Source organism: Notechis scutatus, chromosome 8 (assembly GCF_049901735.1).
Source record: "Notechis scutatus isolate UNSWTSFEM ecotype Mainland chromosome 8, rNotScu1.2, whole genome shotgun sequence".
Taxonomy (NCBI): domain Eukaryota; kingdom Metazoa; phylum Chordata; class Lepidosauria; order Squamata; family Elapidae; genus Notechis; species Notechis scutatus.
This window is the reverse complement of record NC_142016.1, coordinates 1,607,521-1,662,247: the sequence shown is the minus strand read 5'-3', so window position 1 is coordinate 1,662,247 and position 54,727 is coordinate 1,607,521. Positions and strand designations below refer to the sequence as shown.

Genomic DNA, 54,727 nt, shown 5'->3' with positions numbered 1-54,727 from the left:
TTATTTTCAATAGGGAGCCAGAAGAGCCGTCTTACTTTCACAGAGGCTTAAGACCGCCGCCTTACTGAGACAATTGCCAAGTTTTGGAGGACTTGATTATGTTAACGGAGGTTTGCAAAGGGCTCTTCTGCCCCGAACCTCAGCCTGATCTGGGGGCTCCAAGCAAGCCCCAACTGATGGGGGTGTTTTTTGAGAAGGGCAACACTTATTCGAAAAGAATTGTGGGAAGCAGGATCAGGGGATAATCAGGCTGTTTCCACAGATTGGCTGCAAAACCTCTAATGGTCCATTAGGTCAACTTTTGGGTAGATAGAAACGTGGCTCAAAATGCCCGATCTGTGCCAAGCGCGGGTCAGAGACTAAAGCATTTCCAGCCCTGAATAAACACCCCCAGGGTGGGCTTGCTTAATTTAATGGTTGCCATCAGCAGAGTTTAGGCCCTGAAAACCCAAGAGAGCCGGAGTTCCAGCCCTGCCTGGGGGACCTTCAGCCGGTCCTTCCCTCCCTCCGGGCCCTGCAGATAAAAGGCAGCTGCTAGGAGCTGCTGCTCACTTGGAAGGAAAAGGAAACAGCCCCAGGGCAGCCAGTCCTCAACTTACAAAGAGTTCATTTAGTGACTGTTCAAAGCTACAATGGCATTGAAAAAAAGGATGTTTTTTTTCACACAGCTTGCAGCATGTCATCAAAGTTCAGATGCTTGGCAACTGACTTGTATTTATGATGGTTGTCCTGGGATCTCTGCAAGGTCAGCGGGGAAGCCAGATCCACTAACTTAACTGCAGTGATCAACTTAACAGCTATGGCGAGAAAGGTCATAAAAGGAGGCAAAAGTGTCTTGCTTAGCAACAGAAATTTTGAGCGCAGCTGTGATCATATGTTGAGAACTACCAGTACAAAAAGAGCCATGTGTCCTGGCTCCGATACTTAGGGAGCGCGGCCACTCTGGAGTTACTCACAGCACAAATACAATTCACCCTAAAATACTAAACACTCAAAAGATTTATGCCTACTTGAGATGAACAAGCAAGCTCTGCATTTCCTCCAAACTGGAAAGGATTATTTATGTGCCATTGGCTCAAGTCTCAGCTCCTGGCGTCTCTTTGGGTAAATGCCCAGCCGAGGAAGAGTCCGACGGGAGCGCTCCGGATTTCCCGATATCCTCCTCCCCGTCCATCCACCTTAGCCACGGTCTTCTCCTTCGACAGAGCACCCCACCCCACCCCACAGAAGACACCTCCAGCTTCAACTTGCCTAGCCTCCCCTCGCAGGACCCGGCAGCCTAGGTTACTCTAGGATGCGCCGGTTGGGGGATGCTGGGGGTTGAAGCCCACCCAGATTGAAGCTGAGAAATGCTGCTCTTAAGAGTAACCGCAGCAGAGCAGTCCGGTCCTAATGACGATTTTCAAATCATGGTTCAAAAGCTTTTGAGCATTTCTTTTAATAAGCAGCTTCCACACCTCTATCCCACTAGACCAGAGGTCCCAAAACTCGGCCACTTTAAGACTTGAGGACTTCAACTCCCAGTTTGCTGGCTGGAGAATTCTGGGACTTGAAGTCCACAAGTCTTAAAGTGGCCGAGTTTGGGGACCTCTGGTCTAGAAGCAACAAAATCGTGTTGTGTCTTTTGCCCAGAAACTGGATCAAGTTTTTATAGCTGGACCACCACTCATCATTTACAGCTGGGGGTGCCCAAGTCTGGCAACCTGGTTTACAGAACAAGCCAAGGCACGACCAGTTCACCTGGAAAGGGAGCGCTGTATTTCGAGACACACAGGACAACGATGCACGACAGGCCCAACTGCTCTGCTCCTCTGGCCAAGCTCTTCTTCCCTAGCCCGGAAGCGGCAGCAGCAGCAGGGGAGCAACAGCAAGGCCTCTCCCATCAGCCGCATGGAATGGAATGGAAGGCTGTGCCGGCCGTTTGGGGGAGGCAACTCCCTGCAGAGGGAAGATCAGCTGGGGGTGGGGGGTGGGTGGGGAATCTCGTTCTGCTGGATTGGACAAGCAGCAGCTTTTTGTCACCGTCACCAGTCAATGCAAGGAAGCGACCGCAACACAGACAGGCCTTGGCCGGGCTGGGAGAGGAGGCATCCCAGGGCCCGTCATTGCTGGGAGCGGGAGTCCTTCCCCACCAGGCAGAAGTCCGGAGTCCCAGCCGGTTCATGATTCCTCGGGTCAAGGGCAGCTGCGTGAAGAAGATCACTGATGGGAGGAGCAGAGGCGGGCAGGAGGGGGGCGGGGGGGGGCTCTAGCGGATGCTGCCCCCTTTCAGGGATTTGCACGTCAGGTTCCCCAGGGCAGTCATGAGGTTCTTCCCCTTCCACTGGGCCACAAAGTCCTCAGAAATCTGGAGGTCAGCCTGGGGGGAGAAAAGAGAAGACTTGCTCAAGAGTTCCTGTGCTGCCGGGGTTCTTCTCCCTGCGTCTTTCACCAAGTCCGTGGGCTCCGGAATAAACAAAGCCAACCCAACATCAAAGGTCCCCAGGCAACACACACACACACACACATAACCACCCACAGGCTACTCCTCCTCTACTCCACTCTTTCCCATTGCTACTACACCTCCTGCTGCTGGGTCCTTCTGCCTTCTATCTTCTCTGGGCTGCTTATTTTCAGAGGAAACCCCCCCCACACACACACCTGGCTGCCTCTGCTCAGTTCTGGTAGCCACCGGCTGCTGTGCTGGGGAGGCCGAGGCCTGAAGAGGGCTGGGCAACTGCAGCACAGGGACCGGACATTGTGTAGGCAGCCTGTCCTTGCAAAAGCACCAGGTTGCACCAGGTTGCAACATTTGGTTGGGATGGGAGGATTAAGCTCTAGGTGCCCCTCGGCCCTTGGCAACCTACTGAGTGATGGGGTGAGTCAGCCTGTTTTAGCCCAATTTGGGGGGGAAATCAATTGCAGGAATGTGCCGAAGAATCCTGGGCGATCTTGGGGGAGGCAAGAAATGGCCACTTAAAAGAGGGGCCTGGAGAAGCGACTGCAGTCCAGAGATTTAAGCAACTGTGAGAAAGAAACTCCAAATAACCCTGTTTAGTGTCTGTCTGACCTTCTTCCAAACATTCATCTGCTGCGTGCTGAGACTGTTTTGCCCTTGTTGCTGTTGGCCGTGGAGGTGGCCTAACTCCCTCAAGGTCATCTTCCTTCTCTCATACAATTACATTAAAGCTGCACATTGATGGCAGCTGCTGGAAGGACACCAGAGGCCACAGTAAGTCAGAGAGGCCTCCTACGTTGCTGGGATATATGCAGCTATTCTGACTCGCCACAAATAGATTCCCTTTTATAAACTTCCCTAAGTAAAGAATCAGCAAAGCACATTAGGACTAGCAGAGTGTGAATATATATATATAGAGAGAGAGAATCACAGAATCCTGGGACCTTGGAGGTCTTCCAGTCGAGACCCCTGCCCAAGGCAGGACACCTTATTCTACCCCAGGCAAACAGAGTTCAGTCTTTTCTTGAAGACCTCCAGCGACGGAGCACCCACGACCGCAGGAGGCAAAAGCTGTTCCACTGATTAATGGTTCTCAGGTCAGGCACTTTCTCCCGAGTTCCAGGTTGGATTTCCCCCTGACCGGCTTCTGCCCAGTGCCTTCAGACGCCTTAGAGAACAAGTTGACCCCCCTCTTCTCTGTGACTGTCCTCAAGGACTGGAAGACAGTTGTCACGTCACCCTTGGTCCTTCTCTTTGTTGGGCTAGACAGTTCCCTTAACTGTTTATTGTACAGTTTAGCCTCCAGCCACTAATCATTCTTCTTCGCACTCTTTTTTCCAGGGTCTCAACATCTTTTTTTACATTGTGACGACCAAAACTGGATGCAATATTCCAACAGTGGTCTTACAAGTGCAGTATAAAGCGGCACTAACACTTTGCCCGATCTTGATCCTATCCCTCTATTGATGTCTCCTAGAACTGTGTTGGCTTTTTTGGCAGCTGCAGAACTGCTAGCTTATTATACATAAGGGATTGTCCACTCTCAGTTATCTCCAATATTTAACCTAATTATTTGTTCCATCTGCTATTGAGCATCCATCAAGAATGGATCAAGGATCCAACCTCACTGTCCCTTTCTCCAGTACTAGAAATGATGTCATTAATGATGTCAGCGTGTCCCATCTCTTACACTTCCCTTTTCCTCTGAAGAGAGCAAAGAATGAATGGGCCACATAAAATGCTGAGATCCTTCAAAGGTGGCGTTTGACATCACTTGAAAGCAGGCACCGGCAGGCTGCTCTTCCAATAGGCAGCCTCCTACAGAAGCCTGAGCTCTTCCGAATGCTCTCGAGCCCTTCTGCAAAAGGTGCGCAGCACACCTGGGCAAGGGGGATTGTTCGGGTTGCTAATCCTGCTTAGGACTCTGTGCAAACCTGCACCAAACCTGCTTCTCCACTTACCTGCAACTTCTCAAATACTTTCTTCTTGGGCTTCAGCTCATCATCCGGCTGACCATTCTCAAAGCCTTCCACAAACACTCGTTCTCCAGGACAGGAGCCTGCTGGGGGGTCCAAGGGTTCTGCTTGGCAGGGATCTCCAGAACTGAGGCAACAGAGAAAGGAGGCATCCATGGGAGAACAGGAGCGCCGCCACCTGCCAGGGGCTTCTGGGAAGAGGCGCCACCTAAGCCCCAGCTCTTCCACCCTGCCCCACTTCCTCTGCCAACCTGAAAGCACAGAGCAGCATGGCCTGGGACTCCACTCCCCGCATCTTCTGGGGCCTCATATTGCACACCAGCACCACCAGCCTGTCCTGCAGCTCTTCCTTGGGCACAAAGGCCACCAGGCCACTGACCACCGTACGAGGTTCAGCCTCCCCCAGGTCAATCTTCTCCACATACAGAGCATCAGCATCGGGATGCTGTAGGCATCAAATGGGAACATCAGGGGGCTAGCCGAGAGGCTTTAAGGGTGGGCCTCCAGTGGGACAGACGTAACTGTAGCAGCACCCACCCAAAGCACCTCACCTTTTCCACACTGAGCACTTTGCCAACCCGGAGATCCACTCGAGACGGGACCACTTCCTCAGCGTCGGAGTTCTTTGTGGAGCCTTTCATGGCAGATTCTGCAAGTAGATAGCAGAGAAAAGAAAGGTTTCCATCAGAGAGCTGGGTTGCAGGTGTGGCCTTACTGAAGTTTTATACAGCGCTACTACTACTTCATGTGATTTTGATTCTATGCCTCTTCTTTACACAACCAAGGATTGTATTAGTTTTGGTTGCTGCCGCACATATATTCTGCTCATATTCAACTGATCATCCACTAGAACTCCAAGGTCTCTGTTCGGTATTACTGTTTTTGAGCCAGGTTTCACCTAATCTATACTTGTACCTTTGGTTTTTCCTATCTAGGTGTAAAACCTCGCTTTTCTCCACATTAAATTAGATTTTGTTGGATAGGGCTCATTGTTCAAGTCTGTCAAGATCTTTTTGGATCCTGAGCTTGTCTTCTGGGGTGTTGGCTATTCATCTGCAAATTTGATGAGTTCCCCTTCTATTCCCTCATCTAAGTCATTTATGAAGCTACTGAGGAGTCCTGGGTCTGAGATGGAACCTTGTGATTCCCTACTGCTGACTTCTCTCCATGTAGATCCCAAAGGTATTTTTTCAACAGGCAACTGGACTTTGTTTTGCTTTTAAGACGTTTCGCTTCTCATCTAAGAAGTTTCTTTAACTCTGACTAGATGGTGGGAAAGGAAGGATCTATACTCCTTACAGGCAGTTGGTCATTTGCATTCTTTTAGTAAGTTGTTTTTAAAATATATTTTTATTATATACATATAGTTATATCGAACACAGTGTGGCTATCCTGGCATTTCCTCCGCCATGCACACCAAAGCGAAAGACAAATAACATATACACTACTTATACATTGCTAGTCTTGTACAATTATTTTTGACCAACCTAGTCATTCTAATACATATATAATCTCTCATTCTGGGTCTACTTAGCCCAGTTATTTTGTGTTCCGACTACCTTAGAAAGTTGTTGAGGCCCCTTGGAGGTCTATCTGTGTCTTCAGGGTAACCTGCATAGCACAAATGGGTGTGGGGCTTTCTTGGAACTGCCGAAAGGACTCTGTTGTAGCCTGGAGACAGAGGGTGTTGTATCCCTCCCCCACTGTTGAGACACAATTTTTACATAGATGGCCTCTTTGACCTCCCCCTTTCGAACCAGTAGTCCTCTCTGTGTCCAAAATGTGGACAACCATGACCTGGATGACTGAGAATTTCCATAAACACTCCATGTAGATGTGGTACCATGAAGGATGACTTGAGTACGGTTTGTCAGCCAGTTACAAATCTACCTGGTGGTGATGCACATGGTTCTAGTTTACCAAACAGTAGGTTGTCTAATTCTAGTTGATTCAAGAATTTAAAGATTTGGTACAAATTAACGATTGAAATGAATCAGCTTTTTTTTTTAAAAAAAATAATTTAATTGATTTTACAATTAAAACAAACCAACAACACATACATAAATGAAAGAGAGAAAAAGAAGAAAGGGAGAAGAAAATAAAAAGAAAAAAATAGAAAACAATTAAAAACATTCTCATCTTCAACAGTTTGTAAAACCTCTTTTTTATCCTTATTTTATGCCATATACACACACCTAATCCTTACATATATCTGTCTATCACTACTATGGATTTATCCTATCCTCTTTTGCCTTTTAGTGTGAAGTCTATCTTTGGTCTATCCATTTGTACCAGCAGTTCCAGCTGTTGTAGTATATTGAAGTGTCTTTATTTTTTAATGCCAAAGTTAATTTGTCCATTTCTGCACAACTTGAAATTTTTTGAATGATCATCTCCTCTGATGGAACATGAGGTTGTTTCCAACATTGTGCAAAAGCCAATCTGGCCGCTGTCAAAATGTGTATTATTATATATTTCACTTTTTTTCATATTTGTTTATCAAAGATCCCTAACAGAAAGGACTCTGGTTTGAATTCGATCTGTTCTCTTGTCATTTCTTCCAGCCAATTTCTAATTTTCTGCCAATATTTTTGAGCTACTGTACAGGACCACCACATATGGAAAAAAGTTCCCTCTTTTTTTTTTTTTTGCATTTCCAGCAATTCGGACGCATATTGGGGTGCATCTTCGCTAATCTCGAAGGAGGAAGGTGCCATCTATAAAACATTTTATAGGTGTTTTCTTTGTATGCTACCGATTTTGTAATTTTATTATTTCTACCCCAGACCTTTTCCCATTCTGTTATGGTGATGCTACGTCCTATATTCCTACTCCCGGCTATCATGTTCCCTTTTACAATTTCTTCTTCTAATTCTACTTCTAATAAATAATTATAAAATTTTGTTATTTTTTTTTTGCCTGATCCTAATAAAATTTTATCTAATTGCTGGAGTTTATTGTTAATTCCAAATTCTTTCTTGTCCTGTTTATATCTACTTTGAATTTGAAGATATGCCCACTGATCAATTTTTAGTCCCCACTCTTGAAGTTCTTGCCGCAATTTCAAATTTCCTTGTGTATCCAATAGATCCTTATATTTAATCATTTTAGAGATATCCAGATTATTTGGGTGAATCATCGCCTCTATTGTTGAAATCCAAATTGGCATTTTTAAATTGTGTTTTTTTCCGTATTTTCTTCCAATTAGTTAATAATGAGTCTCTGATTAGGTGTCTGTGAAAATATTTCTGGCTAGTTTTCCCTACATCCCATAAAAAGCATGCCACCCCCTCTGCAAGTCATGGCCTTCTAAGAATAAAATTCTCTTATTGGTTAAATTCACCCATTCCTTCAACCATACTAAAGAGGCTGCACTATAATACAACTCCCAATTTGGAAGTGCCAGCCCTCCCCTGCTCTTCATATCCTGCATTGCCTTTACATTTATTCTAGGTTTTTTCCCTTGCCAGATAAATTTTACAGTTATTTTATTAAGTTCTTCAAAAAAAAAATTGTGTACTTTAATTGGGATCGTCTGAAATATATATAGGAATTTTGGAAGAATATTCATTTTAATAGCAACAATCCTGCCTAATAATGAAAGTTGCAGCTTGCTCCATGTTTCTAAATCCTTCTTTACCTGTTGCATCAATTTATCATAATTATTTTCCTTAAGTGTCTTACAATGTGCTGTCAACCATATTCCTAAGTATTTAACTTTCTTTATCACTTGTATTCCCATAACTTCTTCTAGTTCTATTTTCTGTTTTTCTGTTAAATTTTTAGTCATTAATTTTGTTTTCTTCCTATTAAGTCCTGCTACTGCTCCAAATTGTTCTAATTCATTCATCAATTTATGTCCTCTTTCTATTGGTTCCTCAATGAAAAATATATCATCCACAAACGCTTGCAACTTATATTCTTCTTTCTTAACCTTTAATCCTTTTATATCTGGGTTCTGTCTAATTCGCATTAGTAATGCTTCTAATGATAATATGAAGAGCAGAGGTGAGAGTGGGCAGCCCTGTCTGACTCCTTTTTCTATTTTTATTGGGCGGGTATATTCCCCGTTTATTATAATATTAGCCTGTTGTGTATCATAAATGGTTGTTATAATATTTTCAAATTTGGTGCCTACATTCATATTATAATGTTTTTGGGTTAAAAATTGCCAATTTAAATTATCGAAGGCCTTCTCTGCATCTAAAAACATAAGTGCAATTTGTTTTTCAGGGTGGGCTTCGTAAAATTCTGAGATATCTAGTACTATTCTTAAGTTGTTCCTAATTTGTCTGGTCGGGAGAAATCCATTTTGATCTTCATATATATGCTCATTTAACATTCTTTTTAGTCTACTTGCTATAATAGAAGTGAATATTTTGTAATCAGTATTTAACAGTGAAATTGGCCTATAATTTTGTATATATCGGGGATCCGAATCCTCCTTTGGGATCAGCGAAATCAATGCCCCCCTCCATGAGTCCGGCATCCTGGCTGCCAATAAGACGTCATTAAAAACTTCCACCATAAGAGGTTCTATTTGTTCTGTTATTGCCTTGTACAGCTCCCCTGGAATCCCATCTGGTTCCGGGGATTTATTGTTTTTCTGGTTCTCTATTGCTGATTTCAATTCAAACCAAGTAGTCTTTGTTTAATAATTCTTCCATTTCTTCCCCAATTGCTTTATCCTTCACTTCATCTAAATAGTTTCTTATTCTATCTTCATTAACTTCTTCCTTTTTATATAACTCTTCAAAATACTTATGGGCAATTTCTTTTTTCTGTTCTATCTCTTGTTGTATATCTCCCTTTCCAGCTGGTAAATCAATCTTTTTTCTTTCTTTTTTTTTTAAAGTCTGTATGATAGCCATCTCCCTGGCTTATTAGCATGCTCAAAATAAGTTTGTCTAGTTGTATTCAAATTTATAATCATTCTCTCTTGTTCAATTCAATTCAATTTATGTTTAGTTATTATTATCTGATTTTGCAATTTTGACTCCTTTGGGGTACTCTGTAATTGAGTTTCTAATTCCTTAATTTTTTGTTGTAATTTGTTTTGCTGGGCGTATTTTTCCTTATTCCTCTTGGCGTTATAAGAGATTGTTATACCTCTTATTACTGCCTTCATTGTATCCCAAATGTTTTGTTTTGTAGTTGCTCCATTATCATTTTCCTTTAAGAAATAATTTAATTCCTCCTTGAGTTTGTTGGTGTATTCTTTTTCTCTTATTAACTGAGTATTTAACGTCCATCTTTTCTTGGGTTTTTCCCTACCCTTCCATATTATCTGAATTGGATTGTGATCTGCCCATTCATTAGGTAAAATTTCAATCCCTTTTATCTCATTTGCTATTTCCACATTCATCCATGCCATATCAATTCGTGTCCATATTTGATGAGGATTTGAATAGAATGTAAATTGTTTTTTCTTGGGATGTAATCTTCTCCATATATCAATCAAATTTAACTCCTTCATCATTTCCATACATATCTTGGGAAGCTCTCTTTTCCCCCCTTTGTTCTTCCCCCCCGTTACTGTGGTCTTTTTGATAATCAGCAATAGAATTAAAGTCTCCTATGATACAAATATTTCTTTTTTCCAATCCTACTATTTTTCCATAAAGATGCTTAAAAAACTCTTTTTGATCTCCGTTCGGGGCGTAGATTACCACGAAGAGAATTGGGATGGCATTAATCCAGATCTGCAAAACCAGAGTTCTTCCCTCATAATCCGACCATATTAAATCTGCTTTCAAATCCTCTTTAACATATACTGCAATCCCTTTCTTTTTCCCATGTCTGCTGGTGCGGTAAATAGCTTCCCTAATTTCGGACATTCTAGGTATTTTTCATCTGTTTTCTTTATATGAGTTTCTTGTAGGCATATTATATCAGCATTTTGTTTGATTAGTTTAGCTATTATCCTTTTCCTTTTTATCGAGTTTAAACCATTTATATTAATTGATAGTAGTTTCTTTTCTTCTTCCATTTAATTAATTCTTCTTCCATTTAATTAGTTTCGCTCTTTGTCTTGTAATGGCTCCGGTCGCTCCTTGTGCCTGAAGATGTGTCCTACTTTCTTCTCTCTCCTGATGTAGATGAGTATTTCCTTGATTTCCTAAAGTTCCATCTCTGTTCTTATGATAGCCTTGATCTTCCTGGGAGTTTGTTTCCAGTTCCTCCTTACTGCTCTGGTCTTCCAGACCTACCAATCGCTCATAAAATTCCTGGGCCTTTTCCATGGAGTCTATTTTAATTTTCCTTTCGTTCCAAAAAACTAACATCCCCTCTGGGATTAGCCATTTAAATACGATTCTTTTCTGATTTAGGTAAGCTGCTAAGAACTTGTAGTCTCGTCTTTGTTCTCTTACTCTTCTTGGTATTTGTTTGAGAATCAAGACTTCTTTACCTTTATACGTGATTGTTTCATCTCTTGACATCCTATATATGATATCCCGGACACTCCTTCTCGCAAATCGTATATGGACTTCTCTTGGGCATTTATGGCGTCTCGCATAATTAGTGCTAATCCTGTAAACTTCATCAAACTCCCTTAAGATGTCATCTTTATCCTTTTCCAATAGTCCAGCCAGTATTCCCGCCATTAGTTGTTCCAGGTCTTCTTCTTTGGATTCCACTACATTTTGGAATCTCAAGTATGTAGCAGCCTTGTCCATCTCTAGGTAGACCAGTGAGTCCTCCATTTCTTTACTCACATTCTTTAATTCTTCATCTACCCTTTCTAATTTCCTTTCGGTTCGTTCAGTCCTTTTCTCTACCTCTTTTATTGTTGCTTCATTTTTCTCCAAGGCCTGCTGTAATAATCCAACTTTGTCCTCTACTTTGGAGATATCCACTTTCATTTCTGCTTTTAATTTCCCCACCTCCTCTTTTAGTTCATTGATATCTGCTCTCGTCTCGTTATGGCTTTTCATCATTGTTTCTTTCAGCTTCGTCATCGATTCCTGTAAAGTCAGCAAAATTGATTGGATGTTGGCATTCGAGATGTTAGCTTCTTTCTCCACTGGTAATGTTTCTTCTATGGTTTTTTGTGCCATGGGCGAAGCTGTTGCCGACGTAGTTGTTAACGTCAGGGTGACCTTTCTTCCAGTTTTCAGAGCTGTAGTAGTTGTGGAAATCATTTCTTTTAAGATTTGTTTCTGTTGTACTATATTAATTATATTATCCCAAATTAACATTCAGTGATAGAATCTCTGTATTAGGATTGACCGGTATCTAATTACTTAATCTATCTATCTGCTAGATAGCTGTGCTCTTAACTGGTTACTGGAGTATAAGTACTTATATATAAAAATATTATCACTGTATTATTTTAAATCCAAATTCTAAATCACATATATAATTTTGTAAGGTCTATGCTCAGCCTCTATACATAACTTCATGCATGAAGTTATGTATAGAGGCTGAGCATAGACCTTACAAAATTATATATGTGATTTAGAATTTGGATTTAAAATAATACAGTGATAATATTTTTAACTATATTTAAATATTATAAATAAATATGTGTATTTATCTAACCTTATTTTAAATATTCTTAAACACAAACAGTATTACATTCGTCCCCAAGTGGATTAATTGTGATCACACAATAAATTATAATATTAATACATAAAATCCTATACTTAATAAAATAATACTTAATGTTCTTACTATTTTCCCTATATATCTAATCAAAGTATTCTAATCACTATTATTAATAAATCAATTAATTCAATTATTTAACAATCAGTTACAACAATCAATTTTCCTTTCCCCAGTATGCATATTTATAATCATAAAGAGAGAATAAAGAAGGAGAGATAGTTCATCATAGCGCCAGATGGTGAGGGAAAAAGAAGAAAAAAAATTTGAGCAAATGTATACAGAAAAAAGGGAGTAAAAAAAGGGGGAAAAGGAATTTTGAAGTAAGTTTTTAGCTTTCCGTCTCTAAGTTTGAGAGCTTTCACTCCAAACGCACCGGAAGTGGGGAGGTAAAAAATGCTGAGTAGTGACTGCAATTACACGGTATCTCCACACATTCGGAAGCTTCCACTTTTACTTTTTGTCTTAGCGTTCCTAAGTTCAATTTTCCTGATTTTCTTCAGATGGAACCACCTCAATTAGATCAGTATGCTCCCTAAAGGGCTGTTAAGTGGTTTATATCAGTTATATTGTTACGATAGGGTTTCTCAGTATCGCCTGTGGCGTCACACTGTCTCTGTTCCATCAGCTCTGATCTTCTTCCCGTCTCCGCTTTAATAAAGTCTTTCAGAATAAAAATCAAATGAGATAGTCCAAATCCTCCACAACTTCCAGGCACCTTCCAGCCGCTAGTCTCCCAACCTCGTAAACTTCCCTTTTTACTCGTTATTGTCCTCTCTCTCTCTTCTGTCTGCCAAGCCCTTTCACTTTTACTTGCCTCACATCCGCTTTTTGGCCACTTTTTTTTTAGGGCTCCGGACAGACACTTGTAACAGCCTTATAAACGTCTATGGCATTCCAATCCTTCTCTCCACCGCTAATTTTCTTTGCCACACTCTTCCCCAATGATCTCACAAACTGTCACTCGCTTCTTTACATCGGTGGCAGTCCGGACTTCGGAGCCGCCATTTATAGGGGGCTGTTTCTTGCTCGTTGGGCTCTGGAGGGCTCCTCTTCGCTGCAGGGGGGTTGCCTTCCCCACACTGCTACCCGAGTCTCCCCCACGCCGGCACGAATCTCTCCGGGACTCGTGCACCCTCAAAGGATCGCGCCAACCGCAAAGAGAGATTAACTGAAACCACAGACGGGCTTCTGCACCTCTGTTCGTCCTTGCCTTGCCACCCGAAATGAATCAGCTTCTAAATGACAACTTTTCACAGTCCTAGCAAACTTCTTAATCTCTCCTACAAAGCTTGGGTTAATAGAATGCCTAAAGATTAAAGCCAGGTTTAAAAATATATATTTTTTTGCTCTCTTACAGCATGCTACTTTAATCTGTCACCCTGCTGGCTTGAGCTGGAAGGCTTACAAGAAAATTGACACACCTTACAATCTTTGGTAGAAACATTCTTTTGATCCAAAGCTTTGGGGAAAAGGGGGAAACCCACTGAATAATATTCTACAACAAATCCTGCTGTTGGTACATTGTACAATATTCCCAACACCTGTACCTATACACTAATACAATATATAAATGGATTCAATTCCTGTTGCCACTAGGTTATTACAAAACCGTAAGCATCTCTTTCTTTCGATCAGTGGAAGATACCTTTGTCTGATATATGAACACAATAAAGAACTTTAAAAGATTAAGGATAAACACAAATAATTTTTATTCTCAGTTGCTTTTCCTTGGTATGGTTGGTATGCTTTCTTGCTTGCTTTTGATTTTCTGACTTCAAATGAATGAAGCTATGGAATACATCTTATTATCGCTCACAGGCCGATTCCTGAGTGCTGCGCCCAACGAGCCTCATCCCACATGTTGTATACAATCCCAGCCAGGAAAGGCCAGAGATGCAAGAGATGCAAGCTTGGGGTGAAAGCCTCAATACAGCCAGCCAGGCCCTTCTCCTCCCCAGTGCCACTGGCCTGGTTGTCCAGTCCATCCACAATAAATGGCTCATTTAAAAAACTGCTCAGGGGGCTGCTGGGAGCTTGCCAGAGAAGCCCCTGTATGGCTCCAACCAGCCACCTTTTCTCGCGGAGGGCTCTGCACTGCAGATGAGCTGTTCTGTGCAGGCCGTGGGGGGAATGGGGCAAAGCAGAAATGGAGAATGCGAAGAAAAACAGAGAAAATGTGGGAGATCTGGGAGGTGGTTCTAAGCCCCAACCTCAGCTTGCATCTCACCCACTAGGCACGTGGCAGGCCAGCCCAGATGGAGCGCCCCTCACCCCCCGCATTCCCGTGGCCCTTACTTGTTTTGGAGGGATCAGGATATGCACAGCTGGCAAGTTTCTTCATTTGTGAGCTGTTGAACTTTTCTCTGATAGGATCCAGGAGCTTATTCAAGGCCACCTCTATGGAACTCTTCAAGTCTCCCGGATGGATAACCTAATCACAAGATCAAAGCAGCAGAACACACTAGGCATGTAGATAGAACAACAGTAAAATAGCATTATAAAAATAAACAATGACAAAGGAACACAATGAGGATACACCAACCCAAAAGATGGATGGGTGGAGAGCAGAGAGCAAGGGGGGGGGAAGGCGGACCCTGCCGTCCACCCAGCAGCCTCCTCCAGCGTGGGACTCCCCCGTTGGGTGCCCAGACCAATCGGCAGAGCCAGGTCTTCAGGCTCCTCTGGAAGGTCTTGCCTTAGAGGGCAGGGTGGTCCACAGAGAGGCGCTGCGGCAGAGAAGGCTCTGCCTCTGGATCCTGCTAGTCAGACTTCTTTGACTGACGGGATCCAGAGTCGGCACTCTCTGCCAGCACAAGTAGGGAGGGCTTGTCCTAGGGGGCCGAGGCAGCTCCTCAGCATGCCTGAGTCCATCATGCCTTTAGGGGCTCTAAAGTAAAGCACCGCACATTTTCTTCCTGGATGCAGGGGAGGAGACCAGGGTTTGCAAAGCTAAAGCAAGCAGCCGCAGCCCTTCTGGCCCGGGAGCCTTTCCGCTAATTACCTGCTCAGCAAAGTCCTTCTCGAGATCCCCATAGCTTGTGTAGGTTTTATTTCCTCCCCACTTCTCATCTCTAAGGATCACAAACTCTACAAAAAAGAGAAGGTGTCTGTTAAACAAGAGCTCAGACACACCCGTAAGCCCACATTTAGCACTCACAATCCTCAAATATTCTTTTGGGTAGGATGATGCTGGGCATCACAATGACCTACAAAGACCTCACTTGATGCCCACTTGACTCCGTACTTCACCTGACTCCAGGCCAAACAGGTTCTTCACCCACCAGGCCCAAAGGATGCAAAGTTCATTTCAGAGCCCTGGGAGCTAGGCCAAACCTCACAGGCTGCTCACTTGAGGAAGATGGTCGATAAATCAGAAAAGAAACCAAGACAGGCAGCGGAATGGAAAATAATTTCAGTGAGGGAGGAGGGAAGAACCTGTGCGGCCTGGACAGAGGAGCTACAATTAGCAGGTAACAGCACTTCCTGAAGCACTGAAGAGCAAGAAGACTCACCTTTCCATGGGGTCCTTGGTGCTCTCCGAGTTTGTTTTCTTGCAGACGTTTCATTAACCAAACTAGGCAACGTCATCAGCACCATCGGTTACCTAGTTTGGTCATGAATTCTGCAAGGAAACAACCAAGCTCAGGGAGCACCAAGGACCCCACAGGTCAGCCCTGAACAACAAACGTTCTCTCCTATTGGCACTTCATTGCTGTCAGTCTCACAACAAGAACTATACTAAAAGCCAAAATTACAAGGAGGTAGATTTTGACTGAATGAGCAACATGGCAGATGGACTCTCCCACAGAAACCCCTTGCTTGGCCACCACTCACTTCTTTTGCCACTGTAAAGAAACTCTCCCCCCGCTTCAGGATCCCGGAATACATCCTTCCGTTTTGCTGCTGCTTAGGATTCCTATTTCAGCTGGTAAAAAGGCATGAATTGGGTAGGAGGAAAAGAGTCTCTGGGCTTCTCCCTTTGCTTCTCTTGCCTACCAAGGCCAGTGCTGCCCTCTGGCCTTTGGCCACTTGGGACCCTCACCTGATCTGAGGGGGAAGAGCACATGCTTGATGAAGGACAAGACCCCGTTGTTCTCCACGTTCCCTGGCTCGCAAAAAGCCTTCTTGAGCTTCTTTTTTACATCCTCTTTTCGATCCAAGAGATCGATCTTAGATTCCTAAAAAAGGGAGAAAAAGAGATGCATGCTGGCTGGGGAATTCTGGGAATTGGCCCACCCATTTAAAAATTCCCAAGGATCAGAAACCCTGGATTAGAGTTAATACCACGCGTATAGTATCGACCCCTTGATATTCATTGAATCATTTAATACCACTCCCCAACCTTTTCTTTTGGTTATAGTTTCACTAAGCGTGTGAACAATCGGGTAGAATCCCAAGCACCCACCTGCCAGGTTGTGCTGCAGGTCTATTCCTGCCACTGACCATGGCAGTTTTTGGGCCACATTTTGGGCACCATCAGATACAATGGATTTAAAAAGCAGCCACTGAACCAGGTGGATACCACTGCTATGTAAGAATCCATCCAATGTATTCAGACAAACTTTTCTAGAAAATCGAGGCTGTTCATTTGAGGTTAGCAAAATCATCCCACTGTTTTGTTGAAACAGGGTTTTGGACGCTGGTTTCTTCTTCATTTTTTCAAGTGTTCTATTTCCTTCCTCATTTTCTTTCTTCAATATACTTATCTAATTTTACCTGATTTATGAATCCCCTTCCTGTACACCAGAGGTCTCCAAACTTGGCAACTTCAACTCAGTCCACAAGTCTTAAAGTTGCCAAGCTTGGGGACCCCTGCTTGATTATAGACCCAGCTGGATTCATTGCCTGCTCTATGAGCACAGCTGCACGTCCCTGAAAGGGCTGCCCCAGGAGAGACACCCCCCCCCCCCCGCAGGCAGGCAGGGGTGTTGGAGACCCACCTCTTCCGAAGAGCTCATTTTGCTGCCTGTCAATCCAGGCACCATGGGGTTCATCAGATGGATGCGCTTCGTGTAGCCCAGGGACGGGAGGTACTACACCAGGGAGAAAAAAACACACACACACACGTGTCACACACAGACAATTCAGGTGTCACGGTTCCGAGCTCCGAGCTAGGGAAGGAGGAGCCATTGCATCTCCGGCGTTTCCGCAGCGTTTGCTGCTCCTCCTTCATTCTGCACAGATCTCTGCTTCCGCTGCTCTGCCACACGCCCTCTCCCCGGGTCCTACCATCATTCCCTTCATGACAGGCGACCTGGTTTAACCCCCTCCCAGGGCTTAAACACCCTTCTCACCGGGGCTCCCCTCCCCCCCGGTGTGTGGCAACCCCAAAATGGCACGCAGGAACCCTCAGCCAGCTCAGTTTTGGAAGTTGACATCAGGAGGCTGAGAGGAAGAGATGCGGCCTTGCGGGTGAAGAGACACAAGCAACTCCTCAAAGAAGGGGGCTGAAGGGGCGTCACAGGCCAAGCAGTCAGAGCCGCCTGTGGATCGGCCATTGAAGCGGCTATTTTATTGCTGATCACCTATCTTAGAAGATTGCCTGCCTTCCCTTGAGAAATGGCCGGCGGGAGACCTAAAGGTCTGGCCTCAAAGGTTCCTTCCCCTAAGCTGGGTTGCTTCTTTCCTCTCCCTAGAGGGACTCCCTCCCCTTCGGCCAGCGGTTCCACCACACCTGGAGAGGAATTGCCAAAAAGATTCCCCTTCCTGACGGAAGCCTGAGCCTGGTGGGCCATGTTCAAGTCCCTCAGTGGGCAGGGACAGCACCCCAGGAGGTTGTGCTCCACCCTTGTGGGCAGGCAAGAGCTCCTGGAGAATACCTTGGTCCAGCCACGGGACACCAGGTTACAACCAAAGGCAACAGGACTGAGAAGGGGCACGCCTCTACTCCCACCTTTTCTGCAAAAGTGAAAATTTTTCTCTGATCCACTCCTCCAAACTGTGCGTCAACTTTCAGGTACTCTTCATCCAATGCCTGCAGCAAGAGCAAGAAAAAAGGACACTCCTTAGGGACGTACTGACTTTAACGGAGCGCTCCCCATTTTTCCTTCAGGAGATACGTGCAAGGGCCATAACTGAGAGGCAACGAGCTCCAGAAGCTAACCGGGAAGAAACGAGTGTCTTTGTTCAACCACAATTAATGTCCTACTTTTAGGCAGCCTGCTGGTTTTTAGTCTGTGGAAAATTTGCAAATGAAACTCAGCTTGGAAATTAATTCATGTATACCTCAAAAGGGTATGTTGCTCCTCAAATACTGAGATTATGAAAGTCCAAGGCTGAATCACTTCTAATAGACTTAAACCCAGAGTGTTTCCGCTCCTCTTTTGCTCCATACGTGCCGAGCCCTGTACACCCACTATACATCCAGACTGTGCTTTTAAAAAGATAAACAGTTGGCTAAACACATGGATGTCTCTTTCTATCTTCCAGGAACTGCAGTGGGTCCTTGAATGTTACTCTACCTGCAGCCCAGGGTAGAGAAGACCACTGAGGAGGGGATGCTCCACTTGTTTCACTACTTCTGCGCCAGCTTTCTTGGCATCATGCTGGGTGACCACAGAGGACAGTCGATAGACATCCAGGGTGTATTCCCTGGGCAGAGAGAAGGCAAGTGGTCAGTGTGATAAAATGTTCTTCCTTTGCCAAAGATGCAAATGGTCTCTGTGTGGCTCTGCTCTTGAAGACTATTCAGAAGTCTCAATGGGTCCAATATTAATAAATTAATTTTATATAGCTGCCATCTCATACTTTTGACTTTGGGCAGCACACACAATTAAAAGAACAAGAAAAAAACAATCTAATAATTAAAAAAATCAAAGTATAATTCAAACAGAACTGTAGTAACAAAAACAGGAGAATATAGTAACAAGAACAAAAAACCAATGGGATACCATAAACAGTATTGGGCAAGCCTTGGTGTGCCCAAGTAACCCCTCTGCTTCACCAACTGCATAGGCTACCAGTTTGCTTCTGGGTGTGGTCCAGTCGTCCCCCTAAGCAGTGGCAGAGGGTCTTCTGCCCTGAGGGATCCCATCTGTATCCCACTGTATCAGCCCAGCCAGGCAGCCCAACAGGGTTGCCACATCTGGATTCCATCAATTGAACAATAGCCTCTGTTTGGAACCTGAAATGCACCTTCCCTGTAGCAGCACCTGCCCTCTGGAATGAGCTTCCCCTCCTCTGGAGGGCCCCACCTTTCACCCAGGCCCTTGGTGAGGGAGATCGAGACTCCTACCCAATCCATGCCACCTCTTGGTCATGCTTGGCATCTTTCATCCACCTTTTAGGTTTCGTTGATTTTTGTTATAAACAGCCCAGAGTCATTGGGAGCCATATATGCAAGTATATTGAACAGTAGTAATTTTTTTAAAAATCTGTCTTTGGCATCAGAGTCTATTTTTTCCCAGGACTTCTCCTGGCAGAAAGAGGGTGACTTCGGCCCGCCCAACTTACTTGCTGAGCTGGAAGTCGGTCCCTCGGACGAACCGGAGCTTTTCCAGGGGAACACCGATGCTCTCCAGCATTGCCTTAATGACCGCCTCGTAATACTGAGTACGCAATTCCAGAAGTTCCCACGGAGCCTTCATGTTGTCTAGGTAGGCATGGAGATCAGCGAACAGGATAGTCACCTGAGAGACAGAGGGAGGTGGGGGGGGGCATATGGGCTTCCGTCTTTGTGGTTGGGCAAGGGGAGGGGATGTCTCTTCCCTTGCCCCCCCCGGGGGGGGAGGTGAGTCTATGAAGTCAGAAGATCCCCCTACTCTTAAAGCCAAAACCAGAAGGACAAGGCGACCACTCTTCTTAATCCACCCGAAAGTAGGCAAAAATTACAAGGTTAGACCCCACCCCACCCCACTCTGGGCAGTTCTGGGGCCAGAAATGGGTTTTCCTCTGATTCCCACTGGTTGCCTTGTACCGAAAAATTGAGGGAAGGCTAGCCTTGTTCTCTCCTCCAAATCCTCAGAGAGAAAACGGAGGGGATTCAGAGTCAAGGACTGTTCACCTTGAAAGCTCTACAGTCTACCAATCTCACACTGCACTCCCACCACCATCTACTGGACTGAGAATCCTTAAAGGCTTCACCCTTCCTGAAACCTAAAGAAAAATCACAATCCCATCTATTCTATATAGCCGCCCAATGATCACGGTCATTACCAACTGCAGAAATTCTACCTGATGGATAAAAACCCTGAGAACAGAAGGTGATTTGGAAATTAGTTCCCAAGAATTTAGGATTCCCTTGTAGTTGTAAGTTTCGGGTCACAGGTTAAATAGTTTGGCCGAAGGAAATAAGATGACCGTGCCCGCTAAGTCAACAAGAATCCGTATCAAGGTACAGAGCATTCTTCCGCCTCTTCTTCCCTTCCCACCCTAGAGAAACAGCTTGGTGTGATGTGTCTAGTGACCCAGAGTCATACATGGGGAGAGGTCCAAGGAGACACATTAGGACAGCGTTTCTCGACCTTGGCAGCTTCAATTCCCAGAATTCCCCAGCCAGCTTTGTGTATGTCTCCCTCTCCAGGGGTCTCCAATATCCCAGGGGGCCTCCAGACGGCTACGGTGGCAACAGCCACATGACTCTCCCGACAACCCAAAGCAAAGGCAGAGTTGGCTCAACCTCACAGCCAGCCTTGAGGAAGTCTGCGATCTTGGACATGGGCACGAAGTAGGCAATGTGAGGCTTGCCCGTTGTGGCTGTCCCCCAGTAAATCTTCAGCTCCCGCTCTTTCAGGATGGCTTTCAATTTATCCTCTCCAAGAACCTCCTGCAAACAAATAGGACTGTTTAGAAGGTCTGCTGGGAGGAGAGATTTTACCGAAAGTCAAGATTAAATGCCTTGAAGCAGCAGATCTCTTCTCAAGGCCAGCAGCATCCACAAAAAACCAAGACCTGCAGCACAGGAAGTAACCAAAGCTGCCCGGAAGCCCAAAGGACCCCATCGTGGCTCTTCCCTGCCAGGCTCCAGAATGACACCTTGTGCTGAGCAGAGAACTTGCTGCCAGCCTTGCCAGACTAAATGCGCTCTCTTGAGATAAGGGATTTAGGAAGGAGGCCAGGTCTCCGTTGTTTCCTCCCCTCCAGGGACTCCAAGCTAGCCATTCCTACCTCCCCCTCCCCACTTCAGCCACAGATTCCACCACATTCCCTGGTCCCTGCAGAGAGCAAGAAGTGAGGCAGCCATTATCTTGATCAGCCCTTCAGCAGACAAGCAGCAAAATCAGGGAAGGCTGCTCATGGCATTTCTGCGTTCTGTCCTCCTCTAAAATGAGGACCCAGATTGTTGGGGGCCATATGCTGACTCCGTAAACCACTTAGAGAGGGCTGTAGAGCAGTGTGAAGTGGCATATAAGTCTAAGTGCCATGGCTATAAAAGAAGCTAACAATATGGCTAATCCTCTGAGGCCACAGCAGTCCCGTTCATTCTCTCCCACAAATCACTTCACATTTTATTCCCCTGGAAATTCAAAATTCCAGCTGAAAGACTCGGCCCAAGCAGCCTATTATCATATTATTATACCTTCAGAAGCCTAAGAAAAAACATTATTAAAAGTACTTGATGTATTTGAAGTATTTCCAAACGAAATCACTACCGAAGAATCCTGGTAAGAGTTCCTGTTAAGCAGCCAAGCACTTTGGCTGCTGAGCGTATTTATTTTGGCCATTTTTATTCTTTTTTTTTTTTTTAATGCTCCTTATTGCTTTAGTTTTTATACTTTTGAAATCGTAGGCCACCCAGAGTCACGGATCGGAGGGGCGGCTCCAGAAACTGAACGGGGGGGATGAAGAATGAGGCCCGTCATTCTGGCTCAGGGCTGGCAGCCCCCCAGGAATTAAGGGCGGATTCCTTCCCGCCCCGCCAGGTACCTGCAAGTTCCGGGTGACGAGGTGAAGCTTCTCCCGGGCTGTCAGTTCACCGTCCCCCATGGTGACTCCCCGCCAGCTGCTGCCTGACTCTCTCGGCGGCCTCCCGAGCCTGGAACCCAACGAAACGGCCCTGAGTGCCGGGGAGGGACGCGCGGGGAGACGGGCGCCCGTCCGCAGCCCCAGCCAGCCCGGGCCCTTCCTCACGCGGGGGCAGAAGGGGAAGCGGGCGAGGCCAGGGGATTCCGGGCCCACCCAGGGCCGGGGACGCGCCCAGAACCCAGGCCGCCCTCCCTCCCTCCCTCCCGGCCTCCCACTCTCGCCGCCGCAGTCCCCGGGCGCCTCCGGGAAGGCCGAGCGGGAGGCGGGATGCCCGGCCGGCGGGGCCGAAGGCGAGGCAGCGCACCTGGCGCAGGCCGGTCTGCCAGCTGCGTCCCGCCGGGCGGCTCTCCACGCGTCACGCGGGCTGCCGCTCGGCGCTCCTCGCCTCGGCCTGGCGCCTCTTCCGCACGAGCACCGAGAGGCCGATCGGCGCCGCAGGGACGGGAGGGGGCGTGGCCAGAGGGCGTGGCCAGCGCCTCTCCGGCGAAGATGGCGGCGGGTGAGTTGCCCGGGGCGGCTGCTGGGGGCGGGAGGGGCGCGCCTGGGCCTCTCGCGAAGAGCAGCCGGGCGGTGGGCGACGCGGCTCTCGGCCCGGGGATGCCTTCGTGGTGGCTCGCTGAGGGGCTTGAGCTCGGTGGGGGCAGCTCTCCTGCCGCTCCTCTTGCAGGAGGGGGAAGGCCCTGCCGGGGGGACGGACTTCCGGGAGTATTCTGGGATGGGCGGAGAGGGGCGTGGCGAAAGGCGAGCGGGGGAGGTGTAACCATAGTAACACGGGAGGCCGAAAGAGAAAGCGAAAGGAAGCGGGCGGGGCGGGGAGGGCTGCGGCGGAAGGAGGGAGGCTGGAGAAGAAACGGGCTGGAATGAGGCGGCTTCTCGGTGGCCTTTAAATCGGTTCCGTAAAGATGGGACTGGGGGTCACCACCTGTGGGTTAAGAAGTACTTAAATCAGAGGTCTCCAAACTTGGCCCCTTTAAGACTTGTGGACTTCAACTCCTAGAATTCCTCAGCCAGCTATCCTCAGCCAATCAGCTATGGTGGCTGGAGAATTCTGGGAGTTGAAGTCCACAAGCCTTAAAGTGATGTCTACTTTTAAAAGTCTATGCCTAGCATTTGTTCTGCCATGATTACATTTCCCTAATCAAATAATAGAAAGGAAAGTCATAAACCTACTAACTTTAAAAAAATTAGTAAAATTTAAAATAGCCCACTGATAAGTGGACAGAAAGCCCAGAAACACACACAATGATAGCTTCCAAATATTAAACAGGAATTCATTCAGCGACATTTGAATTTTTAGCATCATCACAAATGTCTCTGGCATATCCCCTGGGCCTTCCTAGAAAGATGGTAGCAGTATTTTTGACAGTATACCAGAAGCAAATGACTGTGGTGTAGAGACAGCATCCCCGGAAGCTTTGATGCTGGTCAGGGTCAACTGCGTTTTGCCATTCAGAGGGGTTAACTGCATCCACTGTGGCTGCCATTTTATTATTAGTGAACCACCCAATGACAATTCACAATATCCAAGTAGACCCTGAAAGTGTATTGTTTTGTTAGAAGCATAATTTAATTGCCATAAACAGTTTATTTTATTGAATGTTGGTTTTGAAATTTTTTGGTGTAAACAAGACACAGTTCAATAGAAATACTGTATCTTCCTTGTAGAGTGGTTATGACTCCCATAAAATTAGGGCTTTGATGCTGAGAATACTTTTCCTATTATATGGATTGCATTACGAGTAGTCCTTGACTTAACAACAGTTCATTTAGTGACCATTTGGAGCACTGAAAAAAGAGACTTTTTTAGGGGACTGTAGGCTAAAACATATAAAGAAGGATCGCTGGAATTGGGTGTATCTGGTTTAATGGAAAAAAAAAAAGGGTGACATGATAGCAATGTTCCGATATCTCAGGGGTTGCCACAAAGAAGAGAGTCAAGCTATTCTGCAAAGCACCTGATGGCAGGACAAGAAGCAACGGGTGGAAATTCAGCCAGGAGAGAAGCAACCTAGAGTTAAAGAGAAATTTCCTGACAGAACAATAAACCAGTGGAACAACTTGTCTCCAGGAGTTGTGGGTGCTCCAGCACTGGAACTTTTCAAAAAGAGATTGGACAGGCATTTGTCTTAAATGGTATAGGGCAGGGGTGCCAAACTCACAGCCCGTGGGCCAGATGCATCATGCACTGGCCACGCCCATCCCCGGTTTAGCGAAGGCGGGGAAAGTCATGGTACATCATGTGACAACAACGTGAAGCTACAAGTTTGACACCCCAGGTATAGTGTTTCCTGCCTAAGCCAGGGGGTTGAACTAGAAGACCCCAAGGTCCCTTCCAACTCTGTCATTCTGTTCTGTTAACTCATGACTGTTTTTCACACAGCTGTTGCAGCATCCCTGTGGTCACCTGATCAAAATTTAGCCACTTGGCAACTGACTCACACTTATGACAGTTGCAGTGTCTTGGGGTCATGTGATCACCTTTTGCAACCTTCTGGGGAAGACAGATTCATTGAACAACTGTGTTACTACAACAACAGTCTTTATTATAGGTCATGGACCAGTACCACAAACAAAAGCATTAAAAATAATACTAAAAACAAAAATAATGTGGTGGATTATCAACGGGCAGTTAAAGTTTGCCTAATTTTACATATAACAGCAAAATTTGGTCACATTCAAAGAAACTACTTTGTACTTTGTACAGATACAATATACAATAGCAGATGCAGTAGCAGTAGTTGCACATAAAAAGGCCGATATTTTCTGGATATTTTATTAGATGAGGTCTTCTAAATTGAATATGTGAGTCCTTATTAGAAGATGCAGTATTGCAGCTATAGTTTCAATGGCCCCTTGTCCACAGGGACACAGTCTTGGCTCATAGGGTATTTTTTTGTATTGGCCCTCCAAAACTGCTGTGGAAAGTGCGTTGCTAAGGTTTGTGCCCTTTGGGCTTTGGGGATGGTTATTTGATATAAATACCTTGTTGCTTTAAAGCAGTGGTTCCCAACCTTTTTTTCGCCCCGCACCCCTAAAGAAATTTCACTCGAACCTCGCACCCCCTGAAATTTAGACTTTAGGAACTACTGAACGCATTAAATATATGGTAGGATTGAATCTTTTCAGCTATGTATGTTACGGCCACTAAATAACGATACTTAACTCTAAAATGAAAACAAAGTTAATCCATTGCATAATAAATAAAAATGCCAACATATAGCCAATATCCTATTATTTACCTGGACTTTTCTTGCACCCCCTGGAATATCGTCTCGCACCCCCAGGTTGGGAACCCCTGCTTTAAAGGGAGGAGTCTGATTGCTCAAGCATTCTTGGGAAGACCAGCTGAATCTTGTTCAATTTCCAGATCTTTAATATATTATCTAAGTGCACTAAGTGCACACTCATACCCCATTATTAAAAGAACTTCCCTGGATAGAACTGTGTTACTAAACAATTGAAGAGATTCACTTAACTCTGGCAAGAAAGGTTGTAAAATGGGGCAAAATTCACTTAGCAATGCTTACAACAGAAATATTGGGCTCAATTATGGTCATAAGTTGAGGACTACCTGCAATTGAATATCATATGACAAATAATATAGAGTGTCAAGTCACATAGATCTTTATTGGGACGCTGTCATTCCCGTGGGGAGGGGTTAATTCTAACTTTCTAACCATTTATAATAGCTATATTTGCGTCAACATTGGTTACTTTAATCCTGGATTCACACAGTGCACTAAGCCATAACATAACCACAATATCTGGGTTCGTGTAACTTAGTTATTTGCAAAACTAAGATTAAACATGGTTAGCATACTTGTACCAATACATCCTTTAAAATATCCATATGGTATTGTTGCTTATATCAGTAAGTCATATAAAAATATTTCTTCTTTCAAAATGTCTTTTAAAAAATGCAATTTTATTTTTTAAAACCATTTATACCTTTGAATTGGTATTGACTCCTAGCGACTGCCTGAACATGACTATGCAGTTTTCTTAACCAGGTTTTTCAGAAGGGGTTCCCCACGGCCTCCTTCCTAGGACCATGAGGAATGGCTTGCCCAAAGTCTCCCAGCTGGCTTTGTGGCTAAAGCAGGACTAGGACTCATTCTCCAGTTGCTAACCTGATCCCTTAACCACGACCCCAAACTGGCTCTCCTTTAAATACAGCAAAGTGTTGCACTTCTTTTAAAAAATACAGAAAGTCCTGATATACTAAGGCAGGGGTGTCCAACCTTGGCAACTTTAAGACTTGTGGACTTCAACTCCCAGAATTCTCAGCCAGCAGAGCTGGCTGAGGAATTCTGGGAGTTGAAGTCCACAAGTCTTAAAGTTGCTAAGGTTGGACACCCCTGTACTAAGGGGTTAAAGTAGCAGTTTTCTTACCCTTACGTCTTGATCTTTTTGTCACTGGGCTGCTTTTTTCTTCTTCTGTTTTCTTCATATTGTTTTACTTCCTCTTGTATATAGACTTTCATCAATCATCAGAATCTGACCTACAGGTGAAGCCTAAGGAAATCACCTCCACTCCCTTTAGGGCTACCTGTTCAGGCTACCTATTGAAACGGTAAAGGAAGTCTATAGGAAGTCTGCAGCTCGGTGAGGTTAACTTATTAGTCTAGTGCAGGGGTGTCAAACTCATGTCGTCATGTGACGTATCGTGACTTTTTTCCCCCTTCGGTAAATTGGGGATGGCGTGGCCAGTGCATTACACATCCGGCCCACTGGCTGCAAGTTTGACAGCCCTTTTCTAGTGCAAGAATTATAAGCAGTAAGCAAGTGGCTTGCCTTTTAATTTGCACGATGAAGCCTCCTTCCAAGTACGTGGAATCTCAGGGGAAGAGGAGAAAAGCCGTGCTTGCACTTCCTCAGAACCAAGAATCCGGGCAGTTGGAGACCACTTTGATTGAAACAGGGCTTTGGTTGTAAGATTATCCTTCCTTAGCCTTTAACCTGGAGAGCGGAAAGTGGGATCCTTCAAATATAGTGGGCAGAAAAAGAGCATTGGGTCAAGTCGCAGTCTCTGCTTCTGTAGCAGTTTCTTAAAGTTGCTTTCTCCAATGTTTTAGGTTCCAGGAGCAAGAGGCATTTAGAAGAGGCGTGTGAAGAAGGCGGCTCAGCAGACGCGAAAAGACGATGCTCTGTGACCTGCAGGTGCTCCTCCTCTCAGGCACATTCTCTCAGCAGTGGAAGAGCAGCTTCTCCAGGCACTTTCCTGAGCAGCAGTGAATGCCTGGATAATGACTTGGATGATGCCATCCTGGCTCGTTCTGATGAGGAAAAGCCAGATTCTCCCACCGGACTCTCTCGTGAAGCTGAGGATGAGCTCATAGCAGAGGATCTGGAAACCTCCCCATGTTTTGTAGCAGTGGAAGTAACTAGATATGAGGATGTGAAGAGTGGTAGCCTTTTAGCTTGTCCTGAATCTGCACAGCCTCTGAGGGCTCTGGATGAGGTTGAAAGCACAAAACCTCTTCCTCAGGCCAGTTCTTCAGCCAGCTCAAGTGAGGGGGCTGTTTTCACGAATGATTTGGAGAAGTCCTTGAATAAGAGCTCTCAAAATCAAGTAGAGTTTGGTGCAAATTACAATAGTCTTAGGATTCCAGAAGCTGGTTCAGACGTAACAGCTTCTTTGAATCTGGAGAGAGGTCTGTCTGGAAAAATAGATAACGAAGCAATAAAGACGGAGACCAATGATTTGCCAGTAGGAAGCCAACTAGTGGCTGAACAGGAATCATTTGGTGCAGTGGCTGAACAGTCCTCAGGGAGAGAGACTTCCTTAAGTTACAAGCAGCTAAGAGGCACGAATTCAAGCAACCCTCTACCTGACTTGCATGCAGTATTCACTCATGTCAATGGCCAAAGAAAGGATTGTGTGGAAGTTCCTGATGTTAAAAAAACAAATAGGTCAGAATACCTTCCCACTTCCCCTTTTTCCAGTGATATGCTGTTAGGCGGGCTTTCTCAAATCACGTGGAGTTTGGCATGTATCTTGTTTTTCCCTGCTTTCTGCAGGTTATGGATTGAGCTGGTTAATCTTCAGAACGTGGAAATGCGTTTGAGGACCTTGTATGTGTGACATACGCTGGGCTTGTTTTCCATCCCTTTGCTTCCCACTAGATGGTAGTGGGCACCAAACTTTTACTATGGAAGACAGATTCCATGTCCAGGTTGAGTCCCCTCTTTTCCTCTTTGGTTTGGAAGCAGTTAACATGTTTCAGTTTTCTTTTAAATTTTATTTTCCTCTTCCCCCTACTCCCCCAAATCCCAGTTTTTTCCCATTAATATAAGAATGTTTCCTGTTTGAAGTATGACACAATATTTTTCTTTTAACAGTTGAGAGTCTTCATCCTGCAGAGGGCTAAAAGCTTGTACTTCCTCAAAACCAACATCTAAGCTATTCAAGATAACTTGCATATGTCTGATGCTAGGCAGTGGTATCTACTCATAGCCCTGATTGTTATTTTTTTACAAATTGTGGATGGTATGAAAGCATGCCTTGTTGGCCATCTGATGCTGCTTTAGATATCTGTTTAGATCAGAGATGAGGCTGTTCTCTGTCACCAGAAATGGAAGGGAATAGAAGGAGATAGGTCCATCTCTTCTAGCCAGAAAGCAGGGCTTAGAACCTGGGTGTGCAACCTTTTGGCTTGCCTGAGCTCGTTGAGTGAAGAGGAATCCTCTTGGACTGCATATAAAATATATAACATGTATATTAACATAGTTAATGTATATTAACTATGATATTAAAAGTTTACAATCTTGTGGGGGCATATTACTAGCTGTCCAGGACCGCATGCAGGTCAGGGGTTGGACACACCTGGCTTAGAGTTTCTTTGTCAGAGGGGAAGCTGTTCTCTTTAGTCTTACATGTCGTCTTCTGGAGTCTACAAGGCTTCTAGAGTATATGATGCTAATCTCCCCTGCCTGGACCTTGACAAGTTAGGCGACGAGCAGTATCAAGTGGCTAATGTTCAGCAGATTGAAAGAATATTTATGCATGCATAGAGATGTGATGATGATGATGACAGAAAAGAGAGACAAATTGGTTGTGGGACAAATGCTGCCAGAGTGGTACAAAACTAGGAGGAGGTCACTCATCCCAGTGGCTGGTAAGGTAATACACAACACCCAAGTGGCTATTAGCCATCAACGCTCCAGGATAGTAATTTGGAAGACTGACCTGGAAGCACTGACCTCCCCAGGTCTCGGTGGGGACAAGCCCCCCATGTCTGCTTTTGCTTTCAATGGAATAGTGGCAGGAGGGTCTGAGGAAGTTGGGTGTGCAGGGATTTTAATATTTTTGGCACAGCCTCAAGTTATATATAAAGAAGATATGAACTGGCCTAGCGATGCCCAATGGGCGGTTGAGAAACGGGACAGGTTTGGTTGCACTTCATGTACACAGGGTGCAAGCATGCCAGTCCTTTTACTCCTTCTGACGTTATGTTTGTTCCAAAGCAAACCCATAGATGATCAAAGTGATGCAAAAAGACAACCTACTTTGTTTGTAAGGAGTTAGTAAAGTCTTCCAGAAGTCCATCTAACGGATTTTGTTCCTCCCTGTTTCTGCCTATTCACAGGCAGGAAGTGTCTAAAGAAGCAAAGAGGAAGCTACAACCTTCAATTTGTCAACCCCTGAGCAGTACGGAAGACTCCATTTTGTGTGTGGAATCAAGGTACAACCCACAACAGCCATTCTTCTAGAGATTCAGTCCAAGGAGAAGATCAGACTGCGTAACGTTCCCTCCCTCTTAGTGGCTCCCAACCTTCTGGGCACCAGGGACCGGTTTCTTGGAGAGAGATTTCTCTGTGGACCAGAGAGGGCGTGGTTTTACATACTGCCTGCATCCCGTGGATGGGGCTTTGGTTGTTTGGGTAGCCCTGGTGCCAGTCCATGGACTGGGGGTTGGGGATCCCTGCTCTATCTGTACAATACATATCAGAACCTGTTCAATATTGAACTTAAAAAAAAAAGTTGAAAACATGCTAACCTGGGCCATAACAATTCAGTAGAATTGTTTGAAGAATCCCAATGGACAGTAGGGTGTTTTTTTCCCCTGTACATTGCTCACCATGGATGTCACAGCCCAACTGCTAGACTTCCTTATCAATATAACCGGGGTGAGTAATGAAGGTACTTCTAGCTGTCATGTTTCTCCTACCAATGGAGTGGCTAGCTGTGGTAGCAATCCTAACTTTCAGAATCAGTTCTGAATGGAGAAGTGCTCACCAATCCCCATGACCAACGGGGACTCACTGGTGGCATGATGCAGCCCAGGCTTCAGGCATTGGAGATGGATGCCAAGTGAAAGTCGGTCTATTCAGAAAAATCCTTGCCCACAGCTCTGGTTGTTTTGGACTGATACAGAATTGGGCATATGAAGACCAGGAAAAGAGATAAATGATGGATGGTGATGGCAAAGTAAACAGACCAACAGACCAGAAAACTACAGACCAATCATCCTAACATCAATTCCTGGGAAGATACTGGAAAAAATAATCAAAAAACAGATTTGCTAACATCTAGAAACAAAGTTATAACTAAAAGTCAGCACGTTTTTTTTAAAAAACAGATCATGCCAAATCAATCTTATTTCATTCTTTAACAAAGTGACTAAGTTATTAGACTAGTTAAATGCTGTGGATATTATATATTTAGACTTCAGCAAAGCATTTGACAAAGTAGACCATACCTACTTCTTGGTAAGCTACAAAAATTTGGGATAGACACCATCACCACCAGATTGGATTTGTAACTGGCTGACAAACTGTACTCAAAAAGTAGTTTTAATGGTACTACATCTACATGGAAGGATATAAGCAAGCAGTTGGCACCACAAGGTTCCATCTTAAGTCCAGTTCTCTTCAATATCTTCATTAATGACCTAGATGAGGGAATAGAAGAACTCATCAAATTTGCAGGTGACACTAAGGTGGCAGGAATAGCCAACATCCCAGAAGAAAAACTCAGGATCAAAAAAGATCTTGACAGACTTGAGCGATGGGCCCTATCCAACAACATGAAATTTAATGTGGAGAAAAGCAAGGTTTTACACCTGAGCAGGAAAAACAAAGGTACAAGTACAGATCAGGTGAAACCTGGCTCAAAAAGAATAACTCTGAGAGGCACCTGCGAGTCCTAGCAGATGATCACTTAAACATGAGCAGTGTGCAGTAGCAGCCAAAACTTAATACAATCCTTGGTTGTATAAACAGTAGCAGAGAATCAAAATATTAGTAGCCCTTTATAAAGGCCACACCTGGAATACTGCATCCAGTTTTGGTCACCACATTACAAAAAAGATGTTGAGATTTTGGAAAAAGTGCAAGATGATGAAAGGCCTGGAGACAAAAATATATGAAGAACAGTTGCTGGATTTGGCTTTGGCTAGTCTAGAGAAAAGAAGGAGTAGGTAGGACATGATAGCAGTCTAACAGTATTTGAGGGGCTGCCATAAAGAAGAGGGGGGGGGTCAACTTATTTTCCAAAGCACCAGGAGGCAAGACAAGAAGCAATGGATGGAAACTAATCAAGGAGAGAAAGAACCTGGAATTAAAGAGAAACTTCCTAACAGGACAATTAACCAGTGGAACAGAACAGTTGTCTTCAGAAGTTGAGGGCACTCATCACTGGAGATTTTTAAGAAGAGACTGGACAATCACTTGCCTGAAATGGTATAGGATCTCCTGCTCCAACAGGGGTGGGGGGGCTGGACTGGAAAACCTCAGCTCTCTTCTGATTCAGGGAAGGGTGGTTGCTGGGAAAGATGCTGGCAAGTGGGCCTTGCTGTGATACTGGTTGTGACTGGAAGGCAGTAGCGAAGAGACTACTAGGCAAGCTGGTGAGATGTGTGGCATTGGGGGCTGTGGGGTGAAAAGAAGAAGTGGCTTGCCCTGTCTGAACATTGTTTTCTCTGAAATCTAGGACAACCAAAGTGCTCTGAGTCCCATTTCTGATGAATCATGGCTTACGCTCTGGTTCAGCAGAATTTTTGGAACTGAAGTGCTTGGTTCCTATTTCAGAGTAAGGGATTTTTTTCCCATTTATGCACACCCTGGGGAGGATTCTAGGCAGCTTTTGGATAGGAAATGGACAATGTGTCTGCTGTGCTTAGTGCCTGGCAGTCGGTGTCCCCATCCAGCAGAGATTCAGTGTAAAAGTCAACATTCAGTGGCAACCGTGCTCAGTAGGCTCCCCTCATCTACCAGGTAAACATGTAACTGGAGAAATTCTGCCCTGCCTGAAAACACATCCTCCAAAACAGGTGGAGATTAGAAAGAATTCCCAGGGAGAATATGCATCAGAATTTTATTAGAATGAGTTAGAACCTGAAGCAAAATAATAATAATAATAATAATCTATTGTGTCCCGCCTCCAAGAGAATTTAAGGTTGAAGATAAACACTGAAGCATTTACAGTACATGGACAGGATGAAATGTATACCCAGAAAAGATGTGACTTTTTCCTTCTCTCTTTCACTGTGTCAAAGGAAAACCAAGATTAGAGAGCAATCATTAACGTTTTGTGATGGAAACATAAGCATTAGTGGTGGAAGGTAATTCCAGGAAACTCAACCTTCCTATCCCAGTTACTACTCTTCATTGGAGCTTTCTCAAGTTGGCAATTGGTTCAGACGTGGCATCGTTATCCAGATCATCCATTTCAATGTGAAAGCATCTCTTCTCAGTCATTTAACCTAAGGTCCACTTAGACCAGTGGCCCCCAACTTTTTTGAACCAGGGACCGGTTTCACGATTATTTATTCTTCCACGGACCGGTACCTGAGTAACCCGAGACTCCACCGCCATTGGGATGGCTCTTCGTTCGAAGCCGCTGCCCCCCCTTCAACGAAACTAAGGCACGAGCACCCAAACGCCGCTTTCCAACTGAAAACCCGGAAGCACTTTCCAACTGAAAACCCGGAAGCAACCGAAAACCCAGAAGCGCAGTCGAAACAAGATGTCGGCGTCCACGGACCGGTCCGGGGACTGGTGGTTGGGGACCCCTGACTTAGACAATCCACTCAGCAGAAGTTGAGAAAACAAGCTCAGTTTAAGTTTCTGTAGCAGAACGTAGGAATTGCACATAGGAGTTCACTGGCTGTGAAAAGAGATTACAGACCCAAGATGGGAGCTGTTAAGGAGGACATGTTTCAAAAAGATACTGCCTTAAATGGCTTGCTACAAATCTGCTCAGGAGCATTTATAATTTTCACAATTATGTGAATTACCTGACTAGGATTAAAGATGCATTTCTGAAATATGTGTGGTTCTTAATTTCTTGAATTTGTCAGCTGTGTGGACTCAACAATTTCACTCAAGAAACAACTCTGTTAACCTGGCCAGGACTATGTTGGTATATCCAAGTGGACTCTACACCTTTGTTACCATTGGACAGATAATGAATTTTGTTTCCTAAGTGAAGGACTTTGCAACTCTCTCTGGTCATAATGTCACTTTCAGCCCATTTTCCAATCATCAAAATTATTTTAAATTTTATTTCCAGCTTAGTTTTAGTTGTCTTGCCAAATTTTGTCATCTGCAAATTCGATGAAAAATGGGTACGAGAGTTGGAATACTTTGGGCGCTCCAAAAATGAGATTCTTTAGTGCAGTTTTTTGAGCCAGCTATGTATCCAAATAAATGTCATGCATTAGACCAATGTGGCAGGTTATTGATCTATTATTCTTTCCACATGCCAATACAATCTCAAAAATGACCCTTATTCCCCAGAGGCCCTAGGGCAACTACCTATGGCAGTGGGAAGACCTGCCCAAAAGCAGCGAGTGCTAAGAATCACCAGGTTAAATCAGGCTGACTTTGGAGTTTGGACATAGGAACGGTCAATATTCAAACAATGAAAACGGATGCTCGACTAGAAGAACTGCTGATTGAACTCAACAATATGCATTGGGATATCTTTGGATTATGTAAAACACAATGAAATGGTGAAATTTTTGTTGAACTTGATAGAGGACTTGGGCACTTACTATACACTAGAGGTACTGAAGATGGACGATATGGCAGAATTGGTTTTCTCATCAACCAAAAGCTGAAAGACTTGTAGTAAAATTTGGAAGTATATCAGACAGAGTAGCCCAATGCATCATTCAATTGAACAAACAATACAAACTTCAAATCATCCAAACTTGTGCATGAACCATAAGCTATAGTGATGTTGAGGTTGAAGAGTTTAATGATGATGTGGCCTGCCTTCAAGACAAAAATGCCGATACAAAACACTAATGGGTGACTTTAATGGAAGAATAGGAAGAACAATACCTGGAAAAAAGCAACTGGCCCTATGGAAGTAGTGGGTGAGATAATCGAGGTTACAGATGGACAGGAACTTTATATCATGAACACATTTTACAGGAAAAGATCTAGCACAAAATGGATATGGAAGAATCCATCTGGGTACACAAACGAAATTGACTACATTGTGTCGTCATAAAACCATATCATGCAATTGTACTGTTATCAATCATTTTAATGGAAGTGATCATAGAATGGCATGAGCTAAAGTGAAGATAGACTGTAGTAAAGAATGTATGAAAATGATAAAGACATCATGAAAAGCAAAAAGAATGATAAGCTCTTAGAGGAAAACAGCAATTAATCTATCAAATTGCTGTGTTCTATTGCAAGATTTGGAAGATTATGGACCCATTATGGACCAAAATGGACAAATAGTCAAAAACATCCTTGAATCTGCTACATCTATAGCATCGCCGGACAACACTTTGTATAGTCAAAAATATCTGATGGAACTATTAATTTAATGAAAAACTGAGGGACAATGAAGCATACTGGAAGTTTCACTAATAAACTGGAGTACGTTGAACTTTTCAAGACCATAAGAAAACATATCCAAGAAGAAACATGTCAGTTTAACGTGAAACCTGTAAAAAAGGCAATTGAAGAAAACAAAGAGATTAATAGAGCAAAATACAATCTTATAAATACAAGAAATAAGGTTTTTGCATTAAAATATAAAGATGGCTCTGTGTGTAGAACAAGACAAGAATTGTTAAGAAATAATTGGAAAGTTCTATTCAGAGCTATACAAAGATCAAGATCGCTCAAAAGTAACAACACCCACAAAATAGGAAATGCCAGATATCCTGATGGAGGAAGTATCAAAGCATTAAAATTAATTAAAAATGGCAAAGCTTCAGGAAATGACTGTGTTACGGTTGAAATGCTAAAAGCTAGTGGTCATAGTTTACACAAGATACTAGAAAAAGCTGCAAAACTATACTCAAGATGCCTCAGAGAAGAAAAAATACCTGATGCATGGAAAAATACTGAAGTAATTCTTACACACAAGAAAAGGGCCCAAAATGATTTAAAGAACAATTGCCCAAAAAGCCGCCTTTCAGTCATCTACAAGGTTTTCACCAAGATAATAATAATATTGAGAACATTAAATGATGCACAGCCAAAGGAGCAGGCTAGGTCCAGAAGTGACTACAGTACAATAGATCATATCCACGTTCTTCAGCACAAGTGCAACATACTTCTGTGCATAGCTTTCATTGACTGCGAAAAGGCATTTTATTCAGTATTCCAGCAAGCAATAATTAAGGCATTCTGCAACCAAGGCGTTGACATTTTACATAAAGTTACTACAATCAATATATGAAAAAAAACAATGGCAACAATTTGACTTAATGATTTTCAAGTGGAAATCAACATAAAACAAGGTGTACAACAAGGTGATACAATATCACCTATCCTTTTCTCAGCTTGCCTTGAAGAAGCATTTTGCAAACTAGACTGAGTAAAAAATGGAATAAAAATCAATGGCAGATGATCACTTAAAATGTGCAGATGATCATGATCTCGCAAGGCTGAGAAGAGCTGCAAAGACATACAAGAGCTGCACAAAGCTGGAGAGCCATTTGGCTTAAAATAAACCTGAAAAGGAGCCAGGTTATGTTTAATAAATTCACCAAAGAAAGAAATTTCTTTTATACCTGCAGAAGAACTAAATGAAGTAGACCATTACATGTACCTTGGCTCAATAGAAGGTGATACAATAAAGGAAGTTGAATGGTGTTTTAAATGTTTAATGTAATTTTCAAGAACAACAACCCCCTATGCCTGAAGATAAACGTTTTCGATCAGAGTGTGCTACCTGCTCTAACATGCCAGTGAAACATGGACACTAACCTTACAATCGATACGAAAGCTAAGACAAGATAGAAAGACCTGCACATGGATCAGAGAGCAATCCAAAATAGGTGATATCATCATGAGAGTCAATGAACTGAAATGGAAATGGGCTGGTCACCTAGCAAGAAGAACAGAGGTGGACCAAGGCAGTCATAAAGCGTCCATGAAACAGACCTAAAACAAGATGGATCGACGACCTCGGCAAGTGTTGTGGGCCCAGTATTCAGGACTGCATTGGTTGGAAACAGGCGGAAGAGGCCTTCATCCTACAGTGGATAGACAATGCCTAGAATGATGGTGATAAATGAAATATCATGCCATGTTGTATATTTATAACTAAATAATCAAAATCTCATGATGTATTTTTATCAGATATTTTGCTGAAGTCAGGATAAATTATTCAGCGTTCTACAATCCAGGCAATTATCAATTCAATTCAAAGATGAATTAAGAATAGTTTGACAAGATTTGTTCTTGAAAATCCATGTTTACTTCCAGTAATAAATACAAGTGTTTGGTGATTCAAATGCAGGAAGTCCTCAACTTGTAACCACAATTGGGTTTGGAATCACAGTTGTTTAGCAAAGTGGTTCTTAAGCAAGACACCATAAGACCATTTTTCTCAGTGACTGCAGTTACAGTTCTTAATAACCATACTGGTTGTTAAGCGGATGGAGCTGAAATTAGCTCCCTGCCTAAAAAGGGCAGGAAGCTCCCACCATGTACGGGCTGGAGAAAGAAAGCTCCAATTTAGTGGAAGGGAAATGCAGTTTGCAACCTTCCCTGTTGATTTCCCCACTGACTTTCTGAGGAAGCTGGCAGAGAAGATTGGGATCACATGATCTCGGGGTCCTTGGCAGCCAAGCTTAAATGTGAACAAGTTGTCCAGCATCCAGATCATGATCTTGTGATTAATGGGGTGTGTTGTGTGATCTGCACAATGTTTACAGCATCCAGAATTGCTTTTCCAGAGTGTAAAGCAGCCTTTCCAAGCCTTCGTAACTTAAAATGACCAGTCATTAGTTGGGATTACCAACACCTGAGTAGCTTGGCATCCAACATCTATTGCATTGTCCATGTATAGATCCTTCCCATCTAATGCATGTAGATTTGGTAGGGATATAAGCTTCATGGGAAAGCAAGAAATAGCAATGGCACTTAGAGAGCCCTCTCTAAATGGTTTACAGAATCAGCATCACTTTATCCGAGAGGTCTCCAAGCTTGGTAACTTTTAAGACTTGTGGACTTCAACTCCCAGTAGTTGAAGTTCAACTCCCATAGCTGGCTGGAGAATTCTGGGAGTTGAAGTCCACAAGTCTTAAAGTTACCAAGTTTGGGGATCCTGCTTTATCCGATGGAACAAGCTCCACTAGAAATTTGGATGGTGGGCCACTACTGAACTTCAGAATTCTTAAAAACAGTCAACAAAAAATGGACTTCTTATTTCATAAAAATATGGTGTACTTAAGACAGTTTTAAAGATTTTTTTAAAAAAATTTCTCTATTGTTACTTCATTTTCACTTTTTTGTACACCATCCTATGTCCTTTTGGAATTTGGCAGCATTTTAAAAAAATCAAACTCTTTCAGTTAGTATATAGGAATGCTGTTCATATATGATCCTGGAGTTTTAAATGCAAGTAAAGACACATTCCCTGACCATGTTTCTGTCAAGCCTGTGCTTTAATCCTGACGCTTCACAATTTCATGATGGAACACAAGAGTTTTTGTTAGAGAAACTTGAACAAAGGATTGCTACAGCTTTTCTTTATGATCTCTTACTGTTTTCCTTTCTTCATTGAGCAGGTGATGTACCGGCATTTTTACTTTCCTCATTTTATAGTTTATTGGCAAGTTACACTGGGAGCAACTGTTTAAATTGAATTTTCGACTGAAAATGGAGTAGACATTCACTCCATTATTTATTATTTAGAAAGGCGTTTAATGCAATGTCTTGTGAAGCAATTCATTCGTTAATACAATTTTATAAAATTTAAAATCTTTTACTTTTGGTTATCTGAAAGTAGCAGGAACAACTTCTGCGCAATTATGCCTTGCTTTAGCTGTCAAAATGTCCTAGTAATTTGCTCTTTCCTAGAAGATCATTTGTGGTACATTTGCAGATTGTTATTTTTTCCCCTCTTCTTCTAGTTTTGCAAAGCCTAAACGGATATTAATTCAAGAAGCCGACCTTGAGTCAAGAAAAGCAAGATATGTCAATGCTGTACTTAACCATGCTAGCTCGGTCCCATCACTCATAGGTAAGTGCAAAGGTAAAAGGGGAGTTGTGGGTGGCGGAAATATCACTAAGGTCAACGTGGAGATGAGCACATTCCAGGGTTCTTGGCTACCCTTTTCCACTGGGAGGAATGGGGTTTGTTCCAGAAAAGACTTCCTTTCTTGCTTCCATTTCATCCAGGCCAGACAGGTGGGTCAAGTGGCATGGAGGTTTGTCTGGAAGTTTATCCATCTTCTAATAGGGTTCTAGAATGAATTTTGCTCGTAATTTGCAGGTGAATTCACAGAATATACCTAGCTTTATAAAAGAATTAACTTGCAACATACGTTGAAATGTAAGCTAAGCAACAGGCTGGATTCACGCAATACATCCAACTTTGTTCCAACCAAGTTTCAGCATGTTGTAAGAGAATGCAGTCATTTAGTTTTTAGATGATTAGTGAACTATGTTGGACAAACTTGAGCGTGATTGCTTTATCATCCAAAGAAGAGCTTCATTACAAAATCTATCTGTAAAACTTAGTTCAGGGTGACATCACACAAAACTACCACATGATTGTTTGACTGTAATTATTGTAGACCACAGTTCACAGAATTGGTATAATCTATTATTTACCTTTTATAATTAATTTGTGATACATTGTATAATTATTGCTTCAATCCCAAAGGTCTCAAAATGGTGTACTAAATTTGTGGAAACAGGCATAGAGTTTATCCAGGGTCCTAAGGCTGAATAAGCAATGGAGATTTGGTCTCCCTACCATAAAATTCTAGCTGTGGAGCTTCAGGGGGCGCTTTGTGAGGTGGGCTGCTGCCCCTCTGGTTGAACACAGACTAACACCTGCCCTGTGCCAGCCAGCTCTTTGGTTACAATACAGGCCAGGTTAGGATAGTGTCTTGAGGACCGGGGAGCAATAAAGGGTGTGTCTCGTGTCAGGCTGTTGGGGGTTGCAGTTGCTTCTCCTGACTTGAGTTTCAATAGAAGGAGATGAGTTCGTTGTGATGGCTTATTTCCAGGTGGTTGTGTCCTTTCAGGAAGATAACAATACAGTACTTTTAATACTAGGTTCCAATTTTTCACACATATAGTACTAATAGATGTATCACTCCTGGAATATTTACCATGTATATATTAGAAAACAAGTGTAAGTGAAAGAAAAAGGATTCTGTTTTTTCCATTGTGTATTTCTGTTTAATTTGGAGAGCACTAATATTTCCATGTTAGAGTTGCTCACAGCAAAAGGATTTAGACTTATCTACCACTTCACAGTGCTTTACAGCCCTCTCTGGGTGTTTATAGAGTCAGCCTATTGCCCCTAACAATCTGGGTTCTCATTTTACCGACCTTGGAAGGATGGAAAGCTGAGTCAACCTTGAGGCTGATCAACCTCCTGGTTGTAGGCAGAGTTTGCCTGCAATTCTACAGGTTAACCAGTGTGCCACCAAACCTCTCTTGAGTGGTTCATGTGATGCTTACAGCCTGTTTGCTTATTAGCGCAGACTCACCCTTAGTGTATTAGCTAAACTGGCTTCTCTCACAGAGTTGGGTATGACTGGAGAGGAAACGGTGCTTATCTCCTTAAAATGGAGATGTTTTACACTGTGAATTCCACGTTCCAAGTTTTCCTGTGAGAATATTTTTTTTCATTGGTGTATACCTTTTACCTTAAGAATTCTCAAACTTAAGAATGATAGATGAATTTGTGTGACCCTGACACCACGAATAAAACTAATGATTTCATTGGAGTTAATTATAGAGAAGAAATATACCACATTTTAAATGATTACATTTTAATCTATGGTATTAAATAAAGCTATGATAGAACATACTTTATAAAATAGAGTCTTTTCCTTGAGAATAAAAAAGGATTGGGCCTGGCTAGTCCAGGGAAGAGAAGGACCAGGGGAGACAGGATAGCGGTCTTCCAATATTTGAGGGGCTACCACAGAGAGGAGGGGGGGTCAATCTATTCTCCAAGGCCCCTGAAGGCCAGACAAGGAATAATGGATGGAAACTGAACAAGGAGCGATTCAACCTGGAAATAAGGAGAAATTACCCTTGGAAGTTGTGGGAGCGTCATCACTTGAGACTTTCAAGAAGAGATTGGACTGCCATTTGTCAGAAATGGTATAGGGTCTCCCGCTTGGGCAGGGGGTTGGACTAGATGACCTACAAGGTCCCTTCCAACTCTGATTATCTGTTATCTGATTCATAATTTTAAATAATGATTTATTTTGCAAGGCTTTTCAAAATGCTTGGCCTTTAGTTTTAAGCTGGCCACTCTAATTTCTCATTCCATATGGATCATTATGGATCAATATTTGCTAATAGTAGCTACAGCAGAATTTTACTGCTGGCTTGTCTGTGTGCCACAGGAGCAAATCCTTGCAGGGATGGTGCACATGCTCTGAAACTTGTGCAGATTATCTGGAGCCTTGTCAGAACCCTTCTAAGCTTTATTTGGCTTAAAGCGACTGCCAGCTTGTCCAGCAGAACAGGAGATGGTAATGCCAAGAGCTTTGTGTGTCCAAGCCCTCAGGCCAGACTCTGGCTTTGCTGCAGGTTTTGCTTGGGCCAGCTAGCTGCTGGCTTCTCCAGGGAGAGCAGGGCACATGGTGAGCCCAACTTCAGTTTTGGCACTCAATCTATTCCCTTGCCAGGGTGCATCCTTGGCTTGCGGAGTCAGCTGGCTGTCAGCTTGTCTAGACAAAGGGGAAGTGGATTCTAACAGCAATCCCACTTCATTTATTCAGTTGGTTTTTATGGACATCCTCAAGAATGATTCACATAGATAAAATAACTAAAAACACTAAAAAGGTCAATAATCAAAACAGAATATGAAACGGAAAACAATTTCACTGAGGCAATTCAGTGTTGAGTCTTCAGAAGTTGTGGGTGCTCCATCACTGGAGGCTTTCAAAAAGAGTCTGAAGTGGTATAGGGTCTCCTGCTTTGTGCAGGGGTTGGACTAGAAGACCTCCAAGACCCCTTCCAGCTCTATTATTCTGTGTTATTCCTCTGACTTGTGGGGAAATGGGTCTTCCAAGCCTTACAAAAGGCAGGCAGGACTAGGGCCATTTCAGTCTTGTTGGGTGGGAGAAGATGCTCTCCTGTTGGGTGAGCAGGAGTGACTCTGCCTGAAACGCTAGTCTTCTCTTTAGGGGGAGCTATCAGCCTCGTGGCATTTTTGTCGCTGTTTGGACTTTTGTTTAATTACACTTTAATTTCCCATTTTTCCTACTGATGACTGAGAAGGTTCACACAAGTCAACATTTATTTACATCTATTTAATACTGTTTAATACTGTTAAGTTCTCTTTTCAGCACTTAGTTTCATTTGAAAGAGAGGAGCAGTGTTATTACATTGGCTGGTTCATATACTTGGACAAAACATGGCTGGCTAGTTTCTACCTCGGTCTCTTGTGTCAAACCATCCTTAAAACCTTCCTGTTTCACTTAGATAAGCCAGCATCCGAACCAAGCAAAACAAGGGAAGAGAGGGTCAGGCAGGAATCCAGCTTTGCTGTGCAAGCTCCCTCCTAATTGTCATGTTTTGGTTAATCTTCTGTTCTACTGAATTTCAGGCCCCGTCCATGAGTTGCACACGCTGGTAGATACAGTCGCATCTGAATCCAGTTACAACCACCCAACAGACTTGACCGTAAGGTACGGTGTCTCTTGGCAGAACTCGGTGGCAAGTTTTTCCTGGGAAGCAGCTTTACAGATCTTGTAGCATGTAAAAATAGGTATAATAATATCAACTTTGAGGAACTAGAATTGACTATCTTATCAGATTGGCAAAATATCCTTACTTACTCATACTGGTATTTGGGTGACAGTGTAGTTGAATAAGAGTGAGATTTATGAGTGCATATGAATTAAAGATACAAATGCCCTTTTTGAGCATTTATTTCCTGGAGGTGAACAATAATTGAACAAAACAAATTGGGAATAAAATTATACAACTGCAAAGAAAAGAGTATTTTTGTAATGTGAGTGATCATCATAAAAGTGATTATTTTAAAAAGATAATGTCTTGAAGCATCTATTTGACTCCAAGCATAGCTTTTTTATCTGAGAAAAATGTAGGGGAGGAAGAGGAAGGCTTAGGGATATACACCCTAGCAGAACGTGCAACGGTAGTCAGTCAGGCAGGCAGATATGTGAGATAAACGTTGTTGTAGTTTACACTCAGTAAAACAGATACAATGTGCTAGTTAAATAGTTTATTCCAGTAAGATTGTTAGCATAGTCAAACAGTCCATATATATCCACTAAGTTCAGTCCATCCGGGATTATTCATTAGCAAAGTCCAGTGTCAAAAAGAGGTCAGTAAACTTACAAATAATCAGTCCAGTAATATATCTCTTTCTGCAGTAGAGATATGAAGAAAATCAAACCTCTTTTCTTCGTTCAGCAATAGCAGGGAAAAACGCAGTTATCACCATCAATCCATCATTGTCAGCAATCCAGTAAAAGCCAGCAAACAGTGAGCTCTCTTGCTCCCTCTTATGGTGATTTTACAACCGTACCCAAAATACATGGTCTGCATTTAAAGTGACAAACACTATCATAGTCTATATATATTATTTTACCCAAACTAAGTTAGGTAACCATGTTATCCCTAACAGTAAGTCATGATGGTCGTAAAGCAGGTCCCCACATGACTGACCTAATAACGACCTTTTTGCAGTGACTGTTAAGTGAATGTGGCAGTCATTAAGCGGATTCATTATTTGCTATGTGGTGTTTTAGCCGAAAACCAGAAGTTTTCAGCAAAACCTTTGAAAATTGCACTCACATGAAGACAGCCACAAAATGTCAGCCAAGGATCCAAAATGCAGTCACATGACCGAGGTGTGTGTCATAACTTAAGAACCAGGTTGTAAATGCCTTTGGGGGAGGATCTGTTAGAACTTTATACAGTCACTAAGCAACCAGTCATAAGTTGAGTGTTAGTTCTATCACTCGTGAAGTGATAAACAGCAAAGGAAGCCTTTGTAATGCAATAACAATAAAAAAATCCCCTTTCTCCCAAATCCTAGGTTTGATTTTCTGATAGTGCTTTGAATTCTGATCGACATGATAGTTTTGTTGAAAGATAATCTGACACACTTCTAATATAAAAATAGTACAGTTTTCTCGCCTCCGTTGTTTTGACAATGGGTGTGGCCTGGAGGCTGCAGCTTTTGAAATGGGAATGGATAAAGTTAAAAAAGAGGAGGCAGCCAGTCTTAGGCCTAAAAGGGAGCAGAAGGCAGGCTAGGAAGAGGATCCGGCCTAGAGTTTCCATGCCACATTTACCGGTATCCCAAATTGACAAGGGAGGTGAGGGCTTCCAGGAGAAAAGCTTCCTCGGGAAAAAGGGAGAAGGGACTGTTCTCAGGGTTGGGTTGCTGCTCTTTTGTCTCCAAGTTTTGCACTGATATTTTCTTTCTTTCTTCCTTCCTTCCTTTTTTTGTAAAATGCCTTCCCTACATAGGAACTACACCAAACGGAGTCACAGCAAAACTCAGAGGTTCAGTCTCAGCCAGTGGGTTGAGCATAGCAGGCGCAACTTCGGTCGGTTTGATGGCATTCCTGATCACTTTGAGCGCAGCCCCATCCTAAGTTAGAGGAGATTTTATTCAAAGTTGTTCTTTAAATGTTTAGGTACTAGTAGTTCGATTTAATTAGTGTTTGTGCATGTTTACCATTAATATAAAGGCCAGTTTAATGTATTTGTTTTTTATTACAAATATTTGTTCACTTTGTCCTAGATCTTTTTCACTGCTGAATATTTTAGAAATATTGTGTTTTTACTATTCTATTTGATACTGCACCTTGAATATATTATAAATGTTTATTTTAAAATTCTGGAATCTATTATCATTTTTCCCCTTCTATGCTTACTGCTTGACTGTGTCCAGATTAATTGTGTACATTGTGTTTTTAAAATTTGATGGAAAGTCTAGGCACCCTGATTTTATTTTTACCCATTGACAATGAAGAACAATGATACCAGTTAGGATTCCATGGGCAAATATCTCATGTTCCTTCAGATTTATAATGGAGGCCACTCACACATTCAGCTGCTAAGGTTTGAGGCTACAAGTGAATGAAGGAAGCAGCATTGGATGAATTGGAAAATTATTCACCTCTTCTTGAAATGCTCAGATGTATAGGAGATCATCTGGCATAATAAGCTTTAGAGCAGCGGTTGCCAACCAGTGGGCCGTGAGAAAATTTTGGTGGGGCACAGAGAAATCTCACCCCCAGAGCACCCCCACAAAGCAATTAATCCAGGCTGCACAGAAACACAAGGCTGCGCTGCCCACATGGCCCACGGGAACCCTCCCCGCCCACTCCTTACCCGGTAAACTTGCCTGCTAAATTGCTATTTTTCCTTTTTCTGACCATCATCTGTTCTGCTAGGAAGCAGGAAATGTTTGGATTTCTTGCTTTCTAGCTAGTCTTTAGATCTTCGGCTCAGTACAGCCAAACCTCCCTTAGGACTGAAGGTTTGCTTGCAAGCAAATTCAGTGCAGACTCACGGCAAGCAAATTTGAGAGACTTGAGCTAGCCAGTGGCAGATAGATAGATGACTGAATGATTCTGTGAGCAACTCAATCTGCCTGCTTTGCCTGATTTTGGGTAAAAGTTGCTCTTTTTTAAATAAAAAAATCAATATTTACATGCATGGTATGTTGTGAGTTAATTTTGTGAGTTTGCTTGCAAGCAAATTTTATGTGACAGACTGAGCTAGCCAATGGCAGATAGATAGATCTCTGAATGAATCTGATTCTGTGAGCAGCTCAATCTGCCTGCCTGCTTTGCCTGAGTTTGGGTAAAAGTTGCTCTTTTTTTATAAAAAATTCAATATTTATATACATATTTATAATATTTACATACAAACCATGCCCAGCCAGTCACATGACCACCAAGCCACACCCACAAATTAGGCCATGCCCACAGAACCGGTTAGTGGGCCCTGGGATCTAAAATTATGAGTTTGGTGGTCCCTGAGGTCCAAAAGGTTGGCGAGCCCTGCTCTAGAGGACTGCTTAAAATGTGGAAGCCTTTTCATGGGTCATCATTCCCTCTAATAGCAAAAGCCAGCTATTGCAAATGACGTGAACATGTTTTAAATTAAAGTAATGATTAGTATATATTTAGGGCAATTGTATGTGTTCATTACCTCTGCTAATGAATATTATTGCTACATAGAAAGGGAGGCTCACCAGCCTTGGGCAGGTACTTGTATACAATAATGCAGTATTTTGCTTAAAAAAAGCAGGCATTTCTTGTTTTTCTGTCCTTCATGCATCTGTACAACTGAGGTCAAACCCTGTTTTTTCTTGTCCTCTTTCAGGAAACATTAGTGAAAGACAGAAATAACAGAAGTCCCCCCATACCTGTTCTCCAGGTTAATATAGATGAGGAAAAAAAAGCCCTGAGGCTTCAAAAAAAAAACCAATTGTTTGCAAAATGCTCTGGTTCTAGAAAGAAAAAGCAAAAATGGCAGCATCTTGTGACTTACTTTTTACTTACATCTTGTGATTTACTTTCCTGCTTCCATCTTTCAAAAGTGTAGCAAAGGCCTGTTCCCCTTCCTAAACTTTAAGCATTTGATGGTGAGTCCCTGCTGTGGCTCTGATCCACCCCTCTGTAGAGACCAAGCGCTCTATTGTTCTGCAGCTCATGGCACTTCCAAGAAGAAAACTGCCTTTGCTTTTGTTTTGCTTTTTCCCTTGAGACATTGTTGACTCCTGGGGACTGTCTGAACACTAATCCCCGAAGATTGTTTGGCTCCCTTTTCCGCAGGTGATTTACCTTCCAAGGCTGTGAGAGGGCCTGGCCTAAGGTCCTCCCACTCCTTTTTTGCCTAAGGTGGAACTAGGAGTTACAGTCTCCCGGTGTGGAGTCTCATGCCTTACCAAACACTAGACCAGGCTGGCTCTTTCCACCATTCTCTTATACCGTTCAAAGAAATCTAAAAAGGGGAAACACTTTTGGCCTTATTTTAATTTTTCCATATTTTGGGATGAAGCTGCTTATCAAGAATGGATAAAGGTTGTCTAGATTTAATTTATCATTTGGAAATCAAAGTCAACACCAAAACTGGCTATTTTGAGGGCAGTGTGGTGGCTTTTCAATCCCATTTATCCTATAATGCTGTATTTCCAGTTGTTCTGCACAGGTGGCTCTCCTTTCCTTTTCTGGATATAATAAGGAATGCATGAAAACTGCATCTTAGCCACAAGTTTCCCCAGCATGGCCCTAAGACACTGAGCGGGAGAACCCTAGTCGCTCTTTGTCTGCATCTGGGGAACCACCATCTGCTCGTTTCTGTTACTAAAAGGCAACGTCGGGAGCAACTTGGAATCAGTACAGGTAGTCCTCAACTTACAACCCCAATTGCTGCTGAGTGAGACATTTGTTAAGTGAGTTTTGCCCCATGTTAAGACCTTTCTTGCCACCGTTGTTAAGTGAATCTGGCTTCCCCATTGATTTTACTTCTCAGAAGGCCGGAAAAGGCGACCACAGGACCCCGGGACATTTCAACCGTCATAAATATGAGGCCATTGGCAAGCGTCGGAATTTTGATCACCTGATCCCTGGGGATGCTGCAATGGTCATAAGTGTGAAAAAGGGTCCTAAGTCATGTTTTTGAGTGCCGTTGTGGCTTTGGATGCTCACTAAAGGAACTGTTGTAAGTGGAGGACTGTATCAGCTGGAGCAGCAGGAAGGCCCCATTAGTGACCTCCCAGAGGCACCGTTCTTTCCAGTTCTAGGCAGTGGGTATCCTGTCACCCCCATGTGGCCTTTGAGCAACACTCAGAGGACGTGCTGATCAATAACGTCCCTGGCGCTTTTCCAGGTGCAAATCAGTGAGAGGAACGAGGGCCTTAAATAAAAACTTACCTGTAGCAAGGCTGCTTGGGGAAAGGTAGAAACCTTCCTAAATATATTCAACGATAACAGTAAAATTATATTCAACGAAAACAGTAACAATCTCGGTGAACTGGCAAGCTAGCCACTTTCTGTGAAAATAAGCACTATTCTATTTCTGGATTAGCAACCAAAGAAGGAAGCAACAGTGACACAATGTTAGTGGGGGTGTTTGATAGAGGGGAAGGGAAAAGAAAAATGTAAAGACAAGGGAAAGAAGTTACCAGCTTACCTAAGAATGTGATGTAATTTTTGCACAAAGCAACTTATTTCACTGTGGGTGGGGAAGTCTCGTACAGGATTTGAATAGATAGATAAATGTACAGTTCAGTTCTGGAGACCTCCGCACGTGGTGTGAAACCTCTTGTGTCCACTGAAAGAAGCTGGACAGCTCAGAGAAAGGGCCCCCCAGATAAGGTTCCCTGCATTGCATATTCACATTTAGTGGGGATAATTCTTAGCCTGGCTGTTATTCCTCTTGTCCTTCACTGGGCTTCCAGTTCAAAAGCTATTAACTTCCAGGACAGACACAGACTCCAGAGAGTAATTAGGACTGCAGAAAAAAAACATTCCTACCAACCTGCCTTCCATGGAGGATCTGTATCCTGCACCCTGAGTCAAAAAGAGGGCTGTGAAAATATCCACAGACCCCTCACATCCCGGACATAAACTGTTTCAACTCCTTCCCTCAAATCAATGCTACAGAGCACTGCACACCAGAACACAAGGACAGTTTTTTCCTGAACGCCATCACTCTGCTAAACAAATAATTCCCTCAACACTGTCCAACTATTTACTAAGTCTGCAATACTATTACTGTTAATCTTCTCATCACTCCTTATCACCATCCCCTCCCACTTGTGACTGTATGACTGTAACTTTTGTTGCTTATATCCTTATGATTTCTATGGACTGTTTCCTAGTATGATTTGATGGCTTATTGTACCCTATGACTATTATTAAGTGTTGGGCCTGATGATTCTTGACAAATGTATCTTTTCTTTTATGTACACTGAGGGCTTTTGCACCAAGATAAATTCCTTGTGTGTCCAATCACACCTGGCCAATACAAAGTTCTAATTCTAATTCTACCTGCTTCAGATGTGCAAAGGCTCTTAATGAAAAGCTTCCATTTCCCTGCAGTGGAAATCCTGAAAACAAGGCGGTAGGTCAATAATATGCTCCAATAGGTCAAACCAAAGGCGATTTTTGTCTGGCTCATGAGTGAAGATCTGTGGAACGCCATCCTTTTTTCTTCTTCCGCCTCACTGAAGCCTCTTGGGAAGGAGAGGAAAATGCAGGCCTTCCTTCCACCAGACATCCCAGGACCAGACATCCTAGGGACAAACAGGCCCTATCCTGGCTCAGCCCACAACCAGGAGCTGTGGCCTCTGCCAAAGCAGTTTCCCCCCCATTTCCTTAGGAACTTAAAGCACCTCAGTGGGGAGACTAGCACTCTGGTCCTAGCTGCCACAGACCCAGCTGGTGATGGAGTCGCCTCTCTTCCTGATCAAGGCGAGAATCCAGGAGGAGGAAGTAGGGAAGTGCCTTGCTGGCGCTCACATTTTTTGGTTCCTGAACAGCGGCTTTCAAGGCGTGTGCTTGAAGTGTGTGCTGCTTTGCAGTGATTGCCAAAGTGATGTTTAATTTAGTTTATTGTCATTGCACCTCGTACAACTAAATTAAATACCATCTTCAGTGTACAATTTATGACTATGAAAATAAACACAAACACACATCCCTCACATTCCACACATTGAATTGAAAACCCCTGATATCGCATTAATATTGCACTATACAGTAGAATTCAATAGAGTTACTGCCCTGGGATAGAGGCTGGTTTTCAGCCTATTTGTCCTATATGTGTGGGTTCGGACCCAGAAATCTTGCCGCTTGGCAGCAGCGGATTCCTGGGGGCCCGGCTGCAACTCCCTTCTTTCCTGGCGGGCTCAGCGCATTCCCCTCAGGCTCTGCACGCAAAGGAGGCATCCCAGCACTACAGGTTGTCCCTGGTTAAGAACGTCTGACTTAGGGACTACTCAGACTTACAAACCAGCCGCCTGTGACTAAAAGCACTGAATGGCGTTCTTTCTCTGACGGGCGGCTATAGCCGTGCATTTCTACTACCCAGCTGCTGAAAGCATTGCACACCTCCCTCAAGAAAGGAGAACACCACCCACCATTTCAGGCAGTTCATTTGTGAGTAAAAATTACTTCCGCACATCCAAGTTCTGGCTTGCATATAAAATCAATTCGAAAGACTTGGGAATGGGTCTTATGTTTAACCTGTGCTGTCAGTTTTGGCTGGTGAGTGACCCCGGGAGGTGCACCTGCAAGCCACAGGCCGGCTCTAGCGGCACACAGCCAGGCACCTTCAGGGCAGCTCCGCCCTCATTGTCATCACCAATCGGAGCTCATGCTGGACTGAAGGGCACCTCTCTGACCGGATCTGCTTCTGAGGTGCAGGCCGTTTGCCAGCTCCTCCCTCCACCTAAAATAGAGATCTCCAGTCTTGGCCACTTTAGTCCACCAGTCTTAAAGTGGCCAAATTTGGGGACCCCTGACCTAGAGACACAGAAAAGAGATACCTGACAGTCCTTGGCTTACCACTGGTTGCTTAGCAACCATTCGAAGTTCTGACAGACAGGTGTTTTTTTTTAAAAAAATAGATTTTTTATTTTTACTAAAGAAAATGCAAAACTATTTCAATGTCTATATAAACAGTGCCTTGTCTGGTTAATTTGAGCAATAGTCATTATCAGAATGTTCATTGATAGTGACCATATAATAATACCATAAGACTGTTGTACAACTTCTGACCAGCATTGACTTCTGATTTTTCTCAAAACCAAAATTACAAACAATGGGTACACTTAATGACCACTGCTAAGCCACAAACTCACATGGGTGAACCACTTTATGACTATCACAACCTGCAACTGTAATGAGTAGACTCCATTTCAGTTGTAAGTCAAGGAATACCTGGAACGATTTGTGAACTTGCAGCCTGAAAAGGTGAGTCTTTGCACACGCACACACTAAAGTCTTTGTTGCCAAGATTACCTGCTAGACAGGCTGCTTATTTCAGACTGTCCAAGGTTTAAATATGCCTGTCTTCTACCCAGGTCTCAGAAGCTCCAGTTCTGAGGCAGGTGTTCCTTACAGCATCCTAGGGTTGGAAATGACTTAGAGATCCTCACACTATTTTTATTTATTACACTTATTTGCCACCCATCCCAACTATCAGTTGACTATCCAGGCCTTTTGAAAGCCTCCAGGGATGGAGCCTTCATGACTCCAGGAGTCGGGCTGTTCCACTTCCCATAATTTGGACAGAGAATCCTTCCTAATTTCAGGTGTGGATCTCCCCGCATCTCTCAACCGGGAATCAGGTTGAGTTCGGCCTTTGCCTGAGGACCACCACATTCATGTAGCTTCTCTCTTGCTTTCTGCAAGGCCTGCTCAGCGAGGAAATCCTGGAGCATGTGTGAAACTCCCATGCAAAAGGGATGCAAGAAGGTTGGGCCACCACTGATTGTCCTAAAGGAGAATGGTCCCCAAGGAACCTTGAAGGTCATGTAGTCCATCCCCAGCACAGTGCAAGTCAGCACTATGGGTGAAGGCAGGTGCTTGATTGGGACCCTTCCTCTCAAGCAAAGCCAGAGGTTCAGACTGGGTCTTTCTAAGCTGGTAGGTACCTCCAGGGTAAGCCAAAGAGAGAGTGGAGGAGGTCTCTTCACAGCAGGGATGACAGCACGCAACCCATCCTGTGGATGTTGTGGGGGCAAAGGGGGGGGGAGATGGGGAGAAGTGGGGGGAAAACTGTCAGCTAGATTGAAGGATTTTAGTAATCCAAATCTGCTGCATCAGATCCTTCTCTGATGATGGCAACAAGGTTCTCATAACAACCGGGAATGGCTGAGTGGAGAAGGGGGACTGGGTCCTGCAGTTTCATTACACTCACGGGAAACTCAATAAAAAAAGTAAAACTTGGATTGACCCAGAATCTCTCTCCAATGGTCCAACTGAAGCCTCAACCACTACAAGTTAAAAATAGGAGAATGCAACTCTTCTACTGAAACTCCACGCAACCAAACTACCCTGAAATTATATTTGCTTCTTATTTTATGATAGTAAACAATTTATTATCCTGGTGAATTGTCAGCTCTGGATTCCTGGCTCAGCTTAGCTTGAAATTGGCTAGTCACTCTGGGAGGTAGGTCAGATAATAATCTTGGTTGCATATTAGAATTGAAGCCATTAGAACAGTTGATTACCATCTGTCAGTGGGGATGCAAATTCTCTTTTATACCATTGGGCAGTTCAAAATATGTGTCCCTTGCATTTAAATGGCTCTTTCTGTATCATACTTCATGGTCTTGAAAGTGATCTGAAAGATGAGCATTGATTGATTAGTAATTGTCTTTTCTTAGTTTTTGTTTCAATTTCTTTATTGTTAACAGAAAAAGGTACCTTAAAATTTTATTTTATCATCTCTGTTGCAAGCCACTTCTAAGTCACATGGCCCTGATTTATGAATCAGCTACTCATTATAGGCAAGGAGAGTAGACTTAATCCATGAGTTCCAGTCCTGCTTCAGGCAGAAAAAACGTCTTGGCTGACTTTGGGCCAATTATTCTTTCTCAGCCCAGCCCAGTATGTTAAATATGTTCACCACCTTGAGTTCTTTGTACAAGCAATAGAGGTGAGAGACACATAAATGAATAAATAATGCTGAGGCCACAATCCAGAAGTCAACAAATTAAAACATCCTCTGCTGCTGCCGTTGTGTCACAGGGATAAAAAGGCTCAGGAAGAGATCAGCTTTTATTACCAAAAGGGCTCCAGGATACAAAACATGAAGGATGAATGAAAAGTAATGCCTCTATCTTCAGAACTTTAGTTTAAATAGGAATATTTGGATTAATAAAGCAGGAAAATAATCATTGAACTAAGCTCTTTTGTCACCTGTATTTATTTCTCCACTTAATTACCATAATTTGCTACTCATTTGCAAACAATGGACAAGCTTCTAAGCCATCATGAAAGAGCAAACTTGATTTCTTCAGCCAGCTCCTGGTAGTCTTTTCCATATCTTCATTTGAGTCAAACATCTCTTCAGTATTTCTTCAAATAAAAGGGTGGGATGCACACAGTGCCAAGTCTGGATGGTGGGATCGAACCTCACAATTACTTCCTGGGCGGCTAGCATTAAGTTGTAGCAAATTTCCTTCTTGTGCTTCCAAGCTACTTTATTGGCTTTCCAACTTTTGAGTGTTGGAGCATGGCTTTCTGAATTGATAGTGGTGCTACGTTCAAAGAAATCCAAATGAATCCATTTGTCTCTCAAAATGTTAATTATTAGCCTTCCTGCTAAAGCCAGAATTTATTTGTTTTTTGCAGGTGAAGTTTTGTGACGTTATTCCACAAGCTGATGAATTGTTTCTAGCTCATAATAATGATGTCATATTGTTGCAAAGACATTTCCTTTTTTGTGTGTGCAATGATTGTTGGAAAATTTAAACACGTGCAGCTTTTATTTCTTCTGTCAGCATACGAGGAACTCATTTTGCACAACCTTCCAATATCAAAGAACATCACTAATATACCTATATGTATTTGTCAACCTATATATTTTTGTAGAGTACCAGGCTTGACAACGATTTCTTTTTCCTTGATCTGATTATTTATAATCAATTCATCAACCTTTTTCATCTGAAACCCATCAGTTGCTCTCACTGATAATTTCTGATCTCACAAATCCAGTGTTCTGGATTCACCATTGTTACATTTTTTTTTACCCTACTGACGTGCAGTATGCATGTCATTACCATAAGCTGCATTCTGTGTGGAAGTTCACGGGTAGGGACTATTTTGTCAATCAAAAATTCTGTCATGGTGCATTGCTGAGAAGTGCTCACTACAAACTTCTATTTTACAAACAGCAGCAAAACAATCTTTTCTCACATCAATGTGAGGTGAAATGAAAAAACAGTTGCTAAAAATCATGTCAGAGCTTCTAGTGCATCAATGCTGCCATCTGTTGGCAACTTTTGATGGCATTACTTTTCATTCAGCCCCTGAATATACAAAGTCCACTGAAGGTTCATATTCATAGATTCAGTTGGAGATATGGAAATTTCCATGGGACTTTCTATTGATCACTGGCTCTTTCTTTTCTGTTGGATTTGCTAAAAGAATTTGCTGGTACAGTAGATACAACTGAACTGCAAAAGAGCAGGGAGAAAATAGCTTTCCCATTTCAGATATTAAAACTCAACATGTGGCTTCTTAAAACATAAAACACAAGTACAAAACATTTGGAGATTGTAGATGAATAAGAAAATTGCAGCAACTGATTTTATTAAAGGATAGTGTGCTTTTGTTTGTTTTTATTATTGCCTTGCTAATGTTGGAATTCTTTGTAAACAAATGTTGTTTGCCCAGGATTACATACATCATTTTCCACAGATCTCTCCTACAAAGCTGTTTAGATAGTGTTATGGATGTTTTAATCCTCTGTGGGTAAGCATCAACTTGAAAAATAATTTCTGAAACAGTATGCTGCAATCAATGTGGCATCAACTGTGGGAAATAATAAGTTAAGCACAGTTAGGGTTTGATGTTTGAATGCCAAAACAGAATCACATAATGACTAGGTTCACATATCACACTGACATAAATAAATTAGAATTGTCTGGTTTTACACAAATCTCTAATTCGTAAACCAGGCAATGTCATTATGGTGTAGTGTATTCATGTTCTCTCCATCCTTGTCCTAAGTAGTTTGTCCCTCAAGAACCTGTGGTTCTGCCTTTTTGAAGCAGGAATAATTGGCTAATCTTCTTGGCTTGCGAAATTTTAAAACCTTTATTTGTTTTCACTATATCAAGACCCAAATAATGTTTAATTTCCCCTAAATTTCTAATCCTGAACTTTTTCTGTAATCTATAAACAATATCATTTGCTTCTTGTTCAGTTTTAGTTATAATTGCTATGTCATCCATAAATAACAGCACCAATGACTAAGTAGCTGAAATTTGAAAACAATCCTGTTTGTAGATGTTGCTGCTGGGGTACTGTGTGAGCCAAGTAATGGAGTTTTCATACGATGGATGGAAACTAACCATGGAGAGAAGCAACCTCTACAACTAAGGAGAAATTTCCTGACAGAACAATATACCCTTGGAACAGCTTGCCTCCAAAAGTTGTGGATGCACCATCAGAGACTTTAAAGAAGAGACACTGGTCAGCCATTTATCTAGAATGCGGGACTGTTAAATGGACATTGTCACGGCAGTGTCACGTGATGTATTGGGATGTATTGGCAGTGTCACGTGATGTATTCCCCCCTTTGCTGAACTGGGCATGGGTGTGGCCAGCATGGG

At 43.1% G+C, this 54,727-nt stretch overlaps 2 protein-coding genes across 6 annotated transcripts; one reads left to right on the top strand and one right to left on the bottom strand.

Moving 5' to 3' along the window:
* Positions 1 to 1,735: 1,735 nt before the first annotated feature.
* Positions 1,736 to 22,367, bottom strand: YARS1 (tyrosyl-tRNA synthetase 1). Of its 2 annotated transcripts, none has more exons than XM_026673730.2 (14): positions 22,289 to 22,367; positions 21,886 to 21,994; positions 20,639 to 20,785; positions 19,474 to 19,649; positions 18,483 to 18,612; positions 17,915 to 17,995; positions 16,962 to 17,054; positions 16,064 to 16,199; positions 15,023 to 15,108; positions 14,317 to 14,452; positions 4,965 to 5,062; positions 4,665 to 4,858; positions 4,399 to 4,540; positions 1,736 to 2,359 (listed from the first exon to the last, which is right to left on the bottom strand). In XM_026673730.2, exons 2-14 carry the CDS (start codon positions 21,943 to 21,945, stop codon positions 2,249 to 2,251), a joined length of 1,590 nt encoding a protein of 529 aa, XP_026529515.1. In that variant the 5' UTR covers positions 21,946 to 21,994; positions 22,289 to 22,367; the 3' UTR covers positions 1,736 to 2,248. The 2 variants fall into 2 exon arrangements, with proteins under 2 accessions (XP_026529515.1, XP_087826382.1); XM_087970256.1 differs by having other exon boundaries at positions 20,644 to 20,785.
* Positions 22,350 to 44,261, top strand: S100PBP (S100P binding protein). Of its 4 annotated transcripts, none has more exons than XM_026673732.2 (6): positions 22,350 to 22,483; positions 27,060 to 27,897; positions 29,574 to 29,669; positions 38,322 to 38,431; positions 41,993 to 42,074; positions 43,891 to 44,261. In XM_026673732.2, exons 1-6 carry the CDS (start codon positions 22,474 to 22,476, stop codon positions 44,021 to 44,023), a joined length of 1,269 nt encoding a protein of 422 aa, XP_026529517.1. In that variant the 5' UTR covers positions 22,350 to 22,473; the 3' UTR covers positions 44,024 to 44,261. The 4 variants fall into 4 exon arrangements, with proteins under 4 accessions (XP_026529517.1, XP_087826383.1, XP_026529518.1 ...); XM_087970257.1 differs by having other exon boundaries at positions 22,365 to 22,483; positions 41,993 to 42,154; XM_026673733.2 differs by lacking the exon at positions 29,574 to 29,669 and having other exon boundaries at positions 22,365 to 22,483.
* The last annotated feature ends 10,466 nt before the right edge of the window (positions 44,262 to 54,727 follow it).

Excerpts from the sequence above, each read along its gene's own strand:
- YARS1 (XM_026673730.2), bottom strand. The coding sequence starts at position 21,945 with ATGGGGGACGGTGAACTGACAGCCCGGGAGAAGCTTCACCTCGTCACC. Across the intron at positions 18,613-19,473 it reads ACCGACTTCCAGCTCAGCAA|GGAATACACCCTGGATGTCT; the intron begins GTAAGTTGGGCG and ends CTCTCTGCCCAG. Across the intron at positions 5,063-14,316 it reads TCCTGATCCCTCCAAAACAA|AATCTGCCATGAAAGGCTCC; the intron begins GTAAGGGCCACG and ends ATCTACTTGCAG.
- S100PBP (XM_026673732.2), top strand. Across the intron at positions 27,898-29,573 it reads GATGTTAAAAAAACAAATAG|GCAGGAAGTGTCTAAAGAAG; the intron begins GTCAGAATACCT and ends GCCTATTCACAG. Across the intron at positions 38,432-41,992 it reads CTCGGTCCCATCACTCATAG|GCCCCGTCCATGAGTTGCAC; the intron begins GTAAGTGCAAAG and ends ACTGAATTTCAG.